The sequence below is a fragment of the Setaria viridis genome, chromosome 2, assembly GCF_005286985.2.
Source record: "Setaria viridis chromosome 2, Setaria_viridis_v4.0, whole genome shotgun sequence".
NCBI classification, from domain to species: Eukaryota; Viridiplantae; Streptophyta; class Magnoliopsida; order Poales; family Poaceae; genus Setaria; species Setaria viridis.
Genome location: NC_048264.2, coordinates 34,737,189 through 34,791,999, shown reverse-complemented (window position 1 = coordinate 34,791,999; position 54,811 = coordinate 34,737,189). Strand labels below are relative to the sequence as shown.

The 54,811-nt window shown below is 49.4% G+C and overlaps 7 protein-coding genes and 1 non-coding gene across 9 annotated transcripts; 3 read left to right on the top strand and 5 right to left on the bottom strand.

Moving 5' to 3' along the window:
* The first annotated feature begins 4,313 nt into the window (after positions 1 to 4,313).
* Positions 4,314 to 6,189, top strand: LOC117846131 (tetraketide alpha-pyrone reductase 1). The gene is made up of 6 exons (XM_034727244.2): positions 4,314 to 4,472; positions 4,576 to 4,748; positions 4,977 to 5,165; positions 5,267 to 5,429; positions 5,569 to 5,761; positions 5,840 to 6,189. Exons 1-6 carry the CDS (start codon positions 4,352 to 4,354, stop codon positions 5,988 to 5,990), a joined length of 990 nt encoding a protein of 329 aa, XP_034583135.1. The 5' UTR covers positions 4,314 to 4,351; the 3' UTR covers positions 5,991 to 6,189.
* A 47-nt stretch (positions 6,190 to 6,236) lies between these two features.
* LOC117846130 (uncharacterized) lies at positions 6,237 to 10,580 on the bottom strand. Its single transcript, XM_034727243.2, has 12 exons — positions 9,923 to 10,580; positions 9,607 to 9,753; positions 8,975 to 9,035; positions 8,775 to 8,888; positions 8,320 to 8,451; positions 8,138 to 8,239; positions 7,664 to 8,046; positions 7,433 to 7,532; positions 7,258 to 7,317; positions 7,090 to 7,176; positions 6,893 to 7,021; positions 6,237 to 6,782 (listed from the first exon to the last, which is right to left on the bottom strand). Exons 2-12 carry the CDS (start codon positions 9,714 to 9,716, stop codon positions 6,471 to 6,473), a joined length of 1,590 nt encoding a protein of 529 aa, XP_034583134.1. The 5' UTR covers positions 9,717 to 9,753; positions 9,923 to 10,580; the 3' UTR covers positions 6,237 to 6,470.
* A 9,927-nt stretch (positions 10,581 to 20,507) lies between these two features.
* LOC117845576 (uncharacterized) lies at positions 20,508 to 21,519 on the bottom strand. Its single transcript, XM_034726643.2, has one exon. The coding sequence runs from the start codon at positions 21,402 to 21,404 to the stop codon at positions 20,697 to 20,699; it is 708 nt and encodes a 235-aa protein (XP_034582534.1). The 5' UTR covers positions 21,405 to 21,519; the 3' UTR covers positions 20,508 to 20,696.
* A 3,993-nt stretch (positions 21,520 to 25,512) lies between these two features.
* On the bottom strand, positions 25,513 to 26,762 carry LOC117845642 (uncharacterized). The gene has a single exon (XM_034726704.2). The coding sequence runs from the start codon at positions 26,487 to 26,489 to the stop codon at positions 25,776 to 25,778; it is 714 nt and encodes a 237-aa protein (XP_034582595.1). The 5' UTR covers positions 26,490 to 26,762; the 3' UTR covers positions 25,513 to 25,775.
* A 664-nt stretch (positions 26,763 to 27,426) lies between these two features.
* On the top strand, positions 27,427 to 27,621 carry LOC117846687 (U2 spliceosomal RNA). Its single transcript, XR_004638413.1, has one exon. It is a non-coding gene; the product is annotated as a U2 spliceosomal RNA (small nuclear RNA).
* Positions 27,622 to 29,953: 2,332 nt separating this feature from the next.
* LOC117842469 (uncharacterized) lies at positions 29,954 to 31,493 on the top strand. Its single transcript, XM_072291475.1, has one exon. The coding sequence runs from the start codon at positions 30,518 to 30,520 to the stop codon at positions 31,346 to 31,348; it is 831 nt and encodes a 276-aa protein (XP_072147576.1). The 5' UTR covers positions 29,954 to 30,517; the 3' UTR covers positions 31,349 to 31,493.
* A 256-nt stretch (positions 31,494 to 31,749) lies between these two features.
* LOC117842468 (uncharacterized) lies at positions 31,750 to 38,264 on the bottom strand. The gene is made up of 9 exons (XM_034722933.2): positions 38,075 to 38,264; positions 35,205 to 37,878; positions 34,882 to 35,111; positions 34,616 to 34,774; positions 34,352 to 34,531; positions 34,074 to 34,268; positions 33,468 to 33,566; positions 32,497 to 33,117; positions 31,750 to 32,372 (listed from the first exon to the last, which is right to left on the bottom strand). The coding sequence occupies exons 2-9, from the start codon at positions 37,843 to 37,845 to the stop codon at positions 32,031 to 32,033; spliced, it is 4,467 nt and encodes a 1,488-aa protein (XP_034578824.1). The 5' UTR covers positions 37,846 to 37,878; positions 38,075 to 38,264; the 3' UTR covers positions 31,750 to 32,030.
* A 10,099-nt stretch (positions 38,265 to 48,363) lies between these two features.
* On the bottom strand, positions 48,364 to 52,440 carry LOC117844885 (3-hydroxy-3-methylglutaryl-coenzyme A reductase). Of its 2 annotated transcripts, XR_004637950.2 has the most exons (5): positions 51,361 to 52,440; positions 50,905 to 51,086; positions 49,810 to 50,156; positions 48,827 to 49,197; positions 48,364 to 48,646 (listed from the first exon to the last, which is right to left on the bottom strand). XR_004637950.2 is itself a non-coding variant. In XM_034725709.2 (4 exons), the coding sequence occupies exons 1-4, from the start codon at positions 52,317 to 52,319 to the stop codon at positions 48,931 to 48,933; spliced, it is 1,755 nt and encodes a 584-aa protein (XP_034581600.1). In that variant the 5' UTR covers positions 52,320 to 52,440; the 3' UTR covers positions 48,364 to 48,930. The 2 variants fall into 2 exon arrangements, 1 of the variants encoding a protein (XP_034581600.1); XM_034725709.2 differs by having other exon boundaries at positions 48,364 to 49,197.
* Positions 52,441 to 54,811: the final 2,371 nt, after the last annotated feature.

Below are 54,811 nucleotides of genomic sequence, written 5' to 3'. Positions count from 1 at the left end.
GAAAAAACATGTTTCGGTCCCCATAAATTCTCTTCGATGAGGCCAAGATAAAATAAGAGATTGAATTTTATCTAAAGGTGCTACTAAGACACAATTGGTGTGGTATTGCTCTGGTAAAGATTCAACCGCCTTGGATAGGCAAATTGTTTTCAGAATCAACGCTCTCGCCACGGGGATTAAGCCCCTCACCACGAGCACAACAGGAGCAGTGTTATATGGTTTCATATACACGAACTCGATAGCATTGGTGGATGGTTTCGTCCATAAGGTCTACAGTAACGACGGATTGTTTCATGCAAGAGCTCGACGATGGTCGCAAGATAATCTAATTTGTCTCGGCTTATATATTTATTAAGATAGTGGATGAAAGTTAATTCTATATTTATTCACTCTCATTGGTTGGCAGTTGCTTGCTTTGCTCGCAGTACGTGGGGGTAGGTATATAGGGAAAACGATTCCGGATTCCGACCAGCTTTGACTATCAAGGAGAGAGTAAAGGGATGTTTAAGGGGAAAAAGAATATACACCGTTAGAATTTATTATGATCTAATGGTCTAGACTAATTCGATCAAAAAGTTCATATCAATGTGATTAATAATTATGTAATTTTGGAATATAAGATAAGAAAATTTTCAAAATTTATTGTATGGGATGGAAATAAAACATGTTTGAATCTTCCATGAACTCCATGTCGATAAGATGCAGTATGGGATGAAAAAAGTGTTTGGAAATTGGTCCTTTCTCAATTAAAGCATGTAACTTTTATGATGTGACCAAAACTTATCCAATTTAAGTCAATGTAATTTTTGCGACCAGACTAAACTTAGCATTCCGATTGACTTCAATTGGTGTCTCAAGGCCACGAGATAAAACAGTAGTGAGATGGAAGAGCATAGATATACAAGTCGTGCGCCATAAAGGGCAAAATGCATAAATCGGACACCTGGCAACGGAAGTGCGGATGCAGGCAGGAGCAGCTTGCATCACAAACAAATGCAAAACCATTAATTTGTGCGAGACTGTAGGTTATAGTGAAAAAATATGTGAAGGATCATGATGACAAAATCACCATGAAAGAGGACCATGCTGGCACCAGCGATGGTGAGGCAACCATCATAGCCATTTTGACATGTGAGAAGGAGAATACTTGTGACAAATCAGACTTGCTTCACTAAGTGGTTGCATGATGATAAGGCCACGGTACTAGCCTCACGCATTTCCATCCACTACTCAGACTGGCCTATCACCGTTAGCCCTAAACCTAACATCATCGCCTAGCTTGTGTTGGATTTAGATTGGTGGTGATAGTGTTCCCATCACCACCGAACCTTGAACCGATGGTGAAGCCTATTAAAAATAAAAAAGGCACCGCCAAAGCCCTCCCGGCTACCACGCTGCTGAAGCTAGCCACCTACTATAGTAGCTTGAGGGGGAGGGGAGGAAGCATTGTACCGTGGGGGAGACGAACTTCACGACATCTCTGTTGCATCCCGCGCCTATGCCTGCCATCGTGGCCTACGTGCGTCATTGCCGATGCATCCCATGCCCACACCCACCGCCACCATCACCACCACCCATGCCCACTGTCACTTCCCGCTCCTTGTGTGCTACCACTGCTCCTCAATCCTAGTGAGGGGCAAGCGGAGGGGGGGAGGGGAGGGGTGAGAAAGAGGTGGGGAGGGAGATGCAGGCGGAGGGGATCGGAGGTCGAGAGGGAGAGGTGCGCAAGCGGAGATAGAATGGAGGAGGGGGAGGCCGGCGGAGAGAAGAGGACGGATGTGGATAAGATATAGAAGGGCTATGGTTCATGGACGGGTTATACCACGAACTGAGAGTGAAAATCGATTCCAATTTTCACTGTGGGTTCGTGGATGGAACTGGCGGTGATGTACATTTTCACCACTGGTTTCAACCTTCACTATGCCTAGCTACTCACAAACCGGCGGTGAAAACGTATCACCACCAGTTTGGTTCAAATCGCCAGTGATGACCTGTTCTATAGTAGTGATCAACGACCATCATCATTAAAGCCAGCTCCATTGACACACGTCCACATTGAGAGAAAGGATCATCTTTACTAGTACAACAACCACCTTATGACAGGTTAAATTTTTTCATGTGCCATGAGAGAGCAGAAGAGGACGAACAATGTATGCAATAGTAAACTGTTGTTTGTCACAGACCTTTTTCAGCCACTGATGATTAGGGCCAGGCTAACACCCATAATTAGACTAATGAGAAAGAAAATATACAACCAACATGTCTGTCCTCGACCCAAAACTCAACGATTCACCATAGTTATTGCCTGCGATTGGGGCGACAGGGCGCTAGCAGGAGGCAGAGAGGGTGTCAATTTGATAGAATAGTTGTTGCATCCAGTAGAATAGTGGACGATCTGGTGGAACAACTTGAGGGTCGTAACACTAACCACGAGGTGGGAATTCCAAAATAGTCGTATTAAATAGTGAAGAAAATCGATATTTGGCGTGCGCACCATAGCATGCTGCATGTAATGTCTAACAAGAGGGAATAACAGTCACAATCAAGGATGTGTCTTTGGTGACCACAACATAGCGAACAACGCTCCTTCAGGCACAAGCAAGAGAGAGAGGCGATGAGCACAACGATTAAGGACATAACTTGGTAGCCACAACAATGTATTTACTGACCTAAGGGCAAAGTTTATAATAGGAAAAAAGGTGCAACAACCATAAGACAAAATGGGATCATGCATGCATGGGGCTGTAGCAACCGGTGATTGGAGAACAAAGAAAAGAAAGGATATTTGGATATAATAACAACTAAAAAGGTCAAACTCAAAATTAAATTCTAATTATTACTCCCGTAGTATACATTGAACCTTCTACTAAAATATAAGGATTTTTTTTAATCATAGCAAAAACTTACAAACAAAAAAATACATTACAAATAAAAAATTTAAAAAAATTATATTCATGTGAGTGTATAAATTATTATGTTGCTTAAGTAAATCAAAAAATATGTTTATATCTAAGGTATTACCTTTTCTCTTTAAGTCATATTAAAAAAGATATGCCACAAAATATGACAATAAAATATATGATAATATATTGGTCTATTATCATGGCACGACTAAATGCAATTACTTATGCCTATTTATTTTGAAATAAAGCATCCAGATATTAGCATAAAAAACTAGGTATCCGTGCTATTTGGGCGTGCCATCTACAGAGTAGCTGAAAGGATCACCTACTGGCTCTAGCTATGCGTCTCGATCATGCCATGCTGCGTGCACGATCACATGGTGAAGCTGCTCGCCGCAGGAACGGGCTCGATGGCTCGTGTTGATGGGCATGTGTTGGGCAGGGAGAGAAAACGCCGAACAGCATTGCTTGTTGTCTCTGATACGGATCCAAGTTGAGCTGACCGGATGCCAATGAAAACCACTTCCGTGCAGCTGCTGCTCGGCATGTTCCGGCTTCAACATGTTACAGCCGGTCAGAGGGCATGGATCATCTGCAGTAATTCTTGCCAAATAACTGAAGCAAGTGTAACATTTACTGAACTTTAATGTCTTCTATTCTCAATAATTTATCTGAGAATTAAGATTTTATCTGATGGCGATTGGGTATTGAGCAACGAGGGCCTTTCTTCTTCGTGTCTGGTGTAGCGGTTCATACACATGTAGTTGTTGCATTCTGTCGGTCAATTTGTTTACCTTCAATTTCTATTTTCCCACCATGTCATCAAAATACAAATACTTGGACAATGAGATTGGTTCCCAGATCATCAAGTTGAGAATAATCAATTACTAGTCGCTACTGGAATCCACTGTAGATATGTTTCATGTTGTTCACCGTTGTCTGGACACCTTGCACATACCTGAGGAGCATAATTTTTTTCTCTTTTCGGTCTCCTTTTGAACTTATGTATTTCCGTTGCTTTTACAATGATTCCATGTGAAGACTTTGCTGTAAAAAAGATAATGTGACATCTGAGTTAAGGAAATACTACATTTGTGCATTTTATTTATAGCCCTAGCCCACTGCACTTTTTATCTCCTCACTTTGTTTTTTGACAGTCACAAGATGATGGAATGTGCAAAGAAAATTGGCATAAAAGCCTGCAAACTCATTGCACATCTCCTCTTTATTTTGCACCAACTTGCCACCTAGAATGTGATACCTCCTGAATCGATTGTAAATCTACCCTCAACCAACCCAGCTTGTATCTGTTTATCATGATCACCAAAACTGGGTTGATATGATGCACAATTCTTGCTCTTCCTTCTCTCTAGAATATTCCTTTCGGTGCATAAAAGAGAAAGAGGATTTGGACCAGAGCTCAGCATCACTTGCAACTGTCTTAGAAAATGGTGACCTCAAACAAGGGTAAAGTGTGCGTAACTGGGGCTTCAGGCTTCATTGCCTCTTGGCTTATCAAACAGCTTCTCGAGTCTGGATATCATGTGGTAGGGACTGTCAGAGACCCAGGTATTTACACACATATCATTCCTTTTGCATCAGTCCTCTTGATTACGTTAATTCTTGTATATCGATCCTTGTACAATGAACCCTTTTTTTTCTAACTTATCAGGAAATCGCCAAAAAGTGGCACACCTTTGGAAATTGCCTGGTGCTAAAGAGAGGCTGCAGATTGTGCGAGCTGATCTGTTGGAAGAAGGGAGCTTTGACGAAGCCGTGATGTCTTGTGATGGCGTCTTCCACACTGCATCGCCTGTCCTCGCTAAATCTGACTCTAGTAGCAAGGCATGCTGCATTTGCTTTAAACAGTCCAGCCTTTCATCAGTCATCACCATCATGCTGCATATGCATCTGAATCGTCCTACTAGTCTTTTCATTTAGGGCTTTGTGTATCGAGTTGCTATTTTATTTTGGCTTTAGAATTTAAGACCATTGTTAAAATTCTAGTTTCCTTCTGTGTAAATGCATCTACTACACTGAAGTTAAACTGTTTTCTTGTGATTCATGTTGCAGGAAGCAACGCTTGTTCCTGCAGTAAATGGTACCCTGAATGTGCTAAGATCGTGCAAGAAGAACCCATTTCTGAAGAGGGTTGTTCTTACATCTTCGTCATCTGCAGTGAGGATCAGGGATGATGCTCAACCAAATATCTCACTGGATGAAACAATATGGAGCTCTGTGCCACTCTGTGAAAAGATGCAGGTGATACATGGAACAATCTACTCCCTACCTTGTTTTTGCATTCCCATGTGATCTTGAACGTTGATCTGAAATGGGTGTTATCCCGTTTTTTCCATCCAAAGCTATGGTATGGCCTGGCGAAGGTATTTGCAGAGAAAGCAGCATGGGAGTTCGCCAAGGAGAATGGCATTGACCTTGTGACTGTTCTTCCCTCGTTTGTGATCGGACCCAGTTTATCCCATGAATTATGCGTTACAGCTTCAGATGTACTTGGCTTATTACAAGGTATTCATGTTCCTTCTGATATCACAATGACCAATTAGTTCTGTTCTTCATATCTTAACCATGACAAGTGTCCACCTTTTTGTTTTGAACGAAAAGGTATTTGGGTTTTCAAGTGAGTCCTAACAAAATGATGTTTCAGGTGACACTGCCAGGTTCAGTTGCTACGGGAGAATGGGATATGTTCACATCGATGACGTCGCGAGCAGCCATATCCTGGTGTACGAGACGCCCGAGGCCACCGGGAGATACCTATGCAGCTCAGTGGTGCTGGACAACGACGAGCTGGTCTCCTTCCTCGCAAAACGATACCCGATCTTCCCCATACCACGAAGGTTAGTCATCGTTTAGATACCACTGACAGATGAAACCAAAGCTTCGGCTGAAATGCGTCTCCTGAAATTGCTCTGCAGGCTGGACAAACCTTACGGCAAGCAGACGTATCAGCTGAACACGTCCAAGCTGCAGGGGCTGGGCTTCAAGTTCAGAGGACTGCAGGAGATGTTCGACGACTGCGTCCAGTCGCTCAAAGACCAGGGCCACCTGCTGGAGTGCCCGTTGTGATGAAGGGGGGGAATTGTTGTCGACAAGAACATGCCATAGCCGAACACAGTTGGATCACGTCCACAAATCGTTGGCTCCAAGCCAATATGTTTCAATGATTCCATGTGATGTCAGCGTCCTTTCTTAAGCTGCTGCTGTCAGTTCATCGCTCACGGGACTATACGACTACATGAATAATAAAATCTCGCCATTTGCTTTAGTTGTACTGTTTTCCCCTCTTCTGTGAACGAATGACGCCACCATCAATTCATCAATCCCAAATTCCCCAATGCACAGCCACAATGTAAATGTACAGCCTTTCGAGCCACCAGTCCTAACTCAAAAACCACTCGCAATTCACAGCCACACCCGTATCTACACACACTCTTCGCATTCGCACCCCACTACTTCACTAGTTACACTTTGTAAGTTGTCACACGCACGACGCAGGTGTCCAAATGGAACAAAGACCAACAGCAACAGCAGCAGCTGTGGCGCCTACTAGTCGTCAGCCAGGTCCCTATGTACAACGTATCTGAACGAGGACTTGTACGGCATCCACTCGACGCACCTGTCGGCCCTCCTCCTCAGGCACTGCTGCAGCTGCTGGGCCGCATCCCGCTGGGCGTCCGACATGCTCTCACACACCAGCTCCACCAGGTGCCGCAGCTCCAGCCCGGCGTCCCTGGCGTAGTAGTGCAGGACCTTGGGCAGCAGCAGCGCCTGCTTCCTCACCGCCACGCTCCCCTGGATGAACTCCGTCCGCGCCGCCTCCAGCTGCTCGTGTATCTTCTTCGCCGTGTACAGCCGGACCTGCGATGGGATAAGAGACGATCTTGCAGTGAGCTTTTTTGCTTCCTTAATCCTTATGCGCTCTTGCCGTCGAGTCTTCAACTGAAAAAATGCCTGGGTCAAGAGCTTACGGGCGGGTCTGAAAATGCGCCGGTTGACAGCGCGAAGTGCGCGATCGGCTCCGGTTGGTGGAGGGCGTAGGGGTGCCTGGCCGTCCCTGCCGTGGATCTTTTCGCCGGCGTGAACAGCGCACGTACCCACTGAAATGTTGTTCCCGTTAGTTTGTTTGCTCTGCATTTCTGATGAGTGCTTAAGTGCATGTACGTACCAAGGATGGACGATGGGATTGGCATCCAAGAATTGAGTTCTGAATGGTCTGTGCGTTCACTGATTGCCCGCCCACATTATACGCAGCCTGACGAAAAGTTCGTCAAAATTGTCAGACACGTTTGTATGTAAATAGAGATAGCACTAGCTAGTAAATGAAATGATGTACCTTTAGAATCATGTCCGTGCTCTTCATGCGTTTATCATGTAGACCATAGGCCAGAAAAGCCTGTCATATCACAAGGCAGTAATACAGGACTACAGGTTAAGCATGGATTCTGAATGATGGGGCTAACAATGGGACGTAGGAAACGTGATATGGGATTTTCAGTATAGAGCATTACATGCATCACTAGAGCATTGTGGATATTAATCCAAAAGCAGAGCTGCTCCTCATGTGTCATCTTCAGTGGGTCAACTTTTTCAAGGCGCTGTATCAGGGACCTGTGGGACACAGCATGAATATGTAAATAGTTAAAAATATAAACCAGTACCTGAAGAATTTTCCCTTAATAATATCCTACCCCGATCAACAATAATAAATACTCACTGTTTTTCTTGTTTCAGTTGCTTACCTGATAGTCTCCAACATTTTTGAGGCATAATCAAACTTGTCAGCATCAATGCGTATCCTCGGAATGACAATCATGCCTATGTTTTGTTCATTCCTCTCTTTCTGTAATCCATACTGGCGTGGGCTATCGAAGTTGTACCGAGGGCTCCAACTGTCATTACGGCGCCTCGGAGAAAAGGTACTTGAAGATGAAACAGAAGGACTTGGTGAAGTCTTGCTTTCTGCATCTTGCGGTTGCGTGCTTGAAAGTTTGCAGTAGACAGCAGCAATGCAGCTTAAAATGTCCTCGGATAATTTGCATGAGATCTTAGGCACATATTCGGAAATAGAAGCACTCAAGAAGTTCACAAGGCTGGAATGCCTTGCACCTGATTTGATTACCTCCTGTAACATATGAGGGTCGTGTCAAATGTTTTCAGCTAGAAAGATCATGCTGCCATTATGAAAGAATGAAAGAAATGGTCTGAACACTAACAGATTTTGAGACGGTTGGCAAGTTGAAGGCTGCAGAGTGCTTTATATCCCTCAAACGAAGTGCGCCCTCGTCAATTGTTTTCAGTGTTTCTTGATCCACCTGCTGCTAGTGACAGTAATATTAGGACACTGACATTTACACTTCATACCATCTGATATGATCTTTCATGTTGAGTTATGTACCTCGCTTGTGAAGCTGCAGGATTCAGATACATACTGATCGAATGCTCTTCTATATAGGGCAAGCAGATGCAGTTCCTTGCGTATAACTTCCTGCTCGAGAGCTGCAATCTCCCCAACTAAATCTGCAACAGACTGCAGAACTGAAAGGTCAGAACTAAGAATCCATATACGGTTCAAAAGGCACAGTGACAGATGAACAAGAACATATTTCTCAATTCAGTTTTCACAATGCCATGAACATGTTGTGTTTAGATTTGAACCCTTTTCCTGAATATACCAGATACATATTCAAACCATAGTCTTAGCCTACAATCTCTTATTCACATCCCCTCCAGATATGAATGTCAATGATGTACTAAGAAAGTAAGAGCACTACTAGTGACAGAATCAGCAGCATACAACACATGAATCTTCATACTTCATTTTGAAACTATTTTTTAGGAGTTGCTACAAACCTTTGAGGTAGCCCTTTGGGTTCGTTCTGTCACTTTTCTGGAGTAATGGCCCGGCAATTGCTCTGGCAAGTTAAGTGAGTGCCTTCTGTCGAACATCTTCTCTCTATGTGTGGTCTGCATGATAAAAGGCCATTCCAATAAGTAAACTGGATAAAATGTCTATGATAAAAAAAATCACAAAATGCTTCCAATTTACTCACAGGCTTGCAATAGGAGAATCGTGGTGACATGTCCAGTGCACCTTCGTGCGTCTTCAGAATGCTAAAATGAGCAGCAGTAAATGATTAGAACGATACCTTCCATTTTGATGTATTGGCACAAATTAAGGCTTCCAGGCATTGTTTAAACTAAGGAAATTGTTAGGGATAATTTTTGCCTTAAAAACTATTTTTACAGCTATGCGCGGTAAAAATAAATTTAAGAGTAGGTTAATCCATACTGATACCATTGTCAAACATTTTCTTCTAGAAGATGAATTCTAGACGGTGGACTACACTACAGTGGTATCGTACTTGTGGTCTAAAGGAATTCAATGTGATCTGGAGAGGACGGTCGAACTGTACAGCAAGAAGTTAATAGGCTACTGAGCTGAAATAATGCAAGATTGCTGTGTATACCCGATACGGATGATGAACTGAACAGCGCTTAAACACGGTTAAAATGCTACAGGTAGCTGGCCACTTGTGTCCTTTATTCAGGTAGCACTTAATTTCTTACTGAAGCTGCTCTTTCAACATGTACAGTACCGATTAATCATGACGAATTGAGCAAGTTACAGGAGCAAAATTTTTATGCAATTTTCAGGAGTTGCTGAGAGAAGTGCAGTTCTAACCTCCGTGAAGAGTACCGGTGCTGGAGACTGCAAGACGATTGAACCGACCTCGGCGTGCCGGCGCAGGACCCCGTCTCCGACAGCACCCCTGACCTCGATTCCCTTGCCATCGCCGACCAAGCCTTCTCTCCCCTCACCTCCGAGAACCTGCCAAGCGCCAGCCATCAATCAATCCATGGCCAAGAGGAGCATGTGCAATGCTAGCTATCTCCACAGAGATGCATCTGATCACTCACCCAGTGATCTTATTAGGCTGGATTATCATCACTGTAGCAGTAGCAGAGAATATGAGCATCTGGCAGCAAGGATGCCGTACCTTGAGCTGTTGCCGGAAACAGTGAGCTGTCCATGTACAAAGCGAGAAAGGAGGCCTCCGTGGCTCAGCTTTGTCCGGGGAGCTGGAGCTCAGCTGCTCCAATTCTCGAAAGAGCTGAGCTTATTCGCTCCTGCAGAGGAAAAGGCCAAGGCTTTCTTGAATACAAGCGATAGAATTAGCAGCCAAGAACAATGGGGCGGAAGACGAGCAGGCTTCTCGTTGCCTGCCAATGGCGCTGGTATAAGAACGAGGTGGAGAGGCTGGAGGGGAGAGCAGGAGAATAGCCCGGGAGGCGGAAGGGGCACAGGAAAGCTGGCGCAGCAGCAGCAGCCGCCGCCAAAACAAATGGGAATGGAAAAGACGGCCAGGAAAAGCAGGTGCTTAAAAGGAGGAAGAAAGAAGAATCGGGCAATGGCATCAATCCTCGTTGTCCCACCGCCGTTAATTCTTTAACCGAAGGAACAGGGAAAGGCCAGCGGCCGATTCCATTCCCAGACCACTCCGCGGTCTAATCAGCACTAGCAGGAAGGAGGAGACGAAGACGATGATGATACTCGGTGGATTAGTGGCAGCATCAGAAGAAGCTGGGGACAGGCACCAAATCTTTTGTTTTCTTGGCAAAGGAGATGCGACTGAATGAGTGGAGTATTATTGGGTCGGGGAGCTGGGAAGGCAGGTGGGAATAATACGGGGATTTGGTTGCCGTCTCCTCACTTTGTTTTCTTGGGAATGCAAAGTGGTCAGGCCAAAGATAATCCATTCTCGATCCATCAGCAACAGTACAACACACAACATTTTTTTTTGGCACGCAGCAACACAACAACGAGGTTACTACTTTTGAGGGGCCACCTGTTAAAGTTTAGCACCTGTCACATCGGATGTTTGATACTAATTAAAAGTATTAGATATAGACTAATTACAAAACTAATTGCACAGATGGAGTCTAATTCGCGAGACGAATCTATTAAGCCTAATTAGTCCATGATTTGACAATGTAGTGCTACAGTAACCATTTGCTAATGATGCCTTAATAGATTCGTCTCGCGAATTAGCTTGGGATTCTGCAATTAGTTTTACAATTAGCTCATGTTTAGTCCTCTTAATTAGCATCCGAATATTCGATATGATACTGCTAAAGTTTAGCACCTAGTATCCAAACACCCTCCGAGTGATGCTATATTAGTGGCAGGAGCGCAGGACAGGACATATCATTTATGGCCGTCCGATCGTAAAATCAGGCTGTCAACCGTTCTTGCACTTGGGTAGCTGGACTGCACACCTGAGCATCTGAAATTCATGGAGCATTGACTCCCCCCATTTCACTCTTTGGAGTTGGCTCCCCTGAAAACAAAACAAGACGAAGGTTACGTTTGCTTCAAATTTGTGCGAGATGGAACGTGCTGATTCTTTGACACTGCTAACAGTGGCAACACAGCCGCACCTTTCTGTGAAACGGAAGCAACTCGGTTGAGTGAGCCCTGGCGGACGGTCAACTCGAACCGAACCGACGGTGCCTTGCACCAACAAGAGCAGCCCGAGATATCGTGTGATACCCTACCCAGCCACGCCGGTCGGCCTCGCATTGCATGCGCGCTCGCTCCTTCCCGTGACCCCCCCCCCCCCCCCCCCCCCCCCCCCCCCCCCCTTGCGCGAAAGCAGAGTTCGTTCAGCCTGTGAACTCTGCTCTCCGACTCCGACGCAAACATTTCACCTCCTCATTGTCCTGCCCCTGTGATCCCCCGCAATAATGCAGCCACGCAGTGTACTCGGAACAGTTGCGAGCGGGATTTCGTCACAGGTGCAACGCCCAGACAAGCGCCGGGTCGCTGTCATCCGTCGTTCGTCGAGCACGAGGGGCCAAGCCAAGGCCGCGCGTGAGCTCATCCAAGCCCAGAGATGCGGCCGTGCGCCTACGCCCGTGCAAGCGGACAAGCAGCGGTATGCGACGAGGCCGCGCGCTGTGATCGTGGACAGCGGTGCCCCACCACCGGCATCGCCACAGTGTCTGCACGCGTCGCGTCGCAACCCATCGGGGTTAGTACTGCTCGTGGTGGTACTAGTACTCGCCACGACTGGCTATTATTCGTCGTCGATTACTCCATATGATTAAGAAATAAAAAGGATTGGCGGCCGGAGATCGGAGTGACAAGGATGGGCCGGGATCCGATGGGTGGAAGGTCGACGGGGGGCGACGGAATCCGCGGATTATTTTATGCGCTCCCGCGAGTAAACAAAACAGCACGGCGAGGCAAAGCGAGGAGCATCTTCGTTCTACGAGCGGGGCACGGAGGCATGGCACACGGCATCCCGACGTGGCGAGGCCCGGGCGCGGGTAAACAAATGCCGAGATCGGGAACGGCCCCCCGCAGCGCGCGCGCGCGTGCACTGGCCCCCGTGCGCCCCATGTCCGCCCGCCGACGCGCAACGCGACGCGGGCGCAGCAGAAGCGTGGCGCGGGATGGGGTCCGAGCCTCGCCTCCGCGGGCTCATCCCGCTCGCGCCGTGGCCCGTGGGGTGTGGAAGGAAATCTGCAGCGGGGGGCTGAGATTTTCTCGCGATGGGTTGCGGCGCGCGCGTGCTCGTTTCGTTTCGTGGCGGTTTCGGGCGGCCGACGCTCACGTACGCTGTGTCGGAGTCGGAGTGGGGCGGGGCGGCTGGCCGGGCAGGCGGCGAGCGGTCGGCGCGGCGTGCACGCACCTGGACCTGGACGACGTCGGCGTCAAGGGAGGTTGGTGGCCGTCGGGGCGTCGGGCCACCTACCTGCCGCCGAGTTGCGTGCGCGGCGCGATGGCATGGCCCGGCGCTGCATGGCAGCTGCTGGTGCAGCACATACTGTAGCCTGCAGACTGGTAGTACGAATGATTAAGAGGCGCGTGTGAGCAGCCAGAAAGGAGATCGGCCAGCCAGCGGCCAAGACGATTTGGTTTGGTGCGCCGCTCCGCGATGAGCCGGTGCTGTTGCTGGGCGGACACGTGTGGCTCCTGCCTCCTGGAGCGCGAAGACGCGGAGGGGCCGGGCTGTCCACGTGTGCGTGCGGCCGTGTGTCGGTGGCGATCGATGTGCATTCTGCCGGCCGGATCGGAGAGCCATCCGCCCATTCATTGTGCCCGCAGGCCGCAGGTCACACACAGGCACACAGCATCTGGCTGCTGCTCGCTCCATGTGGTATCCGTCCCAGCCGCCCGCCCAGGCCTGCACTCCGTCATCATCAATCGGGTCCCGGAACCTTTGCGAGGCCGAGGAAATTTCATGGCGCCCGCGGCCCGGCAGCTAGCCGTCCCGACATGGATAGGATCGCGGGACCACTGGACCAGCGCCCTCTTTTTCCTATACGCCGGGTACAGTTGGGAGTACTTATCTTTCGCCTGCCGTGTCACAGTGCGTCATCAGGCCAAGATCGTGGGCTCAAGATAAGTGGCGTTCTTTAAAATCCTTACGTCGAGCTAAAAAATTATTTATGTTAGTACTGTGCTGAGAAATGATCTAAGGACCATAAATACTCTGAATCAGTCCAGCTCCATGCACGAAATCTTTAAATTGTTTCAGCTAGATGAAGAAGCTATGTCCGTGTGCAATGAACCAAAGAGTAGTGAACAACTTTTCTTAACTTTATCATTGGTAGTTGTATCTGGTGTGCCGTCCCAAAAACCTTGTGTTTGTCTGGTTGGATTCAGAACCAGAGCTTGAGGATATTGGTGGATTCTGTCAGTTCCCACTCCTTCATTAGTACCAACATTACTGCTATTATGTTTGGGTAACTTTCATTGCTTCACCTTTAACAGTGCAGGTGGCTAATGATGTATAACTGGTGTGTTCTCAGTAGCTTGCTAAGGCAATTTGGTCCGTCTCTAATTGTGAGTTCACCTCTAACCTGAAAGTCTTGAATTTATCTTGGATTGGCTTGAGGAACACAATCCTATGAAAGTTCACTGGAAGCAAAAGTGGTTGGCTATACCTTATCAGAACTCCACAGCTATTATTTCTGGCTCTTCTTGTATAGCTCCAATGGGTATTGCAGTGCATGTTTGTGTTGTGGAGGTGTTCATTTCTGAGTCTGATGTTGTGGTGTTTATCCCTGAAGAGATACAAAACCTGATCCAGGAGTTTGCTGAATTGTTTGAAGTAGCTTTTGAGCTTCCTTCTAGATCTTGTGATCATGCCATCCCATTGATTAAGGGAGCTACTTCTGTGCAAGTTCGTCCTTACATATATGCTTCAGCTTCAAAAGATGACATAGAGAAGCATATTAAGGAGATGCTTCAGAATGGCCTCATTCAGAAAAATTCTAGTCCCTTTTCCTCATCTGTGTTGCTGCTTAAAAACAAGTACAATACCTGGAGATTCTGTGTTAACTATCGACACCTTAATGCTATTACTGTTTAGGGCAAGTATCATGTGCCTATACATGATGAATTTTTGGATGAATTAGCCAACTCATCATGGTTTTCTAGTCTAGATCTAAGAGCTGGTTTCCATCAGATCAGACTCAACCTTGGAGAAGAATACAAAACAGCATTCCAAACCCATTGTGATCAATATAAGTTCAAAGTAATGGCATTAGGTCTAACTGGTGCTCCTGGTACTTTTCAAGAGATTATGAATTCTACTTTAGCACCTTACTTGAGGAAGTTTGTGCTTGTCTTCTTTGACGATATCCTCATCAACAGTAGAACTTATGAGGAACATGTGGTGCATATAAGGTTAGTTTTTGAATTGCTACTCAAGGACAAGTGGAAAATCAATCTCTCTAAATGTTTCTTTGCTCAAATGCAAATCAACTATTTGGGTCATGTAATTAGTGAGAAGGGTGTAGGCACTAATCCAACCAAGGTGTCTGCAATTGCACATTGGCCCACTCATGCAAATGCCAAAGAATTCAGAAGTTTCCTAGGTTTAGCAGGTTACCCAGGTTATTATAGGAAGTTTGTGAGAGCATCTGGAGTTGTTAGCAGGTCTTTGACAAATCTCCTCAAAAAGAATGTCATATTTGTTTGGACCCCTGTTCATGATAAATCTTTTGCAGCTTTGAAACATGCTTTGTGCAATGCCCCAGTCCTTCCTAACTTCTCAAAGCCTTTTTCTATTGAGACTGATGCTAGTGGCACTGGGGTAGGAGCTGTTCTTATGCAAAATGGACACCCTTTGGCTTTCATCAGCAAGGCATTATGTCCCAAAATCTCAAGGGTTATCAACTTATGAGAAGGAATATTTGGCCATTCTAATGGCAGTGCAACAGTGGAGGTCTTACTTGCAACACACTAAATTTACTACATTTCTAGATCAAATGAGTCTCACCCAACTTACTGAACAGAGCCTACACACTCATTGGCAGCAAAAGGTATTCTCTAATCTGTTGGACCTACAATACATGGTAGTCTATAAGTAAGGGGTGGATAATAGAGGGGTGGATAATAGAGTTGCAGATGCGTTGTCAAGAAAATTAGTTCATGACATGTCTTGTGCTGCTCTGTCTATATTGGCTCCCTAATGGCTTCAGTAAGTGATTGCAAGTTATCAAAATGATGATCATGCCTTATCTATGATAGCCAAGTTGTGCATATCTTCTTATGTTGTTCCTAATTTCAGTTTAGTTAATGGCCTGCTCAAGTATAAAGGAAGAATTTAAATTGGTTTCGATCCTAAGCTTTAGAAGAAATTGTTATTTGCCTATCATAATAGTGCAGTGGGAGGACATTCAGGCATTCCTGTTACTCACATGAGGATGAATAAGTTGTTTGTGTGGAAGGGAATGAAATCAGCTATCACTCATTTTGCCAAACACTGTTTAATCTTCCAACAAGCCAAACCAAACAGAAGCAAGTTGCCTGGATTGTTACAGCCACTTGAGGTGCCATCTGAAGCTTGGCAAATCATTTCTATAGATTTTGTGGAGGGGCGTCCTACTTCTGGTTTAGCAAATTGTGTATTGGTGGTAGTGGATTATCTAACCAAGTATGACCATTTTATCCCTCTTCATAATCCTTTCACTACTGCTACTGTTGCTAAGTCGTTCATGAGCAATGTGTACAAGCTTCATGGGTTGCCAAAGGCTATTGTTACTGACCGAGATAGAATATTCACTTGCAATTGGTGGAAGGAATTATTTCGGCTGGCTAATGTTTCCCTTAGGATGAGCTCATCTTACCATCCACAATCTGACGACCAGACTGAACGATTAAATCAAACCATGAAGATATTTTTGCAATGCTTTGTTAATACTTGTCCATCTAAGTGGTTGCAATGGTTGTCTCTAGCAGAGTATTGGTACAATGTCTGTTATCATTTAGCAATAGGTCGATCTCCTTTTGAGGCTCTGTGTGGTTATGCTCCAAAGCACTTTGGCATCTCAGCTGATACACATGCGGCAGTTTCAGAACTGTCGACATGGCTCCAGGATAGGGAGACAATGAACACACTGCTTAAGCAACATCTCACTCGATCTCGCATGAGAATGAAATGTCAAGAAGATAAGAACAGATCAGAACGCAAGTTTGAGATTAGCGATTTGATCTTCTTGCAACTCCAACCGTATATGCAATCTTCATTGGCTCCACAAGCAAACCAGAAGTTGGCTTTCAAATACTTCGGTCCATTCAAGATTTTGGCCAAGGTGGGAAAAGTGACTTACACACTGCTGTTACCTGATTCGTTGTATATTCACCCTGTGTTTCACATCAGTCAATTGAAAGCTGCAGTCACTGAAGACGTCGAGGTATTGCCTTCTTTTCCTTCTGACTTGGACATTCCTCGAGTACCTAAATTGATTCTGCAGCGTCGCCTGACTACTCGGGGTGTTCAACCGGTGCAACAAGTATTGGTCAAATTGGCCAATGGAAATGGTAATTTGGGAGGATACTACTGCCTTGCAGCAGCTTTTTCCATTTGCGCCTGCTTGGGGTCAAGCAGCATCTCAAGGAAGGAGGGATGTCAGCAGTGCATCATCACGCCAAGATCGTGGGTAGGCGCCGACGGCAGCAAATGGGATAAGAACCAGTTCCAGGCCCATGAAGCCCAACTCACTTTGGACCGGAGAAGACTAGACAATCTTATTGGGGCTTGCATGCATGAAATAGGGCCTAGCCTGTGTAATAGCTATGTTTACTTATGGAGGTAAGGTAGAGGGGGAGAGCATCTTTGGCATGTATGAACAATCTACTCCTTCAGCAAGCTAACGGACCTCATGGTGTCATCTCTGTCCTTCCTGTCCACTACTTCCTCCTGCCCCAAATTCCTTCCTCTCTTCTATCCCCAACTACCCTTCAATTAACATGCCGTCGTTGATCCGTCCTTTCCTACAGCTAAGGCGTGGGGCTGAAAACCATGTTAGAAGCCCGGTTTGTTCTGCATGCAGATTAGTTGGAAGAAACAAGCCCATGGCCTCATGCCACTGCTGGGAAATGCGCCCTCAGTACCGGGTCCAAACCCCCCTTTAGTACCGGGTCAAATAACCGGTACTAAAGGGGGGGGCCTTTATTACCGATTGTATAAACAAACGGTACTAATTTGGGGACCCCACCCAACCACCCCCGTATTACCGCCGGCTGCCCTTCCTCCTCGTCACCACCGGCCACCCTTCCTCCTCGTCGGTCGAGCTTGGTCCCGACCCTCGTCCCCACCGCCTCGCCTCCCCCACGACCCCCTGCCGTCCCCCGCGCCTGGCCGCCTACCCTTTCTCCTCGTTGGCCAAGCCTGGTCCCAGCCCTCGTCCCCGCCGTCTCGCCTCCTCCGCGACCCCCTGCCGGCCGGCCGCCCTCGCGACGTGCTCCGCTAGCCCCCTCGCGCCGTCGGCCACCCTTGCCCAGAGAGAGAGGTGAGGCCACGCACCTCGTCTTGCCGCGCCACCACCCCTTGGATCCCGCTGCCCCCGCCACGCCTCCACGCTCTCCCACCGCACCGACCTGCAGATTCGCGCCACGCTGCAGATCCCGCTGCTCCACGCGCCATCACCCGCTGCTGCTTCCCGCGCCGTCGCCCGCCACTCCACCTCTGCGCTCCCCCACCGCCATGCTATCGCCTCACCTCGCCCCGCCGTTGCTCCTCACCGACGTCGCAGTGAGGGGCGCGCGGAGGGAAGATGGGAGGGGCAGCCGTGAGTGGAGGGGAGGGGCGCATCTGGGAGGAAGAGAAGCGACCGGGCACTGCTAGCCGCCGAGGAGGAGAAGGGAGAGAGGAGGGCCGTTCGGGAGAGAGAGGGAGAGTCACGAGCGGATAAGACAGTGAGGAGCAGACGCGTGCGGTGGACTTCAATGCAGTGAAGTCCAAATTTCGGATCCCCACCCACCAATTAGTACCACGTGGAAGCTTCACCCGGTACTAAAGGTTGCCAATTAGTATCGGGTGAAGCCTCCACCCGGTACTAAAGGGGTTCACGGGGGTCTCGTCAGGGACTAACCGTTAGATTCGGTACTAATGCTCACATTAGTACCAGGTCAAAATGCAACTGGTACTGATTCTCTGTACGAATACTTAGTGTTTTCCAGTAGTGTGCTCTTGTAGTATCTCTGAGCACTAACCACTAAGCATCCGTGTAGAGTGATCTCAGCGTAGGTGTGGCTTGTTGGTTTGTACGTGGTCCAAGCCGTCTTTTTTTTCTTTCCTGGCGAGTATGGTCCAAGCTTAACTAGTGACGACTTGCTTGCAGCTGGATTAGTAATTTGGTATGGCAACCACCCACCCTTCGATTTTTCACTCGTCTGGAAAAATAAAATGGCGATGCCCGGCATTAATGCAGCAAATGGCACTGTCTCCGGTTAGGAGGGAAAGACAATACACACATTTTGTCGTCGTCGACCAAATTAAAATGATTGCAGGTACACCCATCAACTATTCGGTCCCCATTCGGCGACGGTAAACTGTTGTGATCGTAGCGAAATAGCGATCGGTAGTATACTGTACTATCAGGACGTCCGTAGGGCAGTAGGCGTGTACCACGTCAAAAGAGAAGGTGTGCTGAAGCCCAGCTAAATTCGCAACACGCCAAGACGACATCGCAATGTAATACTCCTACTAGCTTTATATTCTTGATCTCCCTGTCACTGCCAAAGAAGAACAGATCAAGGGGACAAGTCACAACTAATCCGCCAGTTTAATCTAGCTCTTAGCTTCGACATCTCCATCCATGGAAGAAGATGCAGTTCGTTGGCTAGTTGTTCAGCTGTCTACTAGTAGTAGAAGTATCTCGGTTGCATTTTGCGACCGTTGAGCCAACAAAATCCAAGTGATTAATGTAGTATGCAATAGCTACTTAAGCAGGTGTGTCCTTGTATGCAGGGCAGGCTAACCTTACCACATGGACACGTTTACATACTTTGTCCCAACTGATCCTATTGTAATTAATAACAGAGTAATCGTGGCTTTTGTGCGTGCTCTGCATATCTCAGCCATACATGAAACAGTCTATATGTAGCCTACAGAGTACGTATGTTTCACCCAACCTAAGATACAATAATCAGAAGAAGCGAGTTGACTTCAATGACTTGGAAGAGCCGATATACTACTTGATCATATCTCATCCCTACCCATTGACGCCATCCTAGCAAGCTAATTAAGCTAGAAATACTAGTCCATTTATTTTAAGGGATTGCAGCTGCCTCTAAATTAAGCTAAGCTAATTAACTTTGTCCAGCATCAATGGCGATCTGTACGATCGCTTCAGTTTCAGTGTTCAGTATAGCGCCACCTAAGCAACGTACGGCGGCGACCTTCGCTCGTGGATCGTCGGAGAAACGAATGCGGACGCCAGGAGGGAAATGAAAGCCTGAAACGTAGGAGCATTGGGTACGAGCAGAGACGACTGAGTGAGCCTACGATCGAAAGCGTTGGGTCGCACGAACACGTGCGTCGCTTCGCTTCCATCGACCGTTGTCTGGCTCTAGATCCTACATACGCGCGCATCATGCTCTCGAGCTCAATCGGGATGCAATGGTGAGATTGGCGTCGGTCCCAGAGACATGAACTTGCCGGGAGTATTCAGCTAGCAATGTAATCGACGACGCCGTCTCAACTGTCACAAGGACAATTGAGCACATGATCAGAACAAAAGCACAAGAACAGTTCACACACATGGCACATCGATCTTTACGGCTTTACGGCCCATCGATGGCGCCGGGAGAGCTTTCCTCGGACGGCGTGGAAGATATGCTACGCACGGCTGGTGGCGGAAGGAAGGAATCTTGCACGTACTTCTGGAAACATGTTTCCACCTGTCGCGAAAGAAAGCTAGCGCTGAAAACGTTGCGAATCTGGCCTGCCTAGTGTCTTTTCATGAAAGTCCATTTACAGCGTTCTCGAGTTACGCGCACATGCATGCCCAGGGTGTCCACGAACGAAAAGCTGTGTGTTGAGAGAGTGAAGAAGTGTCGACGACTGATCTCGCAAATAGTTGATGGTCCGGCGCAGAGGTTTCCTAGAAAATATGAATTTTGGCGGGGTTGGGCCAATCGATATGTTTTCCGGCCCAACAACATCTCTCGGAAGGGAAACCTATGGGCCTGTCCAAATCCGGTTCACAGAGCAGAGCCCATGACACACTGAATTGGTTGGATCATTTGTAAAGAAAAACAGAGAATGGAAAAACTCAAAATCGTAATTTTCATCGATCAATCACAAATTTTATTCAGGAGAGCTCCAAACGAACATAATAACGTAACAAAGAATCAAAATTGTACTGTACATGCTGCTGTACACAAGGTCTCCTCGCAAATGGAATGTGGGACCATCTGAACTATTCACTGGCTAACCCACGATCAGACTAGTACTACTACCGATCAACGGATCATTCGCTAGCTGCTTCCTCGATCGCGCTTAATCTCTGCACGGCGGCAGGACGGCGAGCGACACCTCTGTGACCGACGACTCCCTGCCTCGCCTTCCCCACGGTTCGGTCGCCGGACTCCGCCTTGCGCGCGTCGCCGTATCCGCCATGCCCGTGCACATGGTCGCTCTTCCACTCAGCGTCACCCTCGTCCGCGTGCGCGCTCACGACGACGAGCGGCGCGACTCGTCGTCCCGAAGTCTGCCGTCGCTGCTGCTGCCGCTTGTTGCTGGCAGTGGCCGCACCGGGCTTGCTTCTCTCCAGCGACGGCGGAACGCCGGGGGCGCCGGCGTCCGCGGTGGCAACGACGGGCGCCGTCCCCAGAGCCGCGCTGGCCTTGACGGCGAGCGCGGCCATGTCCTGGGCGGACAGCGGCCGTTGGAGCATGGAGGCCGGCAGCGCGAAGTAGAGCTGGCCCGGCCGGAGCGCGTCACGCGCGCCGAGCGCGCGGGCGGGCGCGTCGAAGTCCAGCTCGTCGGAGCAGCAGAGGAAGCGTGGCGGCGTTGACGCTGTGCCGGAGGCGGTGGCGGCCAGGGCCTCGTGCGCCGTGACGGGCGCCGCGAACTGCGCCATGGAGCCGTCGAGGCCCACGACCTTGGCCGTGAGCGCGTGGACGGACTCCGCCACCCCCGCTGACACCGCCCCGGAGCGGGAGACGCACGAACCCATTGGTCTTCGTCGTCTTCTCTTGCGATGCGATCTCTGTTTCCGTGGATGATCCAGGTGGAAATGGTTAGCGGTAGGTTCAGTCGTGGCTGCTGCTTTTATAGAGGGGAGATGCTTGGGGAGTGGGGCGCAGGTTGAAAGGCACAGCGACAACGTGCTCGATTGGATGAGGATGACGCAGGCGAATTCGTCACCTGTCAATGTCAACGAGCGAGGCCACAGGAGAGGCGACTGACAAGAGCACTGCAGCTTTGGCTGGAGAGGTCAAAACGTGCAGGAACGATGAATCTTCTCGAGTATTTTTGTGGTACAATCTGCTTTGTCCTTGGCAATCACGTAAGTGGCAGGTGATCGGAAGCAGCATCGCTGAAAGGGAAAGGTCCTGCACTCCTGTGCTGTGGTAGTGGTGGGGTCTGGCATCGCAACTCGGCAAGTGACAGCGAGTGGTCCCAAGGCGGCTTCGCATCGTCACGGCTCGCGTCAGAGGATTGCGAGCGTGGGCTCGCTCGGAGATTATTAGGTGGGAAAATTGCGACATTACAATCACATGACATGAGCGGTTTGGCCAAAAAAGCGCAGAGGTCAACTGAAGGTAACGGCACAACGTTGTATCAACTACTCCCCCCATCAAAAAAATTCCAATTCTTAGTTTTGTTCTAAGTCAAATTTTTTCAAGCTTACCAAATTTATAACCAAACAGCATATTATGAAAATATATTTCATAAGCAATCTATTGATACTTATTTTGTATCATAAGTCATTATATATTTTTATAAACGTGGTCAAACTTAAGATTATTTGGCTTAGAACAAAATTAGAATTGAATTTTTTTTGGATGGAGTGAGTAAGCCGCTTCAACTATTCAGATTGTCAATTGTCACTCGTCTATATCTTATCTTTTGGTACTAATTGATTAATCCTCTACGAGATGAGCTAAAATAAAAGTAAATTTAATAAATTATCATGAAAATCAGACGGATTCAACCATCATGATTCACTAGATTTTTTCTTATAAAAAATTTTCTCCGCATTTTAGAAAGCAAATATGTTGGGTACACTCGCATAAAAAATGTTGGGTGCATAGTTGGGATCACCATGCTACAAATACAAGGACCAAAGAACAGTAGTAGAACAAGTATCATATATGTTACATCAAAGCACCATGATGTATTGAGGCAGGTTGTCCTCAAAGATAAGTTAGACAAGCACATCGTCACTTGATCCGCCACGCCTTCCATTCTGCTCTAGTCTCTCTCCTCAAGCAATGTCAGCGCCCACTCATACCGTAAAGATAACCTCATGAAGCTATAGGGGAACTTCTTCTCAACGGCCATTTTATTTGTGATCTTCCAAGCCCCACAATGTAGGTTTGTTTAAACGAACGAGCCCATGTCCCAAGGTCGTCGGGAAAGCAGCTTAAGGTCCTGGTTCCCACCTCCTAAAATTTTAGTGCCTAAAAGGTCACTAAAAGGTGACTAGTTTGCCAAACAAAATGACTAAAAGGGGACTAAAAATTTTAGGAGGTCCAAAACTCTTTAATCCTCCCACCCTCTCATAAAACCTCCTAAACCTAACTCTGGACTCCCACTGCCCTCGCACCTTCCCCTCGATCGTTCCCACCCCCGCCGCCAGAGGCATACTCGCCCAACGCCGCCGCCACTAGATCCATCCTCCACGCCGGCCGCGCCCAACCACTGCCGGTTGCGCCCTCCCCCACCGGTCTGCCACCCCAAGTCCTCCCACCCCCGCCGGCAAACCCCAAACGCCCCCACTCCCTCGCGTCGCCGCACGAGCCAGCCGCGGTGCCCCCACTCCTCCTGTCTCCCTCCTCGCCCCAACCACCGCCGGGACTAGTGATGTCGCAAGAGCAAGGTGGGAAGGAGCCGCCGCGGCCGCGGCCGCAGGCGGAAGGCGAGGCGCAGCCGGCCGCGGATGTCCCTATGGGCGAGGTCGTGGCGGTGAAGGATGAGGAGGAGGAGGAACCCGCCATAGGTGAGGGTGGCGCAGACGATGCAGCTGACACCTTTGATTCCGTGGAGGTTTCGGTGAAGGAAGGTGCGGGATGCCGATGCCGCCGCTGCCACCCCGCGCGCAGGGGCCCACCGCCATGCCCCTGCCGCTGTGGCACCGGCCCTTGGATTTCTTCTCTTCCTCCTCGTCAACGCGGCCAGGGCGGCGAGCGGTTTGGGATTTTGTCTGGCGCGTGGCCTTGAGCGGCCGGAGTTGGCCAGTGGTCGGCGGGCTGTGCAGTGCACACTACACAGGGGGCCTGCTCGGGGAATGGGGCGAGTAGGATGGGAAGGATGGACGCATCGAGCGACTGGGGTGTGCAGGGGTAGCACGAGTAGGGGAAGAAGGATAAAAGTGTCTTTGTTCATCAACATTTATGGACTTTAGTCCATTTTAGTCCATGGAACCAAACACCCTTTAATCCATGGACTAAGGCCCTGTTTGGTTCCACCTCCTAAAATCTTTAGGAGCTAAAAGTGACTAAAAAGTGTCTAAAGAACCAAACACATTGACTAAAAGCTCCTAAAAAGTTTTAGGAGGCTTCAATTCCTTTAGGAGTTCCACCCCCTCCTAAAACCTCCTAAAGCCCATCTTGGACTCCCACTGCCCCTCATTTATTGCACCCCTCTCTCTCCCACCCTGCCTCCTTCGCCCAGCCACTCGCCGCCATTCCGCCCGCCTGCAGCCGCACGACGCGGGAAATACAGGCCATGGCCGCCGCCGGCCAGATCTCCCTCAACGACCTCCGCGTGGCCGCCAACAGCGCAGGCGGCGTGCACGACGACTTCCTCAACCAGATGCTGGGAGGCCTGCCGCCGTCGTCCTGTCCAGAGTTGGCGACCGCCGTCGGGAAGAAGGCACTGGAGGGCGACGCGCAGGCCGAGGGGATGCAACAACACCAGCACCAGCAGTTTAGCGGGGGGTTGTACGACGAGTTCGTGCTGCTGGCGTCGCGGCTCCGGCAGCACCAAATCAGCGGCGGTCCTGGCGGCGCAGAGTCCATGGTGGCAGCAAAGCAGATGGTGTACAGCAGCTGGCACTACAGCAGCTGGCCGATCTGAGGTAGGGCCACCACATGCTGCTCCAGGGCATGGGTTTCTCGTCGGGCGGTGGCGGGGATGGTGGCTTGCTCCTCCCGCTCTCCCTCGGCAGCGGCGGATCGGGCAGCGGATCCAGGGTGGAGAAGCTGGCGGCGGAGGAGGGGGCGCATCCGACAGCGCGTCACAGCCTCAAGCCGGTGCATCGAGCGTGAGCGCGGCGTCGCCGCCCAGGCAGCACGTGCGGCACGGCACGGCCAGGCCACCGACCCCCACAACATCGGTGAATTCAGCGCCTGGAGGTACCTATGGAGCAGGGGCAAGGGGAGGGCATCATGGTCCTTTTGCTACAACATTTACTGCCTTTAGTCAGTTTTAGTTAGTTTTAGGAGGTGGAACCAAACAGTCTTTTAGGAGCTTTTAGAAGCTAAAATTTTAGAAGCTTGGAACCAAACAGGCTCTAAAGTAGGAATAAAACTTTAGTCCCACTTTAATCCATGAACTAAAGAACCAAATAGGACCTGGGAAATAGGGAAACTCCCCGCCCAAAGGCATCACCACGTAAAACTCCAAATGATACAACCGAAAAAAAAATTATGATATCCGTATGGTGCGTGAAGCAAATCCTGGCGCACCTCTAGCCACACCACCATCCTGCTATCACCACCCAGTAGATTGGTTGTGTGCCTTCACCTTGCCACACCATCTACCAACCGCCTTAATTGCGGAGAATACGGTGAAGCAAGAGAAAATTTCGAATTTGGATAGCGCAAGATACCCAAGCACAGCAAATTGGAATCAACCCAATCAACTTGAGTTCACAATCGGCATCGTCCTAATTTCCGGCAACTAGACACATGCGTGTATGACAAGTAATTAGCCGCTCCAATTGTGATCATTCCTCCATGCTGCTTCCGTCTCTCTTGCCATTGACGCATCTAGGAGACTGTCAGTATGCACCCTAGAACCCAACGCGTACATACGTGAGCACGTACAAGCGCCAAAGTAGCATGGGGGAGTCACAACCGAGCGCGGCAAATGTTGCGTTGCATCAACGAGGTCGATTGCAAATTTCACTTTGTCGATTGACGCGTTTCCATAACCCAGATTAACATCATCGGTGTACTTTGTCATCACACACGATGACCGAAACGAAAAAATCGGAGCTGCCTGCAGCCCTGTAGTCTGTAGTCTGTAGTCTGTACACATGCATGTTCGCTTCTCCTCCGATCCTCGAACGCGGGAGCGAGACGAGTAAAAACTCGTTCCATCGGTTAACTGGCACCGACACTTCAAATGCAGCAAATCAGAATAGCCAATGGACGGATCACTCGTTGTCTTCGGCGATGGCGCTTAACCTCTGCACGCCGGGACGACGGCGAGCGCCGCTCCTGTAAGCAGCTCCCCGTCTCGCCTTCCCAACCGTACGGCTGCCGCCGTCGTGTACTACCGCCTCGCGCGTTGCGAGTCCGCCGCGCATGTCGTTGTTCCAAGAACCATCGGACGGGCCGTCCTTGCCGTTGCCGCTGACGACTAGAAGCGGAGCCACTCGCGCCGTCGACTGCCGCCGCCGCCGCCCCTTGCCGGCCGCCCCGCCCTGCTTCGTTCGCCGTCGCTGGGGCGACATGACTCCACCACCGGCGGCGAGGCCCGCCTCGGCCGCGAGCGCCGTGGCGGCCCTGACGGCGAGCGCGGCCATGTCGTTCCCGGACAGCGGCCGGCGCAGCATCGGCGCGGGCAGCACGAAGTAGAGCTGCCCCGGCTGGAGCGCCTCGTCCGCGGCCAGCGCGCGGGCGGGCGCGTCGAAGCCGAGCTCGTCGGAGCCGCAGAGGAACCGCGGCGGCGAGGGCGCGCGCTGGCGCCCACCGCCGTCGCCAAGCGCCAGCATCGCCTCGCGCGCCGTGACAGGGCCCGCGAACTGCGCCATGGAGCCGTCCAGGTTCACGACCTTGGCGGTGGCCACCGGCGCTCGCTGGGTCGACCGCTCCTCCGCTGTTGACGCCGCCGCCGCCGAGCGCGAGAACGAGACGCAGGAGCCCATTCCGATCCGTCCACGCCCGCGATGCGCGCGCCTTGCTTATCCGTGAACTGATCCGTCTGGTGGCTAATGTGGATTATTGATCTTGGATTCTTGGTCGTGCGGGTTCGGTCGGGCAAGTCCTGCTTGACAGCACGAGTAGTTGGCTGCTTTTATAGGGGTCACTGCGTGCTCGTGCGATGACGCAGGCCAATTCGTCACGCGAGCTGTCGGCGTCAACGGCGACAGGGGGAGAAGGAGATCGAGCACAGCACTCCATGCACGTAGCTCGGTTGATCGGTCAGAGCGAGCAGTGAGGCTTCGCTGCTAGTGCGACGATGGCGGGGCTGACACTGACAGGACAGGAGGTCAGGAGGAGCGGGTTAGGCGGACGAATGGCGGCTTGACACCGATCGTTTATGCGGTGACAGCGATGGACTCGCCATCCATCGTTTGGGTCATGTCTGACGCATTCCGAGCAATTTCAGCAGGGGTTGTGGGTTTGTTATCGTCACGGCTCGCGGCAGCTGATCACGACGTCTGAGTCAGCCACTTAGCCTCAGGCAGCAGGTTACAAGGACGATGAGGACAAGACGGACCGTTAGTTTCCTCCTTGCCACGAGCACGAAAATAATTGTGGGCCCAAAAATTTCACCTAACATGTCAACGGGCTCGTCACTCGACAGCAGGAAAGCCACACGATGTCTCTCTCTCTCTCTCTCTCTCTCTCTCTGTCTGTGCGCCTGTGCGATTCGTTCAGCTGGGCTTAAGGCCCTGAACATGTTAATGGGCCGGTTGCAAATCCTAACAGGATATGTAATCCGCCTGGTGTCCTTTTGCTTTGGCTCTCCTCCTGTTTGCGTTAACCTTAGTCGGAGAGGATTAGTACCACATCGTGAGGAGAAGGAAGCCAATCTTGCGCGGCGCAGATAAAATAAGGGCCACGGCAAGCTGGAAACTCATACCTTTCTCGGCCTTTTGGCTAAGATCAAGTGTAGTATCTGTTCTTATCAGTTTAATATCTGACATGTGGGACATGTGCCCACAATGATATTAAATTTATTTTTTATGGGGAGGACCTGTAATGGTAGCTTGCTACTAGGGTTCTCATGCGTCGTCTTAGCGTTGCACTATTGCTTAGCTTGGCGTGCCCCAACCAAAATAACTTCAAAGCTTAATTCAAAATGAAATTCAAAGTTATCTCTCATAGTTGAGCCTTTGAGGACTATAACATTACAAATATTGCTATTTACTTTATACATACAAAAATGTGCAGATTGGTAGGTTATTCCAAAACAAGGATATCCTTGATCATCTTAAACAAGAAGAAAAGAAACTAATCGATTCACAATCGTATTCGTATCCTCTTGCCGATTCACATCTTATTCGTATCCTCTTGCCGGTGCTCGACGCTCTTCAACGCACGTATGGCCAAAACCCTGAGGAGTGCGGAGGCCCATTACCGATTTGTTTGGTGGGTTGCCAGCGCGCGTATCCTTCCCGAGCCTGATGGAATGGACCCCTGAGGAGTGAGGAGGCCCATTCGCCATTTATTTTGGACGACTTCTCCATTTTCACTATAGTGAGCAGCTTTTTTCCGGTTCTTTTAAAAAAATATTTTAGTTTAATGTCAATACAATCGTTCTGTATACTTTCATTTTGTGTGTATTAGTTCATTCTCCTTTTCAGAGCAATTACACGGCCCTCTAAACAAGACCCTACTTCAAGTTTAGAGGGTTTAGTTAAAAAACACACTCCAATAGAATCTCTACTTGGCTCCCTATTTCGAGGATACCTCTTCCTCCCTCCACCCTCCGTTCTTGGGTCTCTAGGGAAGCCTCATAGGGTTATTGTTGAAGTTGGAAATATTTTTGTGACCCTTAAAAAATAGAGAAAATCCCATTTAATCTTTAGGAGCTTTGTTTAAGGGCTACTGCTGAAGTTGCTCTTTCCAGTATTACCCACTGGCACCCCTGAGCTACGACCCCCTTCTACTTAGGCCCTGTTTGGCACGGCTCCACTCCTAAACTCCAGCAACTCCATCAAAAAATTCAGCCAAACACCCCAACTCCAAAACTTCATGGAGTTGCCAACTCCATGGAGCTGTAGTGCAAATGGAGGTGGAGTTTTGGAGCACCTCTTTTGCTGCTCCAGAAACCTCTCTTTTGAACCTCCTCGTGGAGTTGGTGGATAATTACCCACCAATACCACTGGTTATGGAAAAAAAACATTTCGTTCTATTCTATTGTTCCCCATCGTCAAGGCCAGTCGATCGCCCAGCGCCCGTCGCTGTTGCCGCCCAGTGCCGCGCCCGTCGCCGCCCGTCGCTGCCCAGCACCGCGCCCGTCGCCCGTCGCCGCCCCGCGTCGCGCCCAGCTCCCGTCGCCGCCCGTTGCCGCCCGTCGCCGCTCACCCCGCCGCCCGCCGCCCAGCCCCGCCGCCCGTCCCGCCGCTCGCCGCCCACCCTGCCGCCCGTTGGCATATTGAAAGTGGAAGATTTTGACAGACCAAGGGAAACATTTGCAAAAGTTTTTTGAGTTTCACTCCTCCTGACCATGTTCATCCATTCATTTACAGCATATGTTGGGATATTGAAAGGGGATGGATGGATGTAAAATACACATAACCCGTTGGTATATTGAAAGGGGAAGAAGAAGATGGGATAGAGAGGATGACAAGTGGGGTCTTAATTGGGGGGCAACAATGGCAATCCACACTGAAATCGATCTTTTTTGGAGCTGAGAGCACCCATCTAGCCAAACATCCCATTTTAGTTCTGGAGTTTTGGAGCGGAGCTGGCTCCATGTGGAGTTCTGGAGTGGAGCAGCTCCACCTGGAGTTGGAGCCATGCCAAACAGGGCCTTAGTACCAAGGGGAGAGGAGGTGAGTTTTTGGTAATTGCTAAAAAGATTTTGGTATTGGGGAAGGGATTGATAGTCAGTTGGAGTCCTCTCTCACCTTCAAAATCTCCTAAATGGTAAGTTTTTGGTCTTGGAGGTGGATATGAGCAATCTGCTGGAGATGCTCAGTCATGTCCATTTCATCTTACTTCGGGGGTGTTTGGATACCCCCTGCTAAACTTTAGCACCAGTCACATCGGATGTTTGGATATTAATTAGGAGTATTAAATATAGTCTAATTATAAAACTAATTGCACAGACGTCTAATTCGCGAGAAGAATCTATTAAGCCTAATTAGTCCATGATTTGACAATGTGGTGCTACATTATCCATTTGCTAATGATGGATTAATTAGTCTTAATAGATTCATCTCGCGAATTAGACTCCATCTGTGCAATTAGTTTTGTAATTAGCTCATGTTTAGTCCTCCTAATTAGCATCCGAACATCTGATATGACCCTGCTCAAATTTAGCGCCTCGTATCCAAACACCCCTTCATGTAGGGTCAATTCAGGGTCGATTCACAGTGTGAGTGGCTGGCAGCCTGGCATGGAGTACCAGATGTGAAAAAATTCTGCACCAGAAAACATCAAAACCACCAAAGAATTCTTGCCAATGTGGCCATTTCAAATCGATCCTAGCTATTGATCCGAGGGGCAATCAGGGTCCTCAGACCTGTCAAGACCCTCTTCGCATCATGCAAGTAACATGTTTCTAAAAGTGGCAATTTCTGCTCTGTTCTATTCTACCTAGCTTGATATGGGTTCTGAACCTATCAGGAATTAGATGCTGTAGAGGGGGCGAGGATTTCTTGAGCGGTTACTTCCGCACAGGAGACCAGACTTGTCCGTCACACAAGCATCAAAACCTAGCTTTACCACAGGGTGTAAAAAAGGCTGCAGCGTGCACAGTCATAGCTGTAGATCAGACCAGCAGTTTCTGTGCGCCCATCAGCGACATCTTCCTGATCAATCTTTCCATATATAACTTCACATAATTCTAGCGTCGGCAATGGCGGTAACGATCAAAGGAAAGAGCTGGTATAACCATCATCCTAGAGAGGCATAGAGGCAGAGAGCGCAAGCAACATGAGCTGCAGGTGCGTGTCGACTAACACGAGAAGACTCAGCGGCAGGGTGCCATCTTCCGAACATGTCCCCGACCCCGAGACGAGCGAGCCCGAGGCGGAGGATGACGGCGAGATCGTGCACTTCAGCCACCCGGAGCACCGGCTGGCCCGCTTCGACTTCCCGTACCTGTTCATGTGCATGGGGTGCAAGGAGTACGGCGCCGGGAAGCGTTTCATGTGCCAGACCTGCGGCTTCCAGCTCCACGAGTTCTGCGCGCTGGCGCCGCCGTTGCTCCACGACCACCCCTTCCACCCCAAGCACCCCCACCTCCTGTTCTTCGCCAAACCAGCAGGTACACACGAATCACACTGCTATCTCTTTGAATTGCATTGGAATGCTTTGGAACGCGAAACTTTTGAATGGTTTTGTATGTGTTTTAGGTGGTTTCCTTCGGTGCAAGTGCGACATCTGCGGCAAGGCCGTGAAGGGCTTCTCGTTCCGGTGCGCGTCGTGCGGGTTCGACATGCACCCGTGCTGCGCGGCGATGTCGGCGCGGATGGAGCTGCCGGCGGCGCACGAGCACCCGCTGGTGCTGGCCCCGGCGGCGGGGGGTGGCGAGGAGACGAGCTTCGTGTGCCAGGTGTGCAGGCGGGCGAGGCGGGGGCACCACCTCGTGTACCAGTGCCTGCCGTGCGGGTACTGCCTCCACGCCCGGTGCGCCAAGGACATGGTGAACGGGCTGTACGCGCACGGGATCGTGCCGCCGGAGAGGCGGAGCGCGCTGGCCGCCGCCGCAAGGGTCACCGTGAACGCGCTGTTCGGGGTCATCGGGGGGCTCATCGAGGGGATCGGGGAGGGGATCGGGGAGGCCTTCGTCGAGAACATTGGGAGGAGCAGGAGGAGCTTCAGATGAAACGGAGACGTGTGTGCGTGTCGCGTCTTTTCTTCGTGTTGTTCGTCGTCCTGTACAATTGTACACGACACATACACACATAGGAGTACTAGTAGTATGTATATGTACAGGCTGAAGTACTGGTATGCATTGCGGTGCGCATGTTTCAAAGGACAGTCTAAAACATACTCGTGCCTAATCTTCCCTCTTTAGCTGTAAGCAAGGCCTCATCTTCTCTATGAGGCCAAATGCACATATCCTCTCGGCTCTACTACTCTTGTTCCTCCGAGCAGAAGATGCTCGCAGCTTGCCTCTTTCGAACAGGGTGAGCGACATCATTCACGACAGCGGAGGGAACGATGGCAGCAGCTAACGCCACAGGATGAAACACCAGACACGCCAGGGCTACCACCAGAGACGAATTGTACAAAAAAGAATCTATAGTTATTATTACCATGTTCTAACGAATATTTCGCCACCATCCGATAACTTTTAACACAATGCACCCCCAACTTTCACAACCTATATAATATAAGGCAAAATAAATACAAATCAACCGGAGCAGTCGGAAATCGAAGAAGCATCATCATATCTAGGTAGGCCTCATTCGCCACGGCAGAATCGCCGTGTCCCTTTACTATCATCAAGAAACCACCTCCTCGTCCCTACGGACTCGGCCATCCATAGGGAGTGCCGATGAACTTTAATGGTGAAGCGACTTCAACCTGGGAATGTAGTTGCCGGCCATGAACAGCGCGAGCACCGACAGGACCGCCGCGGCGATCAGGATGTACTGCCGCATTTTCCTCCTGCCCCTGTTACGCAGGGGCGCTGGCATGGGCTGCACCCTGTTCAGCTGCTTGATGGCAGCTGCCGGTCTAGATAGCCTCTTGGGGGCAGTCGATTGAGGAACCTCGACTTCCCTTGAGTTGTCTGAAGCGTTGCTGTCAGTATCCGCTGTAGCCAATGCTGCAGCATTGCTGTCGCCAATAGCGCTCGAGTCTGCTGGTGTTGGGCCTTTCTTCTTATCTTTCTTTGCTTTTTTCTGCAGATGTTTGAAAAAAAAGGTGGCTTTTGAATTAGAAACTTGTTGTGCAGACAGTTTCCATTGTATTATTAAGTGATAGTAACTCAAATGTCAAAGCAAAAAAGTGCAGAACATATTGTACCTTCTCCCTCTCCTCAGCTTCCTTCCGTGCTTTGAATTCAGCTCTTTCCTTCTCCTTCTCTGCTTTACGCCTCTTCCGCTCCTCAGCCTCCTTAGCCTTGGCCTTCTGCTCCAACCGGAGCCGCTCCTTTTCAGCTGCAGCCCTCTCTTTTCTTTGTTCCTCCTCCTCACGGGCCAACTCCTCTGCCTTCCTAGCCAACTCCAATTGTTCCTCCACAAGACGAGCCTTCTCCTTTTCAGTTTGTTTAATATCTTCTGCCTCTGATGCTGAAACAGCATTGTTCTCATTCTGGGCAGAGCTACCAGATGCTTTTGATTTGGCACGCTTACTGATCTGGGGGGATGGCAAAACCGGAAAGGACTCCTCTTTGGCAGGGATGGAAGCTGGAGCAGCCGATACAGGTGCTGGTACTGAAGTTAAAGTGGGCACGTCCGGGCTTGAGGCAGTCAATGGAGATGCATTCATTGGTCTTCTGCTTGGAATGACCGGAGGATCTTCATCAGGGCCAAGCTTTCGTCCATCAAGGGTCCCTAATCTCCTCAGTGTACTAAACTTGTTTGCTTCAACATACTGCTTACGGAAGTCCTCATTTTCATTCCACATTACCATAAATCTCTCGATCTAAAAAAGAAAAATGGTAAGTACCACAAAATGTCGAGGCAAGATGTGCATTGGGTTTTAGTGCTCATGTGCAAGGAGGGTCGAAACTTTAACACCTAGCAAATGACAATGTTGGAGGCCCCATAACTCTCGTGCTTATAAGAAGGCAGGACTAAGAATACAACGCTTAGCTGTAGTAATGCAATACTCACAAACATTAACAGTATGAGCTTGTACTGCTTCTTAATTAGCAAAAAGCACAGGTAATATCAAACCAGCTTACTCAACAGAATATCAAAACCAGGTTATAGGTGCTAATATAGTTAGAATGCACAAGTGCAGCCGTATTAAAGACAGGATGTGTGATTTACCTGATCCTTACAGTATGACTTTAGTTTATTCATATCAGCAGAAATTTTGAAATCCTCTGCAGTCTTCCGGTTATCCCTGTACGTGAAGAAGTACTGGTTCTGCAATCCAAAAAAGAAATGCAAAGGAACATATTCAGCTTTTACACAACTAATAAGCCACCTTTAAACAATCTAGATCGCATGCTTCCCAAGTTGCCTGTGTGTATAAGTGTGTTCTGCACTACTTCTGTTTGCTGGGAAGGGGAACCCCTCCCCTGCCCCCAGGAAGCAGGAGCAGTGTATCACAAAGAAATTGCCTGTCGCCAGTGCTCAGTAAATGAATTCTGATATAATGAGCACATGTGCACAAGAGATAGGAGACGGGGACCATAGTATCACAGATGAGTGATGGCTTGGTGAAATCGAAAGGGTAATGCTATTCCTAATACATAGTCAATCTTTCAGTCCCACGGAACCAGATATCTTCTCAAACTAATCCTCTATTCAATACACAGTTTTATTTAACCGTGTTGTACAGTTCAAATTTGTGGATCGTATAAAGCAAGACATACATGATTCACCTTGCAGCAACCAAATGCACAGGAACTGCAATGAGTAAAGACTTACCTTCTTCCAGGGCTCTGCTTTAAGCTCGGACCACTCACTGTAGGCCTTTTGACGTAATTCATTTGCAGCTCGGTATTCCTCATTTAATTTTCTGAGAGCTGTTCTTTCATCTTCAAAGGATTTAAGAATCTTTCTTGTGTTCTCCTCTAGGGATTTCAGGTTGGTGAATAAAACATCAGAATCCTTCTTTAACGCCTAGAAGAATATAAAAAACCAGTCAGCACGTAAAATGATGAAATGGCACTGAGAGGACAATTCTGATGTGCTGCCTTCAATACCTTATGCCGCTCATGAATATGATCTTTTTGGTCGAATGCCTCATTGATTTCAGCCTTTGAGCCAATATTGGAGGACAACTGCTTTCGTTGGGCTTTTAGGTCATTAATCTCTTTAATTAAAGCCTTTTCAGCTCTCAAAGAAATGGTCTCATGTTGCATAGTCCTCTCTTTCGTCACAATCTAAAACATCAAAAGAAGACAGAGTTAAGATCTAAAGACCATAGCGCAATATTAAAAGGAGGGTAACAAAGTTAGAATTCTTACCAGCTCATCAATTTCTTCAATTGAATTTGCTTGGTTCATTTTCCCTATTACTGACCGTAGACTATTTAAATCATTCTTCTTATCTCCATGTGCAGCCCTAGCTTCCCTCTCTTTTCGTCGTGCTGCCTCCAGCTGTTCCCTGTATTGATCACATACAGCCTGCAATATATTTGTTCAAGATAAGAACCAAGATAGGAAGAAAAGAAAAGAAAAGAAGACAAACATTAGGAGGCTTGTTTTTTAAAAATACTTAGGCAGCTTATTACCTTTTGCTTTTGCTTGCGACGATTGATCGCATCTCTTTCCTGGGTCAGTTGATCTAAGTGAGCCTGTGCAGCCTGTGTCTTAGCCCAGAGGTCTTCACCCGCAAATCTTGGAATTTTTATCATATAGACCTTCTGTGGCCCGATGACCTCTGCATGATTGCCAGCAGCATGTTCATGATCGTCCTTGTGTTCTGCTGGGACAACCGTGCCAATAGATGAAGGCTCTAATGCTGTTATACAAGGATTATGGTAGTAAGCAATTAACTCCCAAAGTGGGCTATAATTAGCATTAAGGAGAATACATTTAAAAAATGGCTGCATACCTTCCAAGCAATTGGTTTCAACCTCGTCACGAGATTTAGTAGGCACGTCTGCGTTTTCAGGACAGGTACCGTTGCATGTCTCATCAACCTTGTTAATTGGCGACGGAACTTCATTTTCAGTTCTGGTGGAACACTCATCAGACGCACCAGATGCATTGCAAATTTCTGGCTGGCTTTCCTGTGGGTTGCTACCTCCAACAATCTCACTCGATTCATCCTCTTTAGAAATACCTACTGCTGTATCAACCACAGGAAATTCATCTACAGTCAAGTCGACAGGTTCACCTTGATCAACAGCAGCGTCACTATGTTTTTCTTGAGATCCATTTTCTGTTTCAGGACTGGTTTCAGCTTCATTGGCCACCATAGATCCATGCTCCAAAGGAGCACCACATACAACTTGCTCAACTGTGGTCTTTGAAATTTCTTGGGATCTGCTCTCTTCAATGTGTACATGGTCACAAGATTCCAACTCAGTAGCAGGGCTAGAATGATTGACGCTATCACTGTCAACCAAATCTATGGACCTTGGCTCATTGTGGAAAGTGGAGGCTTCAGAAGCTGCAGCTTCTTGCAATGAGACAGCATCAACAACCTTCCTCTCAACCTCTTCCTTTGATTCTACTTCTGCTACATCATTCTCAATTTCAACACCTGGTGTTTCAATCTTCTCATACTCTACCGTTTCCGTTGAAGATTCACAATTCTGCTGAGACAAGGAAGGACCTAAATCTGCCTCATCTTTTACCTCCATTTCCTCAACTTCGCAAGCTGCTGTTTTTGCTTCCACCACATTGTCAACTTTAAAATCTGACTCTGCTGCGGTGTCATCAACTGTAGCAACTTCCGCCTGGACTTTGTGTTCCAGGCTTGAAGGATCTGATTCTGGTTCCAAAGAATGAAGTGTGCAAATAGAATCTCCATCCTTGACCAATCCATCACCCCCCATGGTCTCTTGGCTTGTATTCTCAGTTACTTCCTCCGGCTCACAGACAGCAGGAACAGCTTCGTTTGTTCCTTTCTCCACAGGAAGCTCTACTTCCTCATTGGAGGAAACAACACCAGGCATGCATTCATCACATGAATCATCTACACCATCCTTCCCCAATTGCTCCTCTAACTGAAGAAGACTACCACATGTGGCTTCACCTTCTGCTTGCTTGTCCATGGGTTCCTTCTCCCCAGAAGCATCAGCACTGCCTTCTGCATTGCTATGACCACCTGCGTCGACTTCCTCTCCTGTGAGTTCCTCAACACTACCTGCACAGTTTCTGTCAGTTGCTTCCAGCAGTCCTTGTAATACTTGAGCCTCAGTTGTTGGAGCTCCCTCCTCTTGCTGATCAGTTTCTTGCCCTTCAGTCTCAATGGCATGAACCTCGGACTCAGAAGCAACTATACAAGAATCGCCACCCATGGCAGCACAAATATGACCATTGGTTTGTGATGCATCTATGCCATCCTCACAGGTATCCTCCTCCACTGATGCTGCGATTTCAGTGGCATTTTGTTCCAGTTTGCTCTCATTAGCATGATTCTCCGGCTCAGCTGAAGCTTCAAATGAATCAACCCTTGTGTCAGCACAGACATGACCATTAGCCATCAAAGAACTTGCACCATCTGTACCCTCCTCTACCGGCTCCGCAACATCAGCAGCGCTCTGTTCTTCTTTGCTATCCTCCCCAGTAGCCTCCAACTCAATGACAGCGGAACCAGACTTGGCAGACATTGGGGCCTCTTCATGCCCGAGGGACTCCACAGCAACATCCTCTTGACTCTCAGGCTCAGTTGCAGCTTCCAACGAACCAGCACTCACGTCAGCACAAAGATGCCCATTTTCCACCAAAGTACTTCCTCCACCGGTACCCTGCTCCACTGGCTCCGGGGCATCAGTGGCACTCTGTTCTTCTTTGCTATCTTCTCCATTAACCTCAGACTCCATAACAGCAGAACTGGATTTGGCAGATGTTACGGCATCATCATGCCCACAGGACTCCGCAGCAGCATCCTCTCCATCCTGCTCTTCGCTAGCTGCCTTGTGCACCACTGATTCAGCAACATCAGTAGCAGCAATTTCATCTACAGTATCCTCCTTGCCTTCAACCTCGGAATCCACAGCAGGTGCCTCAGAATCAGCACCAGCGATGGCAGGGTCGCTCCCAATGGGCTCCGGAGCTGCTACCCCACCGTGCTCTTCACCGGCAGCCTCGAGCTGCGGCACTTCAGCAACAAAATCGGAACTTGGCTCACTTTTGCCCTCATCCGCGCCACCCTCAGAGCCGTCAGCTGCACGATCACCCCCGTCCGCCGACGAAGCACCGAGCGCCGCACCCGGAGCACTCACTTCCCCGCCGGCGGCCCCGTGATCTCCACCTGCGGCGGCGTCCGGAGCCGCATTGGAGGCGGGCACGTCCTCGACGTCGGAGGGCGAGTCATAGTCGGGCCCCTTGCGCAGATCTGAGCCGCGTTCGGAGTGTCCGTCGGAGTCGCTGCCGTTCACGATCACGAACGGCCCGCCGACGTCCTCGCCCTCGCGCTCCCCGGCCGCCTTCTCCTCCGGCGGCGCAGCCACCGCCTTCTCCAGCGAGAATTCCGCCTTCGGCGCCTCGCCGGCGCCGTTGCACGCCGTCCCCTCGGCCGTCATTGCTGCTCCTCCCCCGCGGATCACGCCCCGATCCTGCACGCACAAAACCACAAACCAGAGCAGAACAGCTCGCTTGTCAGACGTCAGAAGATTACCCCAGGAGATCGCAGATCAGAGATCACGCTGCACCAGCCACCTCAAACAAACAGCACAGAAGTACAGAACCAACAGCTCCCGGAGAGGTGAGAGATAGAGAGGGAGAGAGATCGAGGCATGAGGAAGCACTTACAGCTGACGGCGAGGCGGATCCGGGAGGCTGCTCCTCCCCTCGGCCACCTCCGCAGCGAAGCGATCTGGACCCCCGATCGGCGAGGAGGTGGGGGCGAGGCGAGGTGTGGATCTGTCTCTACCTCCCCCTGCTTGTTGTGTTCGCTTTCGAAGGAAGAGGTTTTTGGGGACGCGATTTAGCCGTGATCTGGATTTATACGGCCTACTAGAAACTGGCCAGGCCGCCGGATTCCGCCTCAACAAGACGGCTACCGCTACTCCTACTGTCACTGCTAGGCGCCCAGATTGTTGCGCGCCCGGATAGCGGCGTTCGGGTCCGCGGGCCCCCGCGGCGACGTGGTGCGGCCGAACAGTGGTTTGGTTTGGATACGGCAGCACACGAGCCAACCCACCGACAGAGCCGGCCGGCGTCTCCGCCTGCGTCACGGGGGCTCCTGTGACGTCGTCGTGGGATAATGTGCAGGCCTGGTCAGTAGATAAATCTTTTTGCGCCTAATCGTGCTGGGGTCAAGTGCTTCTAGAAGCGCGTGGCTTTTCGGTAATGCTACGGAACTCATGTCCGGAATCTTAAAAAAATCGAACAGCTCGACATAGTAATAGTTAAACATCAATATTGTAATTAGTATTTTTACATGTTTCACAATGAGTATTATATGAAATATAGTGTTCATGTTACGGTGGGAATTTTTTTATCTTAGAGTTGAATGACGTAGTCATTTTTTCGCATATTTTTCAATGTTGCAACCATAGATTTTTGATGTTGCAGATATTTTATTTTGATGTTGCAACGGAGCGTCCAATGGAAAAATTGCAATCGGACGTCCGGACGCTAGCAGTACCGATGGCTTTTCTCTCTCTCTCTTTATCGCTTGAGCCCCTGAAAGTGGTGATATGCTTGGTTGATGACAGAATTCAGGGGTGACAGCATTGGTTACAGCTATTTTTAAGCATGGAGAGATGTCTTCTTCGAAAAAGATAACTAGCTTATGACTGCTTTTGCACATAATTCTACTATTGGCATCCATTTATCTTCTTTTAGTGTATAGTTTGTCTAGGTTTTATATTTTTATAGGAGTTGCGTGCAAGATATCGATAGGTAGATTATTACTTTGACTTATTGCCTCATGGTCATCCAAAAGATTTAATTTTATGTAAGAGTATTAATTAAACCTTGACCTTCTTGCAACTACAAATTACAACTAAGGTATTAACTCAACTACGCAAGTAGACAATGCATTCACGAACATGAAGAGTGCCAAAATTAAATGTACATTGCGCACATGTTATTTTGTCGCCCTTTGATTCGTATATAAGGAACATAACAGCTGGAAGGGTATTATTGTTCAAAGGTCTTCAATTTCTTCCAATGCTCGCCTCCCTAAACTTACCTAGCGTCCTCCTTGTCGGAGTTAGGCGGGGCGCCCTTGCGCTCCTGGGCAGCACACGCCAGGGCCTCGTGAAGGCGGGCGTCGGCGGCGTCGCACTCCTGCGCGGTAGCGGCGGCGTCAGCCTCAGCCGTGACGGCGCGGGCGAGGGTGGCGGCGCGGGCTTCCTTGCGGGCGGTGCGGCGTTGAGCAGCGGCGGCGGCGCTAGCATCAGCCGCGGCGGCAAAGGACTCAAGCGGCAGGGTGCCGGCCATGGAGGGCAGCGGCGGTAGAGAGCCGATGCAGGAGCAGCGCCGCGGTCGGGCGCTCTGAAGGCAACACTAGCGGTCGGGCGCGCTGAGGGCAGCGCCAGCGGTTGGGCGCGCTGGGAGCGGGGCCGGCCGGCAGCGTGCTAGGATGCGAAAGGTAAGGAATCGGGAATAACCCAGACTTGTGATACCATGAAAGCAATAGGGATTGCGTGGAATAATAGATTGATAAGGGTATACAACATGTACAAATAGATATGCAGCCCTTGGTGAGCCCTTGGTGAGGTTTATAGAAACACAACCGACCAAGGGATAAGACTACCCATCCTAATCCATCTAGCGCACGGCAGGGAGCTGCCCTGGGCCTGGCGCACAGCCAGGGCCCATGTACATGCACGGCACATATAGCACATAGACATCTTCTAACACCTTGCACATTGTTCTTTTGAATAGTTCCCCTCTGCTTTTCTTCTCATGGCGCTTACAATGTGTAGGGTACAAACTACATGTTTTCTATGTAACTTAAGAACTGCTTCTGACCTAAAATCGATGTTGAATTCATAATTCTATATGCATGATTCCATTCCTTTCTCTATATGCCTTCTTTCTTGCTCTTAGCCTAGATCTCTACTCTCCTCTATTCAATCATAGGGATAGGGATTTTGAATGTTGCTATATTATGCATCATCAAATTGTGCGTTTACCATTTGTTTGAGCTAGTATTCAACTATAGGTTAGATATTTTTATCTGCTTCACACGATTTGGATCCAAAGTAAGTAATATAGGCTTTTGATTTATATTTGAAATGTGGATATATGTTCTATAACATATTTTTAAATTAATATTTTTTCTCCTTTTCTTTTCAACAAACATATTCGTGGATCTTTTTAGATAGCATTTGAAAGAGTTTTGGCTTCCTCTTCCAGGAAGAGGAATCAGTCGCCCTTTGAATCAAACATAAATCCAAGGCATAACCATCAAATGGAATGATTTCAAATCTATCCAAAGTGCCGCTACACACGTTGGGACTACATTTTTAGTAGCCATGTGAATCAAACATAACATCCACGGCATAACCATCATATGGGTTAACCATGGCTTCCAACCTAACACACCACTTTATGAATGTAATTTTACCCTGTTCAAAAGAAAAGATGTATCATCAGAAAACTAATAAATGCATTTAAAACTTGTTTGTTTTGTAGTAATTGGCAACCGTAGCAGGTTGCGTCATGCATGACGCGGACAATTGCATGAGCTTGAGAGTCTGACGATTGTACGATTGGTAAATGACAATGCTCTGAGTTCGAGAGTTACCTCAAGTTTCAATTGCCAAGGAGAAAATTTGCGGTAATACCGGTTATGGCTCGGTTAGGCTGTTGTGGACCACTATTTCCTGTGTCCATCTATAATTTGAAAGCTATATCACTCTTGAAAAAGAAAACTTAAAATAATACCAAACTTAAACATAAGTGATTTAAGCACAAGCACTACAAGGTGGCCCTCATAAGTCATAAGTATCGAACATAAAGACTATAAGAGGTAAAGCAATTAATGATAAGTTGATAACTCGTTAGCTTGGAAGTGTGTCGTTGATACCGAGCCTTGCTTCGAACAAAACCTGCCCCGTCGCCAACAAAAAATCGTGGACCGTAAATGAACTGGACGCTTCCTTCCCGTTGCAATTTGGGCACGTACATGAAAGGGACACTACGTTACAACCTACATACGAACACTAGCCGTCGCGCGCTGGTGTTTGGTGGATTGACAACGACACCGTGGTATCTCCCAAGACCGGTAGTTCACACACGGGGTGGGTCCAGCATCACCGTGCCGTAACAAACCTTTGAAGAGGGAGGATTTCACCGTACCGTAACAAGCACAAAGGCAACGCTGTTCGCAATCGGGAGAGAGGGAGAGGAAGAGGGAGAGAGAGGAGATCTTTGGTGGGTGCGACGCCGATGGAGAAGTATTCCGCGGGGGAAACTATAGGAAGAAACCACCAAGGTCTGACCTGACTATTCGCCGGGGAAGTGACTGCACGTGTGACTGCGAAACTTGGCATGGCAGCGATTGAAATCTGAAAACTTGGCATGGCAGTTGACACTTGTCCGCGGCCAGCAAAAGAGACGAGCGAATCCGGCGCGGCCCCCAACCCAGCTCCTCCGAATTTCCACCGTTTTCCGGCTGGTTTCCAGCTGAAACGCACGCACGTCCGGCCGCGAGCGTGACCCCGACGGCCCGAAACCAACCCGACCTAGCACCCCCCATCGCGCGCGCCGGGTCAAACGAACAAAACAAAAAAGAAAAAACCTAGTCCGCGACGGGGCCAGTGGCCACGCGACGCCACGGACGGGGGGAGCGAGCGCGCCCACACAACCAACCACCCACCGGCCCGCGAGGCCGAGGCGCGAGCCGAGCGTGCCACCCCTGACCCCTCCCACCGAAAGCGAAAGGCTCGGGACCGGGGGCAAAAGGCTTCGTCCAGTCGTCCGTCGCTCGCGCTCACGCCGCACCATGGGACCTCGGAGGCGAGGGACGGACCACCCGCGCCCGCGTTACCGTCACCGCCTCGCCCTCCCGCCGCGATCCGGGGAGGTAGCTGCCGGCCTGCTGCAGAACGGCGGGGGCGTCAGTTGGACATGCGGGGTTGCTGTTCTTTACGCGTAGAATTCCGCCTGACAGCGACACGGATCGCATCGAGATCGCTGCACGCAAGGGCACGGCCAATATTCCGTATTCCCCTCCAATCGCGCCGCTCTTTCACCGCGACAACGATCCGCTAGTTTAATCCTGGGTTCCTGGCCGGGGCCCGTGGTGGATCAGGCAGCACCTAAACAAGAGTACAAGACTTGCGGTGAAAGGCCGGGCCGGAGCTGGCCGGATCAGTGGATCTATCGCTTCGCTGTTGCTTTCCTTTCGGCGAGCCGAGCAAGGCAGCAAGCAAGCGGGCAGGCAGGCGTGCATGTGGGGTAAAGGCGTAATCCTCGGGTCGTTTCACACACCACTGACAGGCACCCAAGTGGGCGTGGATCGGAACGAGCTTTGAATCTGGCCAACCATGCCTTTGACCGAGCCACCCAGCCATGTTGCTTGTGCTTGCTTCTTCTGTTGTGTACTAGTGGGCTTCGGGCTACAGGCACCACGAAGCAGTAGCCTGTCACTTTTTTTTTACTTTCTAAGCGGGCGTTTGGATACTAGGTGCTAAACTTTAGCAGTGTCACATCGGATGTTCGGATGCTAATTAGGAGGACTAAACATGAGCTAATTATAAAACTAATTGCATAACCCCTATGCTATTTCGCGAGACGAATCTATTAAGCCTAATTAATCCATCATTAGCAAATGGTTAATGTAGCACTACATTGTCAAATCATCTCGCAAATTAGACTCCATATGTGCAATTAGTTTTATAATTAGACTATGCTTAATATTCCTAATTAGCATCAAACATTCGATGTGACATGTGCTAAACTTTAGCATGGGTATCAAACACCCCCGAGACTCAGGGCCTGTTTTCTTCCGCTTGCTAAACTTTAGCACCCGTCACATCGAATGTTTAGATACTAATTAGGAGTATTAAATGTAGACTATTTACAAAACCCATTACATAAGACGAATCTAAACGGTGAGACGAATCTATTAAGCCTAATTAGTCCATGATTTGACAATGTGTTGCTACAGTAAATATTTGCTAATGATGGATTAATTAGGCTTAATAGATTTGTCTCGCCGTTTAGATTCCACTTATGTAATTGGTTTTGTAAATAGTCTACGTTTACTACTCCTAATTAGTATCTAAACATTCGATGTGACACGTGCTAAAAATAAGACACGGGAAGAAAACGCCCCTCAGAGAAATGTAGTAGCGCATCATCATCAGTACCTCACCTTCATCGACTGTTCAGCCAGTCTGTTGCCCAGTTGAGGTGCGTCATCAGGTTCACCCCCGCCGGGTTGGTTCTTGGTTGGCGAGCTCCGTTCTCTGCACACCAAACCTGAAACCTCGTCCAACTTTACCATTTACAGAAACCAGATTCTCCGCACAGGTGCCCTTTTACGGAAAGATGCCAGCCGGTGAACGCCAGCATGGTTCAATTCCGCGCCTGAACCACCGAACGAACCGCCACAAATGCATCGGATCGCCTCACACAGACTTCACAGTCGAGCACTCGAGGAGTCGAGGTTCTCCAGGATTTGGGCCATGTTTAATTCACTCCAAAATCCCAACTTTAGCACTATGCAAAAAGAAGATTTTTCATCACATCAAACTTGCAGTACGTGCATGGAGTACTGAATGTAGATGAAATAAAAAACTAATTGCACAATTTTGTTGCACTTTGGGAGACGAATTTTTTAAGCCTAATTAATTAATATTTGGACAATAATTCACAAATACAAACGAAACGCTACAGTAATTTTGGTTGGCCAAAGTTAGGCAACTAAACAATTACTTGTACGCGTTCAGATTCCTCTGTGTACGAGGCTACGAGCATGTGTTCTGTTCACCCTTTTCCCTCTTTTCCTGAGAGGGTTCTGTTGGCCTTTTATGACCTCTCGCAGGCAAGACCGAACTGAAAGGACGTGGTGACCACTAGCGGGAATTGTTGACCTGACCACACCAGATCTACGCCTACCAGCTCCACTGGCAGTCTGGCACTGTATTCCTGCACGTATTTCCGTTCGAACAATCTTGCCCAGAGCACAAAATACTTCCTCCATCCTAAATTACCATTTTATTTTTCTATATACATAATTTTTGCTATGCAGCTAAATATACATTATGTCTAAATACATGCTCAAAGTTATATATTAAAAAAGTCAAAACCAATGATAATTTAGGGTAACTTCCATTTGGTTGTTCAAACTAAGGGGTGTTTGGTTCTTTAGAACCTGCTAAATTCCTATCACATCAAATGTTTAGATACTAATTAGGAGTATTAAACATAGAATAATTATAAAATCAATTACACAGATGGGGATTAATTTGCGAGACGAATCTATTCCATGATTTGATAATATGGTGTTACAGTAAACATGTGCTAATGATGGATTAATTAGGCTTAATAGATTCATCTTGTGAATTAGCCTTCATCTCTATAATTAGTTTTATAATTAGCTCATATTTAATCCTCCTAATTAACATCCGAATATTCGAAGTGACGAGAATTTTAATCCGAACTAAAGCACCATTAAGAAAATATCTTGCATTGTCAAGAAAATGCACATCGTACACCATATGCCTCTGCCGGTTGCTTCAGAAAAGTGTTTGCGGAAGAAAGGCCCGCGGTCGATTCCTTGCACGGAAGTCCATTTTTCTAATCACGCTGCTGCTGCTGCTAAGAAAAGGAACCGGACGCCGTTGCCCCCCCGCCCGTCACGCCGAGCGCCCGTGGCCACCACAACTAGGCCGGCCGGCTGCCCCTGTGCAGCTGGCGTGCAGCGCCGGCTTCTCTGGACAGCCAGCGAGCTCACCCCGCGCCGCCCCGCTCGCGTGACAGGCACGGAACCATCGATCACGCAACGGAACAAAAGCGAGGAACAGAAAACCGGCGGCCACGCACGCGCGATCGACACGGGCAACCCGCCACCGAGGGAGAGGGAGAGGGGGAGGGAGAGACGAGATCCCATCTCGGCAGGCAGGCGAGCAAGGCGCCCACGGCTCGCCATCGCGCCCGTCGCATCCCGCAGGCCGGCGCCGGTTGCGCCCGCCACAACCTACCCGGACCGGCCGGGCGGATCGGATCGGGCGGTTTGCACGCGCATCGTTTCGTACGCGATCACGCGTGCGCCTGCGGCCAGCCCGTCTGTGACTGGCTCTGGCTATCTGGGCTGTTCTGGACACCGGCCACGGGCGGAACAGTGCGGGACAAGACGCGCGCGTAAATGCCCAGCGACTTGGATCTGGGATGGATCACGGCACACAGATCTAGCCCTGCAAACAAGATAAGGCTGCGCTAGTGTATTCATTATAAACGCTTCGTCGTAGCTGGGGAAAATCGGGTAGTCTTGTTGGACGATTTGAGTCAAAAGAACACACAGCTTCTTATCCATATACCCAGATCTTAGCATTTCGAAGCAGTTATTACTATACAGTCACATACAGTCCTACTCCTACATATATGTGGAATTATTAATTTCTGGCGCTTGCACCAATGTCTCTGAGGACAATCCTCGCAAATGTGGAGTAGAGGATGCTCATGCAGATATAGGGGGAGACATCTGGAATCTTGATGAACAACAGACAAATGGTATCGAGGAAGAGCAGGGGCTTCGCTTGGGCTTGAATCAGCCTCTGAATCCTTCCCCCTCACACGTACTCCCTCTAAATTATTATTTGTTTTAACTTTTCTAAATACACGATTTTTTACACACCTTGATACATATTATGTTGACATGCGTAGTAAAAGTTATATTATATTGACATGCATAGTAAAAGTTTATGTAGCTAGAAAAGTTAAAACATATAGTAATTTGGAACGGAAGGAGTAGAAAATAAGAAAAAGTAGACCTGATCGAGCAGATGGCAAAACCTCATCAGTCGCCACAACAACTACTAGTTGATCGACAAGTGACAACGCGCGCGGTTCCAGGTGGCAGCTCGAGCTAGGGCTTTTACCAAACAACATTAACCGTAGTCTCCTAGCGCATCAACAGGAACGCCCAGTGGTTTGCTGCATCAGAAATGGCGTCGTTGCAACCGCGGAGGCCACTCGTGCGCGCGATCCTCGTCCACCCGTTCGATGAGTCCAAAAGGTCGTCGGAAGTAGAGTCAAGAGGTCGTGCATCACATCATTGGATACGGAATGGAGGCTTGCGCGCTTATACACGTTAGGGGCAAAAGACGTGGGCACACCAGCAGTTCGTAGCTTTCTTGTGAACACACTCGAGATTCGATTCCCCACTGAAACCTGCTTCTGAACTCTGAGGTCAGTCTGAATAAGAACATGGATTCCGAGAAAAACAGTCAGACAGAAGCATGCGGATCCCGAACTGCAATTTGATACATCCAACTCGGCCCAGCCAGGGCCTCTTATTGGTTAGGCCATCGGGCCTATAAAGATTAGATGAGGCCCGGGGCCGTCTTGTCGATCGCGCAAGTCGGCCCACTGGATCACAAAAGGCCGACCGGCGCTAGCCCACGGAAAAAATGCGATTTGGGCCGATCTGCGGACTGCCGCCCGGTCCATTTTGGAGTTATCGTCACTTCATCAGGCGCCGTGCTCCCGTACTCGTCGTATTGGCGTGTTGCATACTGTGGAGCCCGGCAAATTGCGGAGGTGTCGAGGAAGGGACGCCGCCCGAAGCGGCAGGCGGCAGCAGTGAAAAATGGCTCGCTTTGCGCCTTTGCTCGTCAATTTTCCCCCCTTCCAAAGCACGGCAAGACAACGGGAGGTCGGCAGGTCGCCAACCAGCTCGCTGCTCCCTCCATGGTTCGCATGGCCACAGAGGGCGCGTCAGTGACCTGCGCCGGGCATTGAAAACCGTCGTGGGGATGGTTCAGACAATGCTCAGTTGCTCTTGCTCACCCATGATCCTCGACTTCCTCCGTGGCCGACGGTCCCGCCGACGGCTGCGGCACTGGCAAAGCTGTTGGCCTGTGGCCTTTTGTTGATACAGGAGAGAAGTCAAGTCAATAGTGTCTCTTCCTCGCCAAAACGAAAGAAAAGAAGTTAATCGTGTCTCTAGTCTCTAGCTCCACCGAGTTCCACGATGTTCACAGCTCACAAGTTTATAATTTAGGACGGTTCAAAGAGTGTCGCCCTGCCCACCTCGTGCATTACTAACACCGACGAGCTGCTCCCGTAGCACTCGCGGACACGAACGGACAGGAGGCCGGGGCGCCGGGCAACCAACCAACCAACAACGCCCTCCACGACCGTGGCCTCACGAGCGGGTGTCTCGGCTCTCGAGCCGCCATGCATGACCAGAAGGCAAGATCGCTTGCAGCTGTCGGTTGCGCACGTGGTGTCTCGATCGCCCGGCCAGCAGCAAAGCAAAGCCGAGCGCGAGGCGGCCTTGATTGCCACTCGCCCTTGTCGTTCAGACCCAGGAGCAATGCTCACTCGGACATGGTACTTGCTAACGTGAGGGTTGGGTAAAGAGATGCAACGGGACACGCGGTTTGCGGCAGCTAAGGCTCATAAATTCAGAATCCGGGGGGGGGGGGGGGGGGGGGGGGGGGGGGGGGGGGGGGGGGGGGGGTTCAGTGAGGCAGTGAGTGGACCCAACCGGCAGCACGTGCGTTGCACCTGCCCTCTAGCCACATGTGCAGCGCATGCGCACCATCACGGCCTCTAGCTACCCGCGGCTGCACTTCGCGCACGAGCCCAGGACCAGACCCGCTGGAGCAGGTCGGGCCTTCATATGCTACAGCCTACAGTACGTGTGACGGGGGGATACCATGCACAGGAGTGGACTGACTGAAACTCTCGCGGTACAAACGAGAACATGCTATGTTGCAGCTTGTGTAGGTAGACAGACACAGAAACTTTTGGATCCCAAGTCTTCAGGACAGATAAGTCACAGAAACAATTGGTTTAGCGGCGGGATCAGGCAGGCTTTGGGGCCTTGCTTAATTGTCAGCTTTATTAAAATAAAATCTGATCCGTGGACAGGTAGGCAACTGGGGCATACAATTGAGATGAACACGATCTAGAGAGAGAGAGAGACACCATGCAGGATATTATAAAACTGTTCTGGACCACATCTTTTTTCTTTACAACCACATCACCGACTTCACTGACGACTCTACGGTTCAAAAGTAAATAAGTTTTTAATTTACAGAGCTGAAAATACAAAGCATCCGGCGCCTGCCGACGCGAATTTTTTCTCGCCAAAGCAGAGGAAGCATCCAGTGGGCGTGAAGCTGTGATGGTTCCACGACCAACCCCATGGTCAGATTCTCCGGATTCACAGGGGACGGGCAAAACAAGATGCTGGGGAAAAGAGGGGGTGGGGTGAGGGGTAATCAACAGTAAACGACAGTAGACGAACTACGACAACATCAACGAGCAATCAATCAAATAGGTCATACTCCAGGATCCATAAGGTGTTTTGACACCTAAAGCTTTCACGGCCTGGTAAACATGACAAGTCGACTGAATCTTCTCTTTTACCTGAAGGGTTGTCTTCCTTTAACCCTCCTGTGCATGCCACAAGGATACCTACGAAACCCTTTCTCTTCCGTATTCCCAAGGGGTATAAAACAACTGGGCAGCATTCAGCATTTTTTGGGTTTGTCTGCTTCCTCTGCAGCCTTGGACATATCTCTGCTGGATCTGTTGTATTTCATGTGGCTCTGGACCAGATGGCCAGCGGCCTGGGCGGAGATGAGGGACAGCTCCCCAGCGAGGACCGCACCAGCAACCACCGAGGCCAGGAGCCTCGCGTTCGACCCCGGGGATTCCCTGTTCGCGCCTTTGACGCCGAGTAGGTCCAAGCAGGCAGACTGTGAGGCCAGCTGCGTGCCCCCCCCAACCGTGCCAACCTGTGTTTCGGTTAGGACAATACCTCATCAGTTACAGTATAATGGATGGCCATAAGATAATCACACTAGCAAACAACTCTTCTGCAAGTGTCCAGTACAGACAGATGCCACTCCAGATGCCATTTTCAGAAATCAGCAATAGCAAACAGAACATGACAAGATTACTAACCACTAATAAACTAGATACAGACTGATATTGCCAGCGTCTGCTGATTATGAAAACTCAACAGTGGCAAGAGATTTCTATATGCCAATCGGCTGAAACAGGAAAAAATGAAGGCCATGATGGCATAGGCATCATCAATTCTAAAGATCATAAAAGCAGCTAGTAGACATCTCCATTGTACAATAGCTTCATCATGAAATTCCTAGGTTCCGTATGTACTTAAATGAAGGGTAGCAAGCAATATTGCAATATTATTAGCATTACAGTACCTGCTCCTTGACGAGGTCAACAAAATATTAAAAAAAGGCACTTGCTGGTTAATAATGAGCTACTTTAAGAAGGGCATATCATATAATTGTTTCAAGAAATCTCATGGAAGCCAAATGATTAGGGACCACAAAGTAATAAGGAAAACATTATTAGCGCAAGAGAATGTTGTTTCATACCTCAATAGATGGCATAGTAACGGAGATGTGGAGATCTTTGCCATCATTAATAGCTTCCAACATTGTCATGCATTGGGAACTCTCCACATTCTGTGCAGGGTCCTGACCAGTTGCAATGAAGATGGCTGTCACAATGTTGCTTGCATGGGCATTGAAACCCCCAAGAGCTCCAGCAACAGCTGAGCCAGCAAGGTTCTTGATTACGTTCAATTCTACGAGTGCCTGAACATTAGTCTTGAGAACCTTTTTCACAACTTCTTCCTTGATTATTGCCTCACAAACCACAGACTTTCCACGCCCTTCAATCCAGTTTACAGCAGCTGATTTCTTGTCAGAACAGAAGTTACCTGTTTCATTACATAGGATCGGTTAACAAAGCGTAAGTCATCAAAGATTTGTGGCAGGAGAGAATTTTGCAAACATATCATGTTATTGACACAAATTCAACTGTGCTTGAAAAGAAAAAAATCCAAAAGGCTGTAGTTTCTATTTTCCTGGCTCTCATAGCATTACTCAACTGATATTTCGACATTTGCTAGGTCACTTCATAACTGCACCTGCACTGTTGGAAATGGGCTTACTGCTATTGCTTATGCTATGACAAAATGAGTGAATAATATTATTTTGAAACAATAGACTATAACACGGTGGTTGTTCTCGAAATTTTCTTGTGTGATTTCTCCTTATCAGTTCTAGTTCTTTCAACTGTCCATTGCATACAAGTGGAAGAAACAGACAGAAAGCTAGCCCCACAGCTACAAATGGGAGCAACTGAGGTCAACATCAGCTCTCGGGGTCATGCCTAGATGGTTCGCTGTCTGATTTAGAAAAATGGTGTAATCGGAGTGAAGATGAAGAGAATTTTCCACCTGGTTCCTGAATTTGAAAATGCTTATCTCAAACAGAAACAATGATGAGCATGTGCAACCTAACAATCAATTATGTTTGTTTAAGGTTCTCATAAAGCCAATATATTTATGTTATGTACAATGTTACCTAAAGTTTGCACTTGAAAGGGTACAACACAATCAGATGCACAACAAAGCAACTTAAATTTTACAAATAAACTAAAAGAATTTATGATATGGGAAAAACCTGATATGCTGATGACATCCATATCAGGGAAGTCATCCTGGAGGTAGTCCAGTACGTTCTGGACGCCTTTGGAGACCATGTTCATCCCCATGGCATCCCCTGTGCTGCAGGTGAACCTCATGTAAAGGTTCCTCCCCGCCATCGCGCACTTCACTCCCTGCAGTCTACCAAATCTGCTCGACCTGCACAAACCCAAAGGCCAAAACAGCTCGATCATCAAATCGTCCTAACATATAAAACCAATAAGGTCAACAACTGGGCAACCGTACAAGCAATTATGGGTTGAAATTTGACAGCTGACAACATGTGTTTCTGCTTTGATTGGGACTGGTGGCATGGAGACGTATCGTCGACCACAAGAGCTGCACTAGCCCACAGTGCAGTGCGATCGTTGGGCGCGTGGAGCATGGGTTGAAAGGGACAATGCGATGTTGATTCGTAATTTAGCGTCCTTACCTGTTAAAGACAGTGGCCAGGGTGTCAAAGTTGGCGGGATTCTCCAAGAAACCCTTGAGCTCGGCGGCGCGGCGGGCAGACGGGAACCGGACGGCCGGGGCTCGCGTCATCCCGTCCTTGAGCACGACGCTGAAGGCCCCGCCGGACTCCGCGATGGCCTTGAACCCTCGGTTCGTGCTGGCAACGAGGCATCCCTCGGTGGTCGCCATTGGCACGTAGAGCCGGCGACCGTCGAGCAGGAGCGGCCCGGCGACGCCCACGGGCAGCTGCACGTACCCCACCGGCAGCTCGCAGCACTGCCCGAGGATGGACGCATAGTCGAACCCGTCAAGCGGGAGTCCCTCCATCTCCCTCCCCGTGATCCGCCGCAGCGCCTCTCGCCGGATCCCGGCAGCACGGCGGCAGTCCCCCAGCCTGGTCTCCAGCACGTACGACGGGATCTTCCCGGCCACGACCGCGGCCACGATCTCCTCATCCTCCTCCGGCATTTTCTCCGGCGCGGCGGCGGGGTTCCCCAGCAGCGCGCACGGGGTCGGCGCGGGCTGCTGCGGCGGCGGCGCCGGCGCCGCCGCGCGGCGGGAGTCGATGATGTAGTCCTCCTCGTCGTCGCTGTTGGAGACGACGGACTGCACGAAGGCGATCCCGAAGAAGCTGAGGAGGTAGATGAGCGAGGCGACGAGGCCGCAGATGGCGAAGATCTCGGCGAGGGAGACAACGTGGAGCGGCGTGGAGGCGCGGATCTTCTCCCGCCACCGCCGCATCAGGTAGACGAGCGACGCCGCGAAGAGGGCCGAGAAGATGAGGTTGGTGTGCCGGATCGGGAGCGGCAGCGCGTCCCCGGCCTGCACCCGCACCCGCTCCCCCTCGGCCCCGGGCGCAGCCGACGGCCGCCGCCGCGGGTGCCCCGCCGGGGCGCCCCCGTGCGGCGGCGGGAGCCTGCGGCGGACCTCCATAGCCATAGGGCGGCGGTGCTGAGGGGCTCGTCGGCGCTCAACCCCGCGGCGCGGAGGAGCAGGAGCAGTGGCCGCCCGGGGTTTGGGTTGTGTTTTGGGGATTTTGATTTGGGGCGAGGGATCGATCTGCGCCGGGCGCTTTAATAAGCTTCGCCGCCGCGCGACCCTGATGAGCTCGGCGGACTCCTTGACAGGCTGGGCCCACCATTTGTCGTTGCGGGCCCGGAGTCCTTGCCTGGATGGCCTCGGGTGGCTCGGGTTTTGTTTTGCTCGCGCCCGGCGGGCCGTGTGGCTACAGGTGGTGTGGGATGGTTAGTTTGTGGCCGTTTTGAGTTGTCCGGACGGGTTCGCATGGTGTCCAGCGCTGAGTTTTAACCTTTTTCTAGTAACACTTCGGTTGCGGAGTCACACTGTCACGTACGCACGTTACGTGGTTCGAAGGGGGCAATGCTCTGTGTACACGTCCTGCCGAGGTAGGTACCGACTCATGGTGACTCGAGGGCCGGCACAACGTGTTCAGTTGGCTCTTTGCCTAAGCTCAGCAGGCTTAAACTTTCTTGTTGTTTTGTTCATGTATATAAGTCTCATGGATTAGCGCAAAAAAAAAATCAACCTCTTAGTTAGGTGATTTTTTATTAAGAAAAAAAAATAGGCACTTAAATTCGAGCTAAAGGGAACTCAGACCTGGGTGGTTAGAGTGCACGACCACGCTTCCCACCCTAACAAGTTGAGTTAGACTCATTCCTATGGATTAGCACAAATATATGATGGGTTTTATCTACATGGACAGTTGGAAATTTGTATGTCTTAAAATGCCGCTGCATGATTAATTAGAATTAATTCCATTGGGATACGATGAGTAGGATCATGAGAGGAAGGGTCATTGAGACAATCTATTGCCAATGTCATTAATGGCCTAGAAGTTTTATGTTTAATTTCTTTTCCTCAAAACTGCACGATACAAGATTGACTGCTCTTCGCTGTCCAAAGGGTAAGAGTCTGTCTCTTTCTGGAAAAAAAAAGGTTAGAATTTGTCAACAGTACCTAGTAGTGATGACTGCGATACGAAGGCGACTGAGGCTGTACTTGTACCACCCCAGCAGCCGTATCGATCTGGCTGGTGATCCCAACCATGTCGATCCACAAAGAAGCGACGTAGTAGCCACGTAGGCTTTTGACCGGCTGATTGCTTACTGACATATGCACGGATCGAAGCCAAATCTAATGCACTTCGTTCTAAATGCAGCCGGCACCCAACAGCAAGTTTTTTTAATCTTGTCAGGACCTAATAAGAAGAGTCCGGTCCATAGTGCTACTAATTAAGTTTGGTTTGGCCATTATCTATCACAACACGTTGGTTAGTTTGAACACCAATCAAATGGCATAGTAGCATGCATACTAGTACGTGAGATCATTAGCACACGTTGGTTTGAGCACAATACAAACGTACGTTTCTCTAGCAGTTCAGAATTTAGAACACACTACTCTGCGTCCCTGCTACCGGAAGTCTCTGGAGCACGGTCACGAATCGTGAACACATGATCGGAATTCAGAGCAGACCAACCCCACGACCACGAGGTCAAGAACGAAGACCACCTTCAGTTCTTCCGTGACGGTGGCGCCCTTCAAATACAACCCAACAAGTGCCGCCGGCTGGCGGCTGCACGTATAAATACAGGGAGCGGCTCGACCAATTCCAATTTCCACCACTGCACGGTCGCACGACACTTAATTACACAGGCGGCTAATTGCAAATTATAATTGAATATAAGGCGGCAAAGACCAGTACAGTATATATCAAGTGCAGTGCTGCTAATGGCTTACTGCACGTTCCATCTCGTTTCCTCTGGGATGATGGACGTGAGAGCGAGAGACCACCAGAATTTCAGACTCTTCGTCCGATCCGGATCGTGGCGCGCCGTGCGTGCGTCAGGTCAGTCTGACCTCCATAAATGGGAGTCTCGTCGACGGCGTCGTTCTCCGATGATCTCACCCCCGTAACGTGACCTGCATTGCCTTGATCGGCAGTCTCACCACCTTCGTGCGCGCGTGGCGTGGCCACGTGTGCTACACCGTCGGCACTGCCATAAAAAGGGTCGTCGCAGGTCGCTGCACGAGCAGCAGGCCAGTCAGCTTCGTTCATCGTCAGTAGTAGTAAATATTTTTTAAAGGTCCAGCCGGTGTATCAGACATCGCATTCATTGGTCCTGCACACGACGGGGACCGGCTAGCGAGGGGTTTTTATTTTTAGTCCGGATTAAAATTTATGGCAGCTCGAATATTCGGATGCTAATTAGGCGGACTGAACATGAACTAATTATAAAATTAATTACACAGATGGAGGCTAATTCGCGAGACAAATCTATTAAGTATAATTAATTTATCATTAGCATATGTTTACTGTAGCACCACGTTGTCAAATATGGACTAATTAGGCCTAATAGATTTATCTCGCAAAATTAGCTTCCATCCGTGCAATTGGTTTTGTAATTAGTCTA

What these genes read in the sequence shown, in the direction of transcription:
- LOC117842468 (XM_034722933.2), bottom strand. Translation starts at nt 37,845, where the DNA reads ATGACGGCCGAGGGGACGGCGTGCAACGGCGCCGGCGAGGCGCCGAAG. An exon ending in TGAAACCAATTGCTTGGAAG is followed by an intron (nt 35,112 to 35,204) that starts GTATGCAGCCAT and finishes CTTGTATAACAG; the next exon opens with CATTAGAGCCTTCATCTATT. An exon ending in AAGCTGAGGAGAGGGAGAAG is followed by an intron (nt 32,373 to 32,496) that starts GTACAATATGTT and finishes AAACATCTGCAG; the next exon opens with AAAAAAGCAAAGAAAGATAA.
- LOC117845642 (XM_034726704.2), bottom strand. Translation starts at nt 26,489, where the DNA reads ATGGGCTCCTGCGTCTCGTTCTCGCGCTCGGCGGCGGCGGCGTCAACA.
- LOC117842469 (XM_072291475.1), top strand. Translation starts at nt 30,518, where the DNA reads ATGTCCCCGACCCCGAGACGAGCGAGCCCGAGGCGGAGGATGACGGCG.
- LOC117846130 (XM_034727243.2), bottom strand. Translation starts at nt 9,716, where the DNA reads ATGGCAAGGGAATCGAGGTCAGGGGTGCTGTCGGAGACGGGGTCCTGC. An exon ending in GCACGGACATGATTCTAAAG is followed by an intron (nt 7,177 to 7,257) that starts GTACATCATTTC and finishes ACTTTTCGTCAG; the next exon opens with GCTGCGTATAATGTGGGCGG. An exon ending in GCGCATTTTCAGACCCGCCC is followed by an intron (nt 6,783 to 6,892) that starts GTAAGCTCTTGA and finishes ATCCCATCGCAG; the next exon opens with GTCCGGCTGTACACGGCGAA.
- LOC117846131 (XM_034727244.2), top strand. Translation starts at nt 4,352, where the DNA reads ATGGTGACCTCAAACAAGGGTAAAGTGTGCGTAACTGGGGCTTCAGGC. An exon ending in AGGGACTGTCAGAGACCCAG is followed by an intron (nt 4,473 to 4,575) that starts GTATTTACACAC and finishes CTAACTTATCAG; the next exon opens with GAAATCGCCAAAAAGTGGCA. An exon ending in AATCTGACTCTAGTAGCAAG is followed by an intron (nt 4,749 to 4,976) that starts GCATGCTGCATT and finishes TTCATGTTGCAG; the next exon opens with GAAGCAACGCTTGTTCCTGC.
- LOC117844885 (XM_034725709.2), bottom strand. Translation starts at nt 52,319, where the DNA reads ATGGCTATGGAGGTCCGCCGCAGGCTCCCGCCGCCGCACGGGGGCGCC. An exon ending in GGATGTCATCAGCATATCAG is followed by an intron (nt 50,157 to 50,904) that starts GTTTTTCCCATA and finishes GTAATGAAACAG; the next exon opens with GTAACTTCTGTTCTGACAAG. An exon ending in TTACTATGCCATCTATTGAG is followed by an intron (nt 49,198 to 49,809) that starts GTATGAAACAAC and finishes ACCGAAACACAG; the next exon opens with GTTGGCACGGTTGGGGGGGG.
- LOC117845576 (XM_034726643.2), bottom strand. Translation starts at nt 21,404, where the DNA reads ATGGGTTCGTGCGTCTCCCGCTCCGGGGCGGTGTCAGCGGGGGTGGCG.